Here is a 72,089-nt window from a genome sequence, read left to right as displayed (position 1 = left end):
ATTCAGAGCTGGGCAGCTGGAGAGCGGCGGCTGCTGACCAGGAGCTCAATTCTGAAGGCAGAGCCGCTGCCAGCAGCAGCTTAGAAGTAAGGATGGCCTGGTATGGTATTGTGACCCTTACTTCTGCGCTGCTGCTGGCAGGGCACTGCCTTCAGAGCTGGGTGCCTGGCTAAGAGCCACTGCTCTCCAGCTGCCCAGATCTGAAGGCAGCACACGAGCAAGGGTGGCAATACTGCGACCTCCCTAAAATAACTTTGTGACCCTCCTGCAACTCCCTTTTGGGTCAGGACCCCCAATTTGAGAAATGTTAGCCTCCCCTGTGAAATCTGTATAGAATGGGTAAAAGCACACAAAAAGACCAGATTTCACCGTGAATTTGATAGGGCGCTACCCATAAAGAAGGCACTATTCCACATAAAAGAATGCTGGGCCTGAATGCATAAAATTGGCTTCCTGTAGGTGTGAAGAACCTCTCTAGAGTACAAATAACAAAGTGTACAGGAGTTAAGCAGAGACATTTCGTTGTTTCTTGCTCCATCAAATTACATTAGGTACACAGAGCAAGCCCATGTTCTCTGAGTGCTAGATTTCCAGCATTCACTGTACTTAGAAAGAATGAGTGAAAAGCTGAAATGTGAAGCTACACACTGTAAATTGGGAATGAGATTACAAAGAGGGCTTCACAGTGCATGTATCGATCACATACTTACAAGAGTAAAACAATACAAGTGTTCTGACAGCTACCACAGTGTCAGTGTTACCGAATAAAATATTACATGGCATGTTATATTATTTAAAACTAACAACGTTTTTGTTGGTATTGGACAGGCAAGCAAACCATTAGAACCACTTAAATGAAGTATAGAAAATCATTGTAAAAATAGCTATAATCATATTAAAAGCACCTATCAACATGCTATTTGGGTGTGGTATATCCTCTTTAAGATACAAAAACATTTCAAATATTTCTGAATAGTTTATAATCCCTTAAAGAGGTTGAGCATTTGCTCCCCTATGATACTTGCAAACTAACAGGCAGAGCTGCTTTCTCTCCTTCCTGTAAGAGTCACCCTAAAAAGTGAGATATCCTGGATAGAAATTATACCAACTGAACAAATAGTGGATATCATTTTCCCAATGTACCTGCAAAAGGCAGTGAGTATTGTAACATTTGAATACATTGTGGTAAAAGGACATTCACTAGGGTGACCAGATAGCAAATGGGAAAAATTGGGACCCTTTTTGGGGGGAAAGAGGGGGTATAGTTGCATATGTGAAACAAAGCCCCTAATATTGGGATGGTCCCAATAATATTGAGATGTCTGCTCACCCTAACATTCACACTCAGAAACGTAGATCTTGAACGAGTAGGTAGAGAAGAGGTTTACTAGAATTTCTGAGTGGCAATAATATACCCAAACAGATTAAAATCACGGCAAACTCTTGCAACAAAGGAAAAAGTTTCATGCAGATAATTTGTTCTGCCTCTAACATGAGCAAGTACAAGCACAGTCATTAAATGAATATCCTTCAAAGATCCCTTTTTACATTTCCAATAATGTTGATACTTCTTAAAAACCTGCTTTCTTAAAATGCATGTTTCCAGACTGATTTTGTGGGATGAAAGAAAGTGGAATCAAATAGAAACTTCTACAGGGCAGAAATGTAAAAGGGATCGTTGAAGGATATTCATTTAATGACTGACCTTTCCAAACTTCAAATATTAGACAACCTACCTAAAATATCCATTTATCTAGGCTAGAGCTGTTCAGATAATGGATTTTTTTTATTCTTTGGCAAATCTGAAAAATAAAAACAAATTCATTTCAGGTTGACCAAAACCTGAAAATTTATTTTTGGTTGGATTAATCATTTTGTTTGATCAAAACCAAAACATTTTGTTTCAAACTTTGTTGAAATGAAACATTTCTTCAAAACTAAACATTTCATTTTCAATCATGCTTAAAGGTTTCTGATTTTTTTAAAATAAATTAACGATAATTTCAAAAGTTGTTTCAAGCCAAATAATCAAAATGTTTTCTTCTGAAAATGTCAACATTAAAAGTTTTGACTTTTTTGGATTTTTTTTTCCAAAACAAATAGTTTTGCAAAGTTGACACAAACTTGCAAAATGAATCAGTGTAATTGAATCTGCATTTTTCACCAAAAATAGGTTTCAAATGAAAAATTGAAAATCCCAGCCTAGGCCAGTGCTAGGTGAAGAGAGTCAGGGCCTAACTTCCTTGAGCACCTGTTTTTGAAAACAGTCAACACTTTCCATTGTACCTCTGAAATCAGTTCCTTTTCTCAAAAAGAAATGACCAAGACATACATTCTGAAAAACAAATGAATTAAAATATCTCAACTGTTTTGAAAGAGTTAAAAAAGAAGTCATTTTCCCTATCCTGTTTAACAATACAGCTCCAGTATAATAAACTTTATCCCTAACCTCTCCATGACACTACAAACAGGTGAGAGCAGAATAAATGACTCATCTACATTATTTTTTCCAGATTACAGACCTCAGATCATTTGAACTGATCCAACAATATAAGGTACCATAGAAAGATTAGACTTTCATAAACATCTCTAGTACTGATACCCAGCTCCACACCAGATATTTGTGTCCTGACTCTAAAAGCTCTTTTGAAACAAAATATATTAAGAAATAAACCTAATCAGGACAGTAAACCTTTGGGGTTTTTTATCCATATCTAGTACACAATTTTACTGAACACAGACACCACTTGAACTTGTACAGCTTAGCAGGACGTTACTGTGACACACATTTGCAACAGATATAGTATTTGTTCTTGTGATGAGTAACGTTAACTTCATTGCAACCTAAAGAGAATCTTTTGACCTGTGCTTTTCAAATGACTGCTGTTTATTGAATGTAAATATATAGCGCTGCTTAATTAGTACAGTATACTTCAAATGGGGTTATAGATAATTAAAGTGTTATGAATCCAGACTTTGATAACAAACATTGTTTGATTTAAATGTTAAAATCAAAAGGAAAGAATCAGCACTGGGCTTTAGGAATTTCACATTTCATTTCATATTGCTGATTGGGATAGTGAATATTGCACTTTGGGGACCAGTTAAAAGTTGTGCTGGAATGTCAGCAGATGAAAGAAAGTAGGAGAGACTTAGTTATGCTAATTACTTCATTTTGGCATTGGCCCGTAAACTATAAATTGCAGCATTCAGCAACAGGCTGTATTGGCCATTATGTGTGACTTTGTTTTAAATGAAATTACTGACTAGTATATTGTAATGAATTAATGTTCATTGTTAGCTTATTGTATTAGAGAATAACTATCAAGACATGCGCATGTCTAAAATATGTAATCAAGTGGTCCTATTAAGAACATAACATAAGAATGGTCATAATTGTTAAGGAAAAGTTAACAGGTCTCAGCATGTGATTTGATACTTGATGCATAATAGTCTGTATGTAAGGTGAACTTTGTAACAAAGCTGTTGTGGTCGTAATTTGACCTGGATGTAAGGGATCAGGCACGAGGATGGGTCGTGATGAATCAGTGTATATAAGGAAGGGTAAATCGGCATTTTGGGGTCCCCCCCCCGCTAGCGAGGGGCTACCACGCTTAAGTGTTATTAAACTTGTCTCATTGAGAAATACTCTGCATTTTACTTGTCTGGTTAATGCGTCTCAGCCTCGGAGCGAACTTTTATGTGACCTACGAGTGTAATTCGTAACATAATGGGTCAGGCCAAAGGTCCATCTAGTCCAGTATCCTGTCTTCCAATAGTGGCCAATGCCAGGTGCCCCAGAGGGAATGAACAGAACAGGTAATCATCAAGTGATATATTCTCTGTCGCCCATTCCCAGCTTCTGGCAACCAGAGGCTAGGGATACCATCCCTGCCTATCCTGGCTAATAGCCATTGATGGACCTATCCTCCATGAATTTATCTAATTCTTTTTTGAACCCTGTTATAGTCTTGGCCTTCACAACATCCTCTGGCAAAGAGTTCCACTGGTTGACCGTGCATTGTGTGAAGAAATACTTCTTTTTGTTTGTTAATTTCTGCCGATTAATTTCATTTCGTGACTCCTCGTTCTTGTGTTATGAGAAGGAGTAAATAACACTTCCTTATTTACTTTCTTGACACCAGTCATGATTTTATAGACCTCTATCATATTCCCCCTTAGTTGTCTCTTTTCCAAGCTGAAAAGTCCCAGTCTTATTAATCTCTCTCATATGGCAGCCTTCCATACCCCTAGTCATTTCTGTTGCCCTTTTCTGAACCTTTTCTATTTTCAATATATGTTTTTTTGAGATGGGATGATCACACCTGCATGCAGTATTCAACATGTGGGCGTACTATGGATTTACATAGAGGCAATATGATATTTTCTGTCTTATTATTCTGGTAGATTGGTGAGGCATGATTTCCCTTTAGAAAAACCATGTCGACTCTTCCCCAAAAACATATGGTTCATCTATATGTCTATAGTTTCAATCATTTTTCCCAGTACTGAAGTCAGGCTTACTGACATGTAATTGCCGGGATCACCTCTGGAGCCCTTTCTAAAACTTGGTATCACATTAGCTATCCTGTCATTTGGTACAGAAACTGATTTAAATGATAGGTTACGAACTACAGTTAGTAGTTCTGCAATTTCACATTTGAGTTCCTTCAGAACTCTTGGGTGAATACCATCTAGTCCTGGTGACTTATTACTTTTAAATTTATCAATTTACCAAAACCTACTCTAATGACACCTCAATCTGGGACAGATTTGTCACCTAAAAAGAATGGCTCAGGTTTGGGAATCTCTCTCACATCCTCAGCCATGAAGACTGATGCAAAGAATTCATTTAGCTTCTCCGCAATGGCTTTATCGTCCTTGGGTGCTCCTTTAGCATCTTGATCATCCAGTGGCCCCAATGGTTGTTTAGCAGGCTCCCTTCTTCTGATGTACTTCAAAAAATGTTTTCTGTTACTTTTTGAGTCTTTGGCTAGCTGTTCTTCAAATTCTTTTTTTGGCCTTCCTAATTATATTTTTACATTTAATATGCCAGAATTTATGCTCTTTTCTATTTTTCTCACTAGGATTTAACTTCCACTTTTTAATGGATGCCTTTTTGTTTCTCATTGCTTCCTTTACTTTGTTGTTCAGCCACAGTGGCACTTTTTTGGTTCTCTTACTATGTTTTTTTAGTTGGGGGTATACATTTAAATTGAGCCTCTATAGTATTATGGTGTCTTTAAAAAGTTTCCGTGCAGCTTGCAGGGATTTCACTTTTGATTTCTGTTTAACTAACTTTCTTTTGTGTGGTTCCCCTTTCTGAAATTAAATGCTACAGTGTTAGGCTGCTGTGGTGTTTTCCCCACCACAGGGATGTTAAATTTAGTTATATTATGGTCATTATTACCAAGCAGTCCAGTTATATTCACCTCTTGGACCAGATCCTGTGCTTTACTTAGGACTAAATCAAGAATTGCCTCTCCTCTTGTGGGTTCCAGGACTAGCTGCTCCAAGAAACAATCATGTAAGGTGTCAAGAAACTTTATCTCTGCATCCTGTCCTGAGGTGACATACACCTAGTCAATATGGGGATAGTTGAAATCCCCCATTATTATTGAGTTTTTTTAATTTTTATAGACTCTCTAATCTCCTGGAGCATTTCACAATCACTATCACCATCCTAGTCAGGTGATCGGTAATATATCCCTACTGCTATATCCTTATTATTAGAGCATGGAATCACTATCCATAGAGAGTCTATGGTACATTTTGGTTCATTTAAGATTTTTACTTCATTTGATTCTGTGTTTTCTTTCACATATAGTGCCATTCCCCACAACCAGCATGACCAGTTCTGTCCTTCCAATATATTTTGTACCCTGGTATTACTGTGCCCCATTATTATCCTCATTCCACCAAGTTTCTGTGATGCTTATTATATCAATATCCTCATTTAATACGAGGCACTCTATTATGGGCACACCCATCTTATTATTTAGATTTCTAGTACTTGTATATAAGCACTTTAAAAACTTGTCACTTTTTAGCTGTCTGCCATTACATGATGTAATTGAATGGGACTTTTTTTCATTTGACTTTTTCTTATCAGATCCTACCCATATTTTATCATCTTCCATCCTCTCCTCCTTACTAGGACATAGAGAATCTCCATCAATAGATCCTCTCCTAAGGGATGTCTCTGTCCAAACCACATGTTCTTCCATATCTCTCGGCTTTCCCTCAGCCTTTAGTTTAAAAACTGCTCTACAACCTTTCTAATGTTAAGTGCCAGCAATCTGGTTCCATTTTCATTTAAGTGGAGCCCATCCTTCCTGTATAGACTCCCCCTTTCCCAAAAGTTTCCCCAGTTCCTAATAAATCCAAATCTCTCCTCCCTACACCATCATCTCATCCATGCATTGAGCCCCTGCAGTTCTGCCTGGCTAACTGGCCCTGCACATGGAACTGGAAGCATTTCAGAGAATGCTACCATGGAGGTTCTGGACTTCAATCTCTTACCTAACAGCCTAAATTTGGTCTCCAAGACCTCTCTCCTATCCTTCCCTATGTCCTTGGTACCTGCATGAACCACGACCACCAGCTCCTCCCCAGCACTACACATAAGTCTGTCTAGATGTCTCGAGAGATCCACAACCTTCACACCAGGCAGACAAGTCACCCTGCGAATCTCCCAGTCATCGCAAACCAGCTATCTATGTTTCTAATGATCAAATACCTCATAACTATTACCTGTCTCTTCCTATTAACTGGAGTTCCCTCCCCTGGAGAGGTATCCTCAGGGCAAGAGGATACCACATCATCATCTGGAAGGAGGGTCCCAACTATGGCATTGTTTCCCTCGCTCCAGTTGGATGTTCTCCTTCCCTGAGCCCTTCATCCTCCTCAACAGCACAGAGGCTGTCGGACCAGAGTGGGACTGTTCTAGTGTGTTCCAGAAAGTCTCATCTATGTACCTCTCGGTCTCCCTTAGCTCCTCCAGTTCAGCCACTCTGGTCTCCTGTACACGGTCTCTGAGAGCCATAAGCTCCCTGCACCAAACGCACACATATGCCACCTGCCCACAGGACAGGTAATCATACATGCTGCACTGGGTGCAAGGATAGCCCCCACTCTGTTGCTGAACTTCTGCCTGAATTCTCTTTTTACTCCTGCAGCTTGTTCCTTTATTGGTGTTTTGTTTTTATCAGGGGGTGTTTTTGGCTTAAGTTTAAAGAATGTTAAATGTATCTAGCCCACCCTCACACTCCCCCTCTAGACTCCCTTGTGAAACTCTCCTGTTTGCTAGCTCCTCAAGTCACTGTGGAGCAAGCTTTTTAAAGCCCTGGTCTTCCTGAGTAGCCCTGCCCCTGGTTAAGGGTTGATGAGTGCTAAAGGTCTTAGGGATCAGAGCCTCATTAAGAAGCTCTCAGCCTTGCCTCGCAGGCCATTAGGCTCAGCACGTGGCCCCCCAAACAAATAGACCACACGGTATATTTCAGTCAAGCTGAAATAGTCAAGATATTGCTGTAACTCTTAGCATAAGAGCATCACTTACCGAGTCTTCCCTAAATGTAGACATTAAGGGCCAGGTGGTCTGTAGTTGCCTAAATACCCCTAAAAATCTGGCCCCAAGCAAAGATATCTTTTTTGTGTTTGGCAAAGTACCTAGCATACTCTTTCAGAAGCTGTAAATATAAATAAATAATGTTCTGCTGCTTTTGTACAGCTGCCCTGATGGCTACATTACTAGTGCTCAACATTACAGAAGTGTCTCGCATAACTCATCCCAACTGTATTGGAGTTTAGTTTGCTCAGACTTAGATTTCTATTTATGTAAACGGACATAAAAGCCTTGTTTAAAAGCAAATACAAGATACAGAAATTAATTATTTACAAAAAAAATTCTCAAGACTGTGGGCCAAGTGTTCAAAATATGGCCTCTATTTGTATATGCACAAATTTGCCCTTGATTTATTTATTTTTTGGCATACTATCACCTGCTGTTTAATCACTTTCCTCAGTTCAGTCTTCTGAAAATGGCCCGTAGCACAAAAAATTTTTAAAAAATTGGGTTGGCAAATTCAAAATGAACGTAAGAGTCTGGCTTACCACAAAGACCTCATTTGTATGCAGGTTGATTACAAATGGGGATTTGCACACTTCATGTGAACAGACAGATGACAGTGCATAAGTGATTGCTTTTATAACTTGTGTGTGCATTAACTGAGGCCACTTGAAAACTAAGCCCTGTCAAAGGGACTTATGGGTATCCATGTTTGCTCTGAGTAATTAATAGAATTTAAAGCTGGATAGCCCTTAACAGTATGTTAGGTATTTCAGACACTTAGCGGGGCTGGTCTCTGCTCTGATGAGTTTACAATCTAAACAGACAACAGCAAAACACAGGAGATGAAGAAAAAAATTATTTAAAAACCTCTAGAGTCTAGATAATAAACCAATACCCTGTATTAACTCACAACTAATAATTGATAATCCTCCACCATCATTTACATGGTAATCCTTTTTCACTTTGCTACTTCCAAATACCCTCTAACCGAGTCTTTCCCTTGCCATCCTCACAACCCCTCTATTACCTGCTGATGACAGGGGTGGGGCTTGTCTCAGGGAACAATAAATGTGTGCCCATGCTCCCATCACTATTGCTACAGGTCTTGCACTTCTGGAGGCAGGAGCTTTTTAATAGCGCTCCGGGGGGCTTCAGGTCCTAGTGTTCTTGAGGAGTAAAGGAAGACTCAAGGTGTCTAGTGACCCACAGGTAGATGATCTGGTTGGGCTCTCCCCATCTGGCTATGCTCCTGTCACTACTGACCTAGGTCTCATCTCCTGGACTGGGAAAGTGCTTATAAATCAGCCCCTAGACTTGCTACAAGGGTCCTGCCCAGAGGTGAAAGTAAGCCGGTCCGGAGTACACAAGGGCCGGTACACCGGATCGGATCGGACTGGACCGACTTCCCGGGTGGTGATTTAAAGGGGCCGAGGCTCTGGCCGCTGCGGGGAGCCCTGGATCCTTTAAAGCCCTGCCTGAGCCCGCTGCCAGAGCCTCGGGGTAGCGGCAGCAGGGCTCCATCAGTAATTTAAAGGGCCCAGAGCTCCGCTGCAGTACCAGCGGCTGGAGCCTGGGGACCTTTAATTCGCCCCTGAGCTCCTAGCCAATTCTGCAGCTGGGTTGCAGCTCTGGGGTAATTTAAAGGCCCTTGGGCTCCCAGCCACAGCCCCACCTCTTCCAGTTGAGGCCACACCCCTTCTGGTTGAGGCCACACCCCTGCTCAGGACTCTGGCGTACTAGGAAGTCCTTTAAATTACTTTCAGCCCTGGTCCTGCCCCACATTTTCTGGTAGGAGGGGAGAGATTTTGGGTGGGACTGGTTGCCTTTTATTTAAACTTTGAGTTATTTAAGAACAACTTAAATGGTCATTTCCATAGGCAGGGACCTTCTGAGAATGCTCTTTCCTTATATTCCCCCCCCCTCTCATTTATTTATTATTGATGTTTTAGATGAAGTACATTAAACATGAAACATTCCCATACCTCCCTGTGGGTATGTATTAAATCCAAACCTAAAATACATATAAGTGTATCACACACACCCTGTTCAGCAGAAATCATTAAAGTGTGCATAGGGTTGCCATAAATTACTACAAGATTACTACTGTTATCCCTGTGTTCCTCTTCTGCATAAAAAGTGCTGATGAGAATAAATTACTCAGAACTCCACAGGTGTTAAGAGGCAACTATTTAGCTGCATTTTCCCCACTGCGCTGAGGGACCAGAAGGGATGTAGAGCTGGCAGGGAACAGTGCCAGGAAAAAGCCATAGGAACAGGGATTCCCAGGAAACCTGAGCTCCAACCTTGAGAATTCTCAAAAAGTCTCCCTCTAGACTCCTTCCAGAATGTGCCTTTCCAGACAAATGGCTCCAGGGAGTTTCTGTTGGCCTCTGCCTGTGTTTTATGATCCCTCCGATGAAAGCATGTACTAATGATACTTTGGTTTAAGGAGATACATGCTTCCAGCTTGAGTTCTGCCCAGATCATTCAGTATGAAATCCAGGTCTGGTGTTAATTTAGAATGCTTTTCACTGTACAAAGTGAGAAGAGCTTGTGTGTTACATTTCATTTATTATTGGGGGAAGGAGGGAACTTTTCAATCAACAGCTTGAAGGTGTATTAAATGGCTGCTCAAATGGATGATTGTGATTCGTCTCAGATATTGATATGCAGTTTAGTGCTTCCTGGCACAGTTGGCAGGAGCAAAATTGGTTTAACGAAGGACTGACGTGACAAAGCCCTGATCCTAAGTGATTTTTAGTTCTAATAGCATTTATGGACAAGTCAAAAACAGAAATGTAATAGGATGGTGTGATTCATACTGTTACTATTTATTATTAAAAAAAGAAAAGGAGTACCTGTGGCACCTTAGAGACTAACCAATTTATTTGAGCATGAGCTTTCGTGAGCTACAGCTCACTTCATTGGATGCAATTCACGAAAGCTTATGCTCAAATAAATTGGTTAGTCTCTAAGGTGCCACAAGTACTCCTTTTCTTTTTGCGAATACAGACTAACACGGCTGCTACTCTGAAACCTATTTATTATTAGTCATTACTTACACGGAACCCATAGCCAGATGATTTACAGGTGTAGAAAGGTTGACAATACAGGGTGCCCCTTGTAGCTGGGCCTGGCCGAGCAGCTTTCTATGTAGCACGTCTGGCCGATGGGTGCTCTGATCTCACAATGGTCCCTCTCTTCTTGTGACTTGGCCCTCTGTCCAGGGCTTCCGGGTTATCAGATGCCTGTTCTTGAGGCTCGGTCTTCAGCTCCGCCCTGGGCTCAATAGTTCTTCTGTCAGGCTTGTATACCCCTTACTCACTGCTGGTGGGGAATCCAAGCCCACCCTTTGCTCTGGTCCCTGTATTAAGTCGCTAGGTCTGCTCCTTCAGACACTGAGCCACTTCCTACCTCCCAGCGCCTTGTGCTGCTTCCCTTCAGTCTGTACTTCACACAAACTCTCCTCTGGTTACCAGGCCTCTGGCTTCTACTTAGACCCTTCCCAGCTCCTTCTTTCTCTGCTGGAAAGCCAACCCCTCAGTATTGTGCCTCTGTGCCTTGCCCCCATCCCAGGGCCTACCACAGGGATTAATTCCATCCCTCTGGTCTTCTTCAGTTGGCCTTCCCCAGACCCTTCCCAGAGAGAGGGAATTCCTTACCTCCTTCTCTTTTCTGGGCTTCTCTGTCTTAGGTCCCTGTCCTGAACCTCCCACATAGCTTTCATTTCCTTCTTTTATAAAAAAGCCACAGCTCTTCCCAGGCAGGTCTAATAACGAACCCACCCTGACATGCCCGCCTGGTGCAGCACAGTGACTAACTGAGCTCTCAGACTCCTGTTAATCCTTTGCTTCCTCATGTGGGGTAGACATCCCATCATATAAATAGATAAGACAAAGAAGCAGTCATTGAAGGTGTCAAGAAACGCTGTCACAGCATCCTGTCCTGAGGTGACTTGTACCCTGTCAATATGGGGATAGTTGATAGTTTTTTATTTTTATAGCCTCTCTAATCTCCCTGAGCATTTCACAGTCACTATCACCAGCCTAGTCAGGTGGTCAGTAATATATCCCTACTGCTATATCCTTATTATTAGAGCATGGAATTACTATCCATAGAGATTCTATGGTACAGGTTGGTTCATTTAAGATTTTTACTTCATTTATACATCACATCATATAGAGACACTCTCACACCAACATAGCTTCTACTCCTCGCTCAGGTGGAATAATTATGCCGACAAGAGACCGCTCTGCCATCAGCATAGCATGTCTTCACCAGGCACACTACAGTGGCACAGCTGCACCCACCATAGAATCACAGAATATCAGGGTTGGAAGGGACCTCAGGAGGTCATCTAGTCCAACCCCCTGCTCAAAGCAGGACCGATCCCCAACTAAATCATCCCAGTGCTGTAGTGTAGACACTTGCCCCTAGATTGTGATGAAGCTCAAAAGTTGTTGAGTATTTTCCAAACAGAGATGTAAACATAGTCCTTGCTTAGAAGAGTTCACATACTAAAGAGACGAAGACAGATGATAAGGGAGCAAAAGGATACAACATATATATGCAGCAATCAGGGAGATGAACAGGCACATCTTATTAGTTACATATTTTTGTCTGTCAAAATAAACAAACATTCTTAATTTCCCTCTCCCTAAATTTCATTCCTTATGTCCACTTTCCACCATACAACCCACTCATCCTAACCAAACAGTAACCACCAGCTTCAATTCCATTATCCTTATGCCTCTTTCTCCCAACAAAGTCCCTTGTCCATTCCACTGATGTCATTTTTGATCTCATAGGAAAAATACTTGACTTAAGCAAAAGGGAGGACAAGGATGGAATGCATTTCAGCAGTTCTCACTGTTAGCTGGAAAGGTCATCATTCCAGTTAGTGCTCATGTCCCCTGGTTGTCTAGGGCAGTGTTTTTCAAATTGGGCTCCGCAGACCCTCAGGGTCTGCAAGGCTAATCCAGGGGGTCCATGGGCCCTGCTGATCAAGTCCTCCCTCTGTCAACTCCTCCCCCTCCCTCCCAGCAACTCCTGCACACAGGGGAACAGCTGTTCAGTGGTGTGCAGGAGGCACTGGAAGGGAGTGGGAGGAGTGGGGATGGGGCCTTGGGGAAAGGAGTGGAGTAGGGGTGGGGTCTGGGGCTGAGTGGGGGGCTTGAGGTTCTGCCAAAAAATGGGGGGTCCTAGGGTTGCTAAAGTTTGAGAACTGCTAGTCTAGGGAATTTTGCTCACATTGCAAAGGCAATGGAAATGCCTTTACCCTGGGGGAAGATCTATTGAGAATGTACTGGGTGCACCGCTTCTTCAGATCTCACGCGGTCCCTGTCACTGTTCCATGCAATGTAGGAATTGTATCACTTTGACACGATTTTAGTACTATGGGTCCTTCAGACATTGGGTCAAATTCAGTCCTACTGTAAGCAGGGGCATTTCACTTTTGTCAATGGGACCGTGCCTGTCTGTCTCTAGGCTGAAATGGTCCATTGGCAATTAAATCGTTACAATTTAACATGGGAAAATGTTATGAACAATGTGTGCAGCAAGCAAAATAGTATAAAAAAGTGCCTGCCATACATGCTTAAAAGGGGTGAGTCTGCAGTTGTTTTGCAGATTGAATTTTTTAAAAAATATATAAAATAAAACGTCATCTCCTCCACTCCCGAAGGAGGTGTTCGGCCCTCAGTTCTCGGTAGAAGGTAAGTTAAGGAAGAATATTTTAATGAAATATGAAAGGTTGATTTATACTGTGTGCCACTAACCCTTGACCTCACAGAAATATCCTGTTGTTTTGCACTGACAAGCACACATCACTATGAAACATTCCACCTATCAGCTGGCTTCTTGTGGTTTTAGCTGATGGTTGAGTGAAGAGCTGAGGCAGTATGAGTAATTTTTAACACTGTAAAAAGAGTGAAAGGGAGGGAGATTTTTAATTCGTTTAAAGAAAGAAACAAGCTCTTTTTTCTCCAGTACAGTCTAGGGTACAGATGTGGGGACCCACATGGATCACTTGGAGTTCCTCTTCCCCCAGCAATCCCCCCAAGCCCTTACACCCCCTTTCCTGGGGAAGCTTGAGAATAATAGCCTAACCAATTGGTACAAAATGATCAAAGACCCAAACCTCTGGGTCTTAGAACAATGGAAAAAATCAGTCAGGTTCTTAAAATAAAGATTTTATTTAAAAAAAAGAGACAGGAAAAAAATCATCTCTGTAAAATCAGGATGGAAAATACTTTACAGGGTATTCAGATTCAAAACACAGAGGATTCCCCTGTGGGCAAAACCTTAAAGTTACAGAAAACAGGAATAAAATTTCCCTCTTAGCACAGGGAAAATTCACAAGCAAAACAAAAGATAAACTAATCCGCCTTGCCTGGCTTACCTATACCGGTTGCAATATTGGAGACTTGGATTAGGATGGGTTGGAGAAGATTGATTTCTGTCTGGCTTCTCTCAGTCTCAAGAGAGAATAGCCACAGAAACAAAGAACCCAAAACAAACCCTCTCCCTGCCCCAGATTTGAAAGTACCTTTTGTCCCCATTGGTTCCTTTGGTCAGGTGCCAACAAGGTTATTTGAGTTTCTTAACCTCTTATAGGTAAGGAGGAATTTTAGGCTACCCTTATGGTTATGACAAAAGCTGATAGGTCTAATCTGCATCAGCAGGGAGCAGAATTCAAGAGGGATACTTTTTTCTTTTTTTCTTTTACTAACTCTTGTAGACTTTTCAAGCCAGTGAAGACAATCTGACACTCTGAGAACTCAGTGTACAATGTGGGTCACTCAGTGGCAGTAAAGCAGTGCTTACTCCCTCATTTGTGCTGACAGAGGCCAAAACATAGTATAGTGTTGTGTTGGGGTTTGTATAATTTTTGTACACAACACAGCAGGCAAGTCAGCTGATAAATTGATGCTGCAGCAAAAGGAGGTTTTATAATGCCACTTTACACAGACTTAAAGTTAAACACAGACTCTGAGAAAAGAGATGTTAGCACAGCTGTACATGTTAACATTTTTACACAAACAGAGACAGCGTTAAAGAACTTTTAAAGACAAAACTTACACATTTTCATTATTCTTGAATTGTGAATACTTTGTTCCCAGGATCTGTCTACCTACCTGCAGTGAGAATTATGCCTGAATGGAGAATGAATTTTTCCAGGGCCCACTCCTGTAGCTCTTACTCAGTCCGTAGTTAATGTAAGCATAGTAATGAATACAGGGTTTATTCCCAATTAATTAATTTTTGTATCATCATCTTGAACTTTACCTGAATAAAGACAATGAGATCATGCCCTCAGTTTCTATAAATTAATAACCTATTGCAATAGTGTAAAGAAAAATTTCCTACTACAGAACTATATAAATAATGCATACAGTGCCATTATATAAACAATGAATACTGTGTCATATTCCTCATCTTGGTTATTAAAGGAGGGAATTTATATTTTTATTCTCATATACTCATGAAAATGACACAGGAGGAAACTGAGTAGGAGTAGAGAGTTTATTTTACCCCTGTATTTGGCAATGGGGCTAGTGCTGCTGGAATACTGTGCCCTGTTCTGGTACCTACAATTCCAGAATGATGTTGACCAACTGACAAGGGTTCAGTGAAGAGCCATGAGAATGATTAAAGGATTAGAAAAACATGCCTTACAGTGAAAACCTAAATAGACTGAGTCTAACAAAGAGAAGCTTAAGGTGACTTGATCATACTCTATAAGTACCTACATGGAGAACAATTTTTTAATAATGAGTTCTTCAGTATCGCAGAGAATGTTATAACATGATCCAATGGCTGGAAGTTGAACCTTCAAACAGGAAATAAGGCATAAATTCAAACAGGAAATAAGGCATACACTTAACAGTGAGGATAATTAACCACTGGAATGATTTACCAAGGGTTGTGGTGGATTCTCCATCACTGACCACTTTTAAATCAACATTTAATGGTTCTCTCAAAGATATGCTCTAGGGATTATTTTGGGGAAGTTCTGTGGCCTGTTTATACAGGAGGTCAAACTAGGTGATCACAGTGGAACCTTCTGGGCTTGGAATCTAAGAAGGTGTTGACTAGTGTTAATAAGTTGACCTATAGGGGGAGGGGTTATAAAGCAGACCTCAAGGACTACCAGCACCATCGTCAGAGGCTCTCTCTACTTCCAGTCTGCAACTGCACAGGAAGAGAAAGTAGAGCATGGGCAGTACGGAGACAGCCGCAGGCAGCCTTCTGCTACATTCCCTAAGAACCAGCAGGGGGAGTGCTGTTAGAACATGTGGGGCTTCATTATCCAATCCGAGTATCATAAAGATAAGAAAAGTCCCTGGCTATTTTCTTCAGCGCTGTTAAGAAAACCTTTTTAATTTCCTTGCGAGGAATGAAATAAAAACTCAGAGGAGAAACACAGAGGTGGGGGAGATAATCAGGACCTAATGATAGCATAAGGGCAGTGGAAAAAGGAAAAGGTGAACAAGCAGAAAAAATGGAGAGAAAAACAGTGGAACAAGCCAGCAAATGTGACTGAAATATTTATATTAACATTGGTGAGTTTACGCCGGTGACCTTGTTAATAATAATAAACCTTGTAATAATTTATATTTATATTTTTAAACACTAAACAAATTCAAGTTCATTCCTTCAAGCCTGGAAATCCTAGCTGTCACCCTGGATATCAAAGCTTCATTCCTCCCCTTGAAGAAATGTCATAAAAATTAGAAGGGATTAAGAGTGGGGTTTTAATAGTGCTCTGAGTTGGTAGAACTCTGTTTCCATGAGGTTTCTGCAAATTTTACCATTGACTTCCCAGAAGCAGAGTTAGACAAGTTGAGCGCTTCTGAAAATCCCACCCTACACCTATAGATCAAACTGTTCTCCAACCTGTGTGTCTAAATTTGGGGTCCTTAATTTGTATTTAGTTACCTAAATATAAGTGGGCTAATTGTTAAAAGGTCTAAGTGCCTTCAAATCCCAGCTGAGTCAATAGGAATTGCAGGTTCTCAGCACCTTTGATAATTAGCCCACTTATATTTTGGCACCTAAATAAGTATTAAGGAATTTAAATTTAGATACACAGGTTTGAAAATGTTGGCCAGAGTGAACTCTACAAACTCAAAATCAAGTTTGATATCAATTATTTATAACAGTCCTATAGTTGTATAGTAGGGATAACATTTTCAATTAAGCTCTGTAAGACAGGGATGATTAATAAATAAAACTTTCTATTAAATTCTATAAAATGTCTACACAAGGGCCAAAAGGTGGGAACGGAATAGCCAGAGCTACAGTGGAGGAACAGTTGATTGAGTAAAGGTGTCCTCTTATTTAAGAGTTAGGATGGAGATTATTTAGGGCCAAATTGTGACAGGTCTTTAAGCGAGCGTGCAAGATGGAGAAAGTGCACTGAGATTCTGGCTGGCACTTTACATAGTTCCTCCTTGCTCCCCATGGGATAGGTTAGCATCACACTCCTGCCTCCTTGGGCTGGGGGCGTAAATGACACAACTGAGTCTCTAAGTTCCTTGCTTGAGGGTCTTTTATAATAGAAAAGCTTGTAATGGCTCTGATTCAATAAAGCATTTAAACATGTGCTTAAATCACAATGGATACAACTACACTGCAATTAAAAACCCCTGGCTGCCCTTTGTCAGCTGATTCAGGCTAAGGGGCTCAGGCTAAGGGGCTGTTTAATTCTAGTGTAGATGTTCAAACTAGGGCTGGAGCCCAAGCTCTGGAATCCTCCCCCTGACAGGTTCTAGAGCCTAGTCTTCAGCCCTAGTCTCAGCTGACACAGGCCAGCCACAGGTCTTTAATTGCAGTGTAGACATACTAATTGGGTGAAAACTTGGGCCCACTGAAGTCAATGGGAATTTTGCCATTGACTTTAGTGGAGCCAGGATATCACCTGCAGACTTCAGTGGGACTTAAAGATGTGCTTAAATACATTCCTATTCATCATAGCACATAATCACATGCTTTAAATTAAGTACACACTTAAGCGCTTTGCTGAATTAGAGCCAGTAAGTAGACTACTTACAGTAAGTAGACTCCAGGATTGGCCTGGAGTCTCCCGGAATCAGCATTGATCTCCCGGTGACTATTGAAAGCAATCCGGGAGATTTTAATAGGATATTTTAAGAAAATGGGGGAAAAAATCATGTTGGGGAAAAAATCTCCTGGAATAGCTTCAGTAAAAGTTGGCAACCTTATTACTTAATTTAACAGACAACTAATCTTTTCTCAAAAAGAAAAGGAGTACTTGTGGCACCTTAGAGACTAACCAATTTATTTGAGCATGAGCTTTCGTGAGCTACAGCTCACTTCATCGGATGCATACCATGGAAACTGCAGCAGACTTTATATAGACACAGAGATAATAAAACAATACCTCCTCCCACCCCACTGTCCTGCTGGTAATAGCTTATCTAAAGTGATCATCAGGTTGGGCCATTTCCAGCACAAATCCAGGTTTTCTCACCCTCCACCCCCCCACACAAATTCACTCTCCTGCTGGTGATAGCCCATCCAAAGTGACAACTCTTTACACAATGTGCATGATAATCAAGTTGGGCCATTTCCTGAACAAATCCAGGTTCTCTCACCCCCTCGCCCCCCTCCCAAAAACCACACACACAAACTCACTATCCTGCTGGTAATAGCTCATCCAAAGTGACCACTCTCCCTACAATGTGCATGATAATCAAGGTGGGCCATTTCCAGCACAAATCCAGGTTTTCTCACACCCCCACCCCCACCCCCATAAACACACAAACTCACTCTCCTGCTGGTAATAGCTCATCCAAACTGACCACTCTCCAAGTTTAAATCCAAGTTAAACCAGAACATCTGGGGCGGGGGTAGGAAAAAACAAGGGGAAATAGGCTACCTTGCATAATGACTTAGCCACTCCCAGGCTCTATTTAAACCTAAATTAATAGTATCCAATTTGCAAATGAATTCCAATTCAGCAGTTTCTCGCTGGAGTCTGGATTTGAAGTTTTTTTGTTTTAAGATAGCGACCTTCATGTCTGTGATTGCGTGACCAGAGAGATTGAAGTGTTCTCCGACTGGTTTATGAATGTTATAATTCTTGACATCTGATTTGTGTCCATTTATTCTTTTACGTAGAGACTGTCCAGTTTGACCAATGTAAATGGCAGAGGGGCATTGCTGGCACATGATGGCATATATCACATTGGTGGATGTGCAGGTGAACGAGCCTCTGATAGTGTGGCTGATGTTATTAGGCCCTGTGATGGTGTCCCCTGAATAGATATGTGGGCACAATTGGCAACGGCCTTTGTTGCAAGGATAAGTTCCTGGGTTAGTGGTTCTGTTGTGTGGTATGTGGTTGTTGGTGAGTATTTGCTTCAGGTTGCGGGGCTGTCTGTAGGCAAGGACTGGCCTGTCTCCATCTTGCAAATTGGATACTATTAATTTAGGCTTAAATAGAGTAGCTGCTGCAGTTTCCACGGTATGCATCCGATGAAGTGAGCTGTAGCTTACGAAAGCTCATGCTCAAATAAATTGGTTAGTCTCTAAGGTGCCACAAGTACTCCTTTTCTTTTTGCGAATACAGACTAACACGGCTGTTACTCTCTAATCTTTTCTAATGCTTAGTGTGAATAAATTCTTTTTAGTTGCTGGTAGTCTTTTGTTCCACAAAACCTACAGGCCCAGTTTCTTTTACATTCCATACAGGAAGCTCATGTTGAAAAAAAGATTGATGAAAAGCATGTTAAATCTGAGGCTCTTTCATTTTATGTTTACAGCACGTATTCTAGCATTTGTCAGTGTCCTTATGTAGACTTTTATCTGCAGCATATAAAGAAATAAATGGGTAAAATGGAAACGTACTAATGATAATCCTTTGTTCATGTAAATATTTCATTAGAAGAAACTCAAAACAAAGTTAAGCAAAGCCAGATCAAGTGTTCCCTGCACTGATAGCTGGCTACATTGTGAAAAGAATGATAACTGCTACAGGAAGAAAGAGGTTTTCATTTCTGCTTTGTACAGATAATGTGAAAACAAACTGATGGGATTCTGTAGCAAAGCTACAAGACTGATTGCTAATTAGTCTAATAATGATGAAGCTTCCAAAGAGCAAGTGGTATTTATTCCTCACAAGTCTGGGAATTTCAAATGGCAGTTGTCAGAAGCGAATCAGTTACATAGACTAGCCTATTTGGGACACTTTGGGACTAGTTTCACAGAAACCTGACAAGTACAAAGTTGAAATGGGAATTAGCAGTTTAGGGATTTCATGCTGGGTTGAATATATTTGCATAGAAGACTACCAGGTGTATCACAAAATATATATACTCACTACAACAAAAGTGCTTTTTCAAATCTGGCAATATGCCATCAAGGCCAGATCAAAAAGGTGTGTGACATCTACCAGAGACATTTTTAAATCTGCCTGTGCTTTAAAGTGAAACTCACTATGGGAAAGACCTATGACCCACAGCTGAAAACAGACAGATAATAATACTCTCCTAGGGAAATATTTGTCAAATAATTTGAAAGGGAAAAGCAATCACCTTTGTATTATTTTTTCTAACATCATGGGACAAATTTTATTCTTAAAACAACTCTACTAACAGGTAACCTCTGGATCCTCACAATAGCTGTCTGAATTGGATCTTTGGGACGGATCTGGAGTATGTCCATCCCCTATCCCTGGCAGTCAACTTCCTCATCCAGGTGGAAACAACTCTCCCTGTTGCCTGGCAAGAAGAAACAGGTACAACTTCTGTCCCAAAAATCTCTTGGACCTTGTCCAGTTCCAAAACTTGTGTAACCCACACATCTTCTGTCCCATTGGAAGGGAGGGAGAGAGAGAGAGAGCTTTTAGCTGATGCAGCAGAGGCTCATGCACTAAGCTCCGGAGGTCCCAGGTTTGATCCTGCCCACCACCAAGAGTCCAAGAATATTGCTGGATACACCAACAGCAGAGTATCTTCTCCAACCCCACTTTCCACATAGCCACTGCTCTTCCACCGGCTGGAGGGTCACTGCATTATCAGCAACTATTCCAAGGCCTTGCCAAGACTGGGGATTTGCCCTTATTCCAGCCATCCATAGCCAGCATTTAACGTAGCTACCAATGCAACCTTAAGTATAGACAGGAAAAGCTACTATTTGCACCAGTGGTGTTTATCCCTATTTGAGACTCCAGTGTAAACCCCATTGATGTAAAAAGAAGCTTTGTCTTTCCACACTACAGGTTGCAATCAGAACACAGCCCCAGTTTAGATGATTTATTTAGATTTTTCAAGCTATAATAAAAGAGCACCAGCCTATGCTCTGGATGCCCTGGATCAGTGGTGGGCAACCTGTGGGCAACTGCAGGGATGTGCTGGCCGCCATGTCCCACAGCTCCCATTGGCCAGGAACGGTGAACTGCGGACACTGGGAGCTGCGGGCGGTCATGCCCGCGGACGGTCAATGTAAACTAACTGTCTTGTGGCCTGCCAGCAGATTAGCCTGTCGTGCCACCTGCGGCCTGTGGGCTGCAGGATTCCCACCATTGCCGTGTATAATCTTCTAAAATTACACTAAGTAAACTAACAGACCCACCAGTGCCCCCAGCTCAAGTCTAATAACCCATCAACACATAAACATAATGGAAATTAATAGACCTTTCACAAATCCCCGGAGTCTCACATCACCGCTACCAGCTATATCCAACATCCATCTCCTCCTCACAGGCAAGGGACAAGAGACGGACCTGGCAACATGTCCCAAAGGCTAACAAAAATTAATCTGTTGTGGACCTGAGGAGAAAGTGACTTCCAAAGTCTCAGGCCCTACCAGACACACCCTGACAGGTGCCCCCTCTCTCTTACACCAATGGGCTTTTAGATCAAGCATCTCTGCTAATTGTAACTGGGGTTGTCCCTTATATAGGTAGGTAGGTGCCAGTCCATTTAGGGCTTTATAGGCCAAAATCAACATTTTAAAATCAAGCTCAATACACCTAATTCAATTTATGCACATTTAGGATTTGCTGAGTTTTTGCATGAAGATGTTGGCAGATATGCCTAGGATATTTCCTTCCATTTTCCAATTGTTGCATAGTAAAGACACTTTGCTGAAATTGGTTACAGGGTAATCTTTTCAATCATTAATTTCTTTTCACGGTTCAACAACAATGTAACATGCCATATTAACAATCTCACAGTTCAGCAGTGCCAAGCAATTCTTACATCCTTGTTCAGTTGCATTCCAAGATTCTTTGGCCTATATACGGTGTGATGTGGAAGGGAATAAATCTATGGAAAAAGCAGTGGTGAGGCTATGTAGAGGCGATTCTCAGGATAAAAATTTCTCTCTCCACCATGTAACTGTCCTCTGCAAAATTCATGGGCCAGGCAGAAAAAACAAGCATCATGGGCTGTGAGAAAAAGTCATGGCAAGTTACTGATAGCCCCAGATACTTAAATTAAGGTTGCACTGGACTGGTGTAGCTGCACTGAATGCTGTCCACTAATGGCTGTAAATTCTGGAAGGGATACTAAATCTCTTATTTCAGGACTTAAACTAATATCTAACTACCTGCTCACAATGGAGTTTCTTGCACTATCCTTTGAAGCATCTGCTATTGCCCACTAGAGCTGATTGGAAATTTTCTAACAAAACTTTTTTGGTAAGAAAAGCTGATTCACAGAAACAAAATCTTTTCACAGGAATGTGTCAGTTTTTATGAAACTTTTCTTTGTAAGAGTGCTCAGGTGCAGGATGGAATCTCTGATCTAAGAGTGAACCCCTTTCCCCACTGCCCCCCAGAAGAGTCAAGTGATTAGAGCACTTACTTGGGATGTGGAAGACCCCAGTTCAAATCCCTAGCCCATATCAGGCAACTCTGGGACTTCAGAGGAGGATAAGGACCTCAGAGTACTGGTTGATCACAGGATGACTCTGAGCTGCCAATGTGATATGGCCATGAAAAAAGCTAATGCGGTCTTGGGATGCATTAGATGAGGTATTTCCAGTAGAGATAAGGAGGTGTTAGTACCGTTATACAAGGCACTGGTGAGACCTCATCTGGAATACTGTGTGCAGTTCTGGTATCCCATGTTTAAGAAAGATGAATTCAAACTGGAACAGATATAGAGAAGGGCTACTAGGATGATCCGAGGAATGGAAAACCTGTCTTATGAAAGAAGACTCAAAGAGGTTGGCTTGTTTAGCCTAACCAAAAGAAGGATGAGGGGAGATATGATTGCTCTCTATAAATATATCAGAGGGATAAATACCATGGAGAGAGAAGAATTATTTAAGCTCAGTATCAGTGTGGACACAAGAACAAATGGATATGAACTGGCCATCAGGAAGTTTAGACTTGAAATTAAATGAAGGTTTCTAACCATAAGAGGAGTGAAGCTCTGGAACAGCCTTCCAAGGGAAGCAGTGAGGGCAAAAGACATATCTGGCTTCAAGACTAAGCTTGATAAGTTTATGGAAGGGATGATATGATGGGATATCCTAATTTTGGCAATTAATTGATCTTCAACTATGAGCAGTAGATATGCCCAATGGCCTGTGATGGGAGGTTAGATGGGGTGGGATCTGAGTTACTACAGAGAATTCTTTCCTGGGTGTCTGGCTGGTGAATCTTGCCCACATGCTCAGGGTTTAGCTGATCGCCATATTTGTGATAGGGAAGGAATCTTCCTTCTGGGCAGATTGGCAGAAGCCCTGGGGTTTTTTCACCTTCCTCTGCAGTGTGGGGCAAGGGTCACTTGCTGGAGGATTCTCTGCACCTCAAAGTCTTTAAATCACGATTTGAGGACTTCAATAGCTCAGACATAGGTTAGAGGTTTGTCATGGGAGTGGGTGGGTGAGATTCTGTGGCCTGCATTGTGCAGGAGGTCAGATGAGACGATCATAATGGTCCCTTCTGACCTTAAAGTCTATGATTCTATGATTCATCCCAGTACAAGTAATGACACTGATTTTATATTGACAATAAGATTTTCCACTAGATGTCTAGGCTCTGATTATAGGGGTAGTGCAACTTCTGATTTATGAATTTAACTTTAGCCAAATAAGCAAATATAGCACTACCTAATGTGACAAAGCTCTGTCCTTGCCTCCGTGGGTCCCACGTTTCCTGGAAGATTTTGCTAGGCTCAGAGGCTCACTATGACCCTCCATGTAACCCTTCTCTCTCTAGAGACAAGGGTCACAGTCTACTGAGCCATTTTCATCATAAGCCAGCGAGGGAGGTGAGGAGAAGTTATCCTTCCTTGCACAGTCTCTGTTGTCTCCCAGTCTCAGTGATTAATCAGGGGGCAAAGAGGGAGGGGAGCCCAGGCCCACCCTCTACTCCGGGGTCCAGCCCAGGGACCCTAATAGTATCAGCTATGGTAGCTGACCTTTTAGAAACATGACATGTACAGTTCCCTGGGCTACTTCCCCCACAGCAGCCCTCACTTCCTCAAGCTCCACTTCACCCTTACCTCAGGGCCTCCTTCCTTGTGCCTGATATGGTGTGTACTACTCAGCCTCTCCAACAGCACAGCTTCCTCCCACAGCTCCTGACATGCACATCCACCTGACTAACTGGGAGGCTTTTAACTAGTTTCAGCCAGCCCCTGATTGGTTTCAGGTGTCCCAATCAACCTAGTGTTCTCCCTGCCTTCTGGAAAGTTCTTAATTGGCCCCAGGTGTATTAATTACCTGGAGCAGCTGCCATTTCACTTATCTTGGTACCAGGGATTTGTTTAGCCTGGAGCTAATATATCTATCTCTTACTACTTTTCTATAGCCATCTGGCCTTGCCCTGTCACACTAATTATATGGCATAGTAGAAAGCAAATGAAGTGTGACTCATAATACTACTGAAATCCTAGTTAACACTAAATAAAGGAGCCATTTGCACTCCCTGGACTGATTTTCAATTGTCCATATTCTAAACTATGTCAGCTTTAAACAGCCACCAAACTGCCTCCAATGCAGCAGAAAGGGGATTTCATGTGTCAGGATCTGGCCTATAAAGTTCACTTTTCAACAAGTCCTTGTTAGAAGGAAGCTAACTGGACAAAATGCAGCCCTGGTGTAGTCAGGCATAACTGCACTGACTTCATGGGAATTGTAGCTACTTAACCCAAGCTGAATTTGGCTCTGTAAAAGCTGCATACAGAGAGAATATGACAACTGATTCCAGATCCAGGTGAGTTATTTAAATCATTTATAGTAGCATCAAGATACATCATTTCCACGGGGAGGCAGATAATTATAGAAGTGCTTCAATGGCTGAACATGTTTAACTGAAGAAGTGTACTCAGTTTCTAAATTAATAGCTAGCTTTCTATTTAGGTTAGTGCCATAGGCGGCATGTAAGTCTTTCCTTTGGGGAGCCTATGGAGCGCCAGAAGCTCCCAAGAAGGAGGGAGGCCACCAGTATCCAAACTGTGGCCCCACCTCCATTAGGTCCTGCCCCCACTTGGTCCTTCCCCCGAGATCCCCCCCCCCACTCTGCTTCTTCCTCCCAACCCCCAGCCCTGGCTCCAGCCTTCTGTTCTGCCGTGGGGTTCTCACTGGAGAGGTTATTCTCTCATTGTGCATCTTTTATATTGGTGACTTTCACATAATCTGACAAACGCTGAGTAAAACACAGTATTAGACTGTGTGGGTTTTTTTAGACTATGGAAAAAACAAGGATATTAAATAATTTGAGAAATATCAGGTGATTGTATCATTAAAGAATCTGCCATAATACATTTTTACTTGGGGCAGGATTAAACTTGCTTTTATAATCTTAACTTTGAATTTTGAGTGCTTAACTGTGTAAGTATAATGATTTTACATACACCTTTTAAATAGGATGATTATATAATATATTCATTAATTGCTGAACTTTACTACAAACTACTTATATTTTACTCATGTTCTCTATACATGAAATCTCTACTAAATGGTTGTCATGCACTATTCTGTTTCTACTCATTCTGGATACTAAGATCTTCCAATTATTTCATGCATAATGAGTTATATTTTGTGTAAGAACTTACTGTGACTTACACAGTGTACAGTGACTCTTCAGAGTTCAACAGGATTGAATTGCAAATCCCACAGTGAGTCCTGGGCAGCATTTTGGGCAGACATTATAATACTCTCTTGCAGAAATCAAAGGATTTATTGGGACACTGCGAATAACAACTCCAGGCCCCACAGGAAGGACTTAACATCTTCCTACCCGCTACCCTCTCCAAAACATACATATGCGTACACACACACACAAAAAAAACCCTTAACACTAAGATAATGATACAGCGCTAGCTATTTTGGGAAGTGCTGCATGAACTGATCCTGATTATATCCCATAAGGCAATGTTCTGCCACTAGGCTCTATGTATTCTGGAATTTTTCTCACAACGCATTATGAGATGCCTATCAGATCCTACTGGAATTCTGGGGTTTGGGGCGGAGGGCAGGGAGGTCTCAAGCTAACAGACTCCTGTGATTCTTCTCTTTGCATCCTATCATTCATCTGTTTTTTGCTGAGGAAGCACCATTTTCAAACTGCTGTCAGGCAGCACAGAGGAAACAAGTATGAACAGCACAATCCTGACTGTGATTAATATGAACAGGCTGGTCCACATGTATTTGCAGTCACACAGCCAGAAGCTTTGGGACACTGCCATGGTGATGCTGCAGTGATGCAGCTAGAAGAGAATGAAATTGATCAGTTACATCTGTAGGACATTTTCCTTTAGCAGCTTGATTTGGTGGAAAGCTGCTTCTGGACTCCACAAACTACCAGTAACTGGTGCAGCAGGATAGTGATGTAGGACTGAAATAGCCAAGAATGGCTGCAGGACTTCAAGATGTGGAAGGTTACTTTCCTAGCGACTTGGACAGAGCTCATTCCAGAACTTTGCAGTAATATGATATTCCTAATTATGGAGCAGTGTGTGGCCAACACCTTCAGGAAGCTCACAATCCCTGATTGCTGTTGATCAATAAATAACCTATTTGGTGTTGGTAGATCCACAATCAGGGCTTTCATCAGGCGCACACTGCTATTGAGAGGGCAGTGCTGCCGTAAGTCATAAAGTCTGGCAATACACAGTCGGTTATTGATGGATTTGCATGATTGGGGTTCGCAAATTGTATTGGAGTCATTGATGCAACTCATGTGCCTGTTCATAGACCAACACACCATCCCTTAGAATTAATCAGCAGGAGTGTCTGCTGCAAGGCCTGGTTGCTCACTGTGGAAGGTTAGCCAGTATTAATGTGGGGTGGTTGGGAAAGTCCATGATGCTGGAATCTTTAGAAACTGTGGCCTGTTTTCAACAATGAAAGGGGAACTTTTGCTCCCAAGACCACAATGGACATTAATGGCCTGATGATTCCTCCTATCCTTTGGGAAGACCCAGTGTACCTTTGCTTCCCTGGCTTATGAAACCTATTATTGGGCACAAGAAGAGAGCTGTTTAACTGTAACCTGAGCAGCTGCAGAATGGCAGGATGTTTAGAAGACTGAAGGGAAGGTAGAGGTACCTCATAGCAAGGCTTTAGGCATCTATACAACATCTGCTTTGTGTGATAGGTGCTTGCTGTGTTTTCAACAACATCTTTGAGACAAAGGGAAAGACTGTCTGTGCATTATGACTAGATGGAGAACATGCCTCTATAGGTGTCCCAGTTGGTCAGGGAAATAGGGTCAGGTGCATTTAACTCCTACTTTGAGAGCATTGTGTAGTGGTGGGAAATGAATGTAATGGAGGAAAAGAATGCAATGTGCTTGTATAAAGATTTTATTAGGAATTGATGTTATTAGGGAGACCTGTACCTCAATAAGCTTGTTGAGCCAAGTTTTACACAGTAAAAACCTTTGCTGATTGAACATACCAGTGCACCATACCGGTGCAATTGAACTGTGGCGGAACTCCTTCATAAGTTGTTGGCTGCACTCATGTTCCTGTTGAAGGGCTTATAAAAATGCATAGGTGAAGGAGTCAAAACTATTCTTGTCCCCGGGGGGGGAGGGGAGGGAAGGAGATGGGGTGTGGTTGGAGGGATGGCCTGCCATTTGGGTTAGTGTAAGGGGGCACTTATAGCATGTCCCCACATGGCACGCCTCCTTCTATTCCCAAGGACCTTTCAAGTGCCCCTACAACTGGTACATGAGTGAAAAGAAATCAGACACCTATACAGACAATCCCAAGAAGACTGTTTTGTCCTGAAATGTGCATGTCAAAATGTCCATTATGATCTTTTCTATTTTTTTTTTTGTAACAAAAAGTGTACTGCAAGTACCTAGATTTTTGCAGACATTTGTCTGAAGTCAGGGAGTTAAGAGTATAGATTAATCACACTGTTAAATACTAGAATACCAACTGAAATGTATTAAATATTTTGGACGTTTTTCTGTATTTTCAAATATATTCATTTCAGTTACAACACAGAAAAAGTGTACGGTGCTCACTTTATATTTTTGATTACAAATATGTGCACTCTAAAATGATAAACAAAAGAAATAGTATTTTTCAATTCACCTCATACACGTATTGTAGTGAAATCTCTTTATCATGAAAGTGCAACTTACGAAGGTTTTTTTGATTACATAACTGCACTCAAAAACAGAACAATGCAAAACTTTAGAGTCGACATGTCTACTCAGTCCTATTTCTTGTTCAGCCAATTGCTCAGACAAACAAGTTTGTTTACATTTACTGGAGATAATGCGGTCCACTTAATTAGAATGTTACCGGAAAGTGAGAACAGATGTTCGCATGGCACTGTTGTAGCTGGCATCGCAAGATATTTACGTGCCAGATGCACTAAAGATTTATATGACTCTTCATACTTCAGCCATTGTACTAGAGGATATGCTTCCATACTGATGATGCTCATTGAAAAATAATGTGTTAATTAAATTTGTGACTGAACTCCTTGGGGAGAATTGTATGTCTCCTGCTCTGTTTTACCCACATTCTGCCATATATTTCTTGTTATAGCAGACTCAGATGATGACCCAGCACATGTTGTTCATTTTAAGAGCTCTTTCACTGCAAATTTGACAAAATGCAAAGAAGATACCAATGTGAAATTTCTAAAGATAGCTACAGCACTCAACCCAAGATTTAAGAATCTGAAGTGCCTTCCAAAATCTGAGAGGGACAAGGTGTGGAGCATGCTTTCAGAAGTCTTAAAAGAGCAACACTCCAATGTGGAAACTACAGAACCCGAACCACCAAAAAAGACTATTAACCTTCCGCTGGTGGCATCTGATTCAGATGATGAAAATGAATGTGTGTCAGTCCGAACTGCTTTGGATCGTTATCAAGCAGAACCCATCATCAGCATGGACACATGTCCTTTGGAATGATGGTTGAAGCATCAAGGGACATATGAATCTTTGGCGCATCTGGCATATTGCTACAACAGTGCCATGCAAATGCCTGTTCTCACTTTCAGGTGACATTGTAAACAAGAAGCAGGCCGCATTATCTCCTGCAAATGTAAACAAGCTTGTTTGTCTGAGCGATTGGCTAAACAAGAAGTAGAACTGAGTGGACTTGTAGGCTCTAAAGTTTTACATTATTTTATTTTAGAATGCAGGGGTTTGGGGTGCATAGTTCTACATTTATGAGTAAAACTTTCATGATAAAGAGATTGAACTGCAATACTTATTGTAGAAGAATTGAAAAATACTATTTTTTTTTACAGTGCAAATATTTGTAATAAAAAATAAACAAAGTGAGCACTGTACACGTTGCTTTGTATTCTGTGTTGTAATTGAAATCAATATATTTGAAAATGTAGAAAACATCCAAAAATATTTAAATAAATGGTATTCTATTATTGTTTAACAGCGCAATTAATTGTGTGATTAATTGTGATTAATTTTTTTAATCACTTGACAGCGCTATAACATAATAAAACAAAACATCCGCATAAAAATAAGATGTTTCAATTGTCTAAAGTTAACTTTTTTGGAATTTTCTTTGACAGAGACTTTTAAAATTTTGGGGTTTCATTCCTAATCTGAATGAAAACAAATTTTGAAATTTCAAAATCCTCCATGAAGGGGAATTTCTATTCTCCATAGAACACTTCTGGACAGGCTCATTTTCCCAGAGGGCACGGACATCCAGGATCTTCAGGCAGAAACATGCAGAAGCATGGGGGGATGGCTGCAATAATGGGCATGGGATGCCAAGTGTGTGAATTTGCCATGAGCTGAAATTGCCTGACTGTGTGCATGAGCATTTAAACAGGGAGGTGACATTGGGTCAAGCTGACCAGAGAGCACTAGAGTGCACACAGGTAAATAGAACAGGCTGAAACAGGTATGAAGTAATGCAGTGTGGGATAGCAGTAGGACAGCCAGAAGCAGTATAGTTAATCTGCAATGTGGATGAGTCTACATGGCCTTTATCCCAGTATAACCTCATTCCAGAATAGAACTATACCATTTCCAAAACAGGTTAATTAAAGCAGGACAAGATACCAGATATATGTTCTTAATAAACTTGTGTGTGGTCAGAAGGCAGTTCATGCCAAAACAACTAAAGATTTACTGAAAAAAAACTTTCCCATGTAACCAAGGCCCAAGAGAAAGAGAGTTTTATTTCTATTTTAAATATACGTTCTTATCTAGGTACTTCTATGGCGAATACCTGGCTCAGTAAGGGGGAGAGGGGCAAAATAATAATACCCAGATAAGTAGAAAATGTAGGTCTGAAATGCTCATTAATTTTATAGTACAGACATCAGGAATCTGCCTTTAAAAATATGGCCTGTGAATATAAAATACATTCTTTATCACTGAATTATGAAATGTGATTAGTGGCATAAATATTTATAGATTTATCCACTCATATACCCCACATGTTTTTAAAGTAGTCTTTAAATTACTACCAGATATCTTACTAGCACAAAAAATTACTGACTTAGGAGCACTACCCATTGAACAGCAAGAGGGAGATCCTGCAGATATCAGTGTGGCATACAAGCTGCTGCCAGAAGATAAATGGCCATCTCTGAGCAATCTTTCAGGATTATGATTCTTTCATTGTATGCTATGTTTTGTAGTATTAAGAAATATTCACTTTATAGCAGTTGCACTTACAGTTAAATGAAACATTATAAAATACTTTATATTTATTTTGCTTGTAACTGAAAGTCCTTCAATCCCAAGGAAAGCAGAACATCCATGGAAATCCAATGACAGCTTTGCCTGCCTTAGAACCAACCATTGACTTCAATGGGATTACTCACAGGCTAAAAGTTAAGCACATGCTTAAGTGATTTGCTGGATCAGGGCCAGGGTGCTCAGCAATCTGCCCTTAGTGACTGCAGCACCACACCCTTAAAAAAAAAATCTAGAGAAGCGGGTGACTTCATAGATACCATGTTGGGTTAGATCCTCATCTGGGTTAAAAATAGCATAATCTGGCTCATCAACCCTACTCCCACCATTAAAAAGTGTTTTAAGCATTTTGTTTCCATTTAAATTGTTGCTATAATTCTTCCCACCTGCCTATAACATTTTCTAAATGTCCAAATACCTCTTTGAAACATAACCCCTACTAATGCTGTCCTGGGTAATTGATGGTATTGTGGAAGGAGATTTGGAGCAAAGGCCAATATCATATTCTTCTGTGGAAAGTCCCACAGGAAAACAGAGGACTGGTGCAGTGGACTTGGTGGATGGGAGTAGGGGTACAGGGATAGCAGCCTAGGCCTCAATGGACTTGTTTAAAAAAAATCAAAACATTAATATAGAAAAACAGAAGGAAATGAAATATGAAATAGAAACCTTTTGTGATTGTTTTGTAAATGAAACTACAAAACATGTTTCTGCTATGAATCAAATTGCCTCAACACATTCAAGAGAATCATGGAACTTACAAGTGTATTATGCAAGTAAATCACAAACTATTTCCACTGATTCACAACAGAGGTCTTAAAAATATCCCACAGCAGGCAAGTGGAATCAACTGGTGAACTCTTTGACAAAGTCTGTAAAGTCCTAAAAATATCATCTTCATGCTCCAGTATGGAGTATGGAACAAAGTATACACAAATCCTGAAGGACATTTTGGTGGATTGTCACCAGACCCAGAATATACTGGTTTAATTCTCTTTAGAATTCCAGAAAAGATAGGTGATTATTATTAAATATTTATATTGCAGTAGCATCCAGAGACCTCAAGGGTACAGTTCTGTTGTGTTTGGCACTGTACAAATACACAATGAGTCTGTACAAATACACATGGTTTGAAGACTTTAAACCATGATTAGAGGACTTCAATAGTTCAGACATAGAGAAGAGGTTTATTGCAGGAGTGGATGGGTGAGATTCCGTGGCCTGCATTGTGCAGGAGGTCAGACTAGATAATCATAATGGTCCCTTCTGACCTTAAAGTCTGAGTCCCTGCCCCCAAAGAACTTACAGTCTAAAAGACAAGATAAACAGTTGCATACAGCAAACAGGTAGGAACTGGAGACCAGAGTAACCAAAATAATAGGGTAATTCAGCACATACTAGCTATATGTGCAATTCCTAGCCAATCAAATACCCATCTTGCTGTAAATGTTGATTTGGTATTAAATACTACCCACTGTGTGACTTACTCTGAAGAAGTGAAGTTCACACTTACCATATCAAGAAGGATCAGCACTCAACAATATAAAGACCAGAATGTTTCTTTATATTTTGTATCAAGATACTCAGGCATCACTTTGCAGCAAGGGGCTAAGCATGTTCTGTGAGATGCTGAATGGCCTCAAAACCCATTGGCAGGTTTTCAGCAACTTGCTGGATTGGGTCCATTCAGAATGATATTGAGGACTCCTTCCTAGAAAGTATAAAGCCACTTTCTTTTAATTTATACTGTTGAGTGTTGAACCTTGTTAATCTCTAACTTCTCCCACTTTTATTTCTGAGCCCTGGTCTACACTAGGACTTTACGTCGAATTTAGCAACGTTAAATCGATTTAAACCTGCACCCGTCCACACAGTGAAGCCCTTTATTTCGACTTAAAGGGCTCTTAAAATCGATTTCCTTACTCCACCCCTGACAAGTGGATTAGCGCTTAAATCGACGTTCCCAGCTCGAATTTGGGGTACTGTGGACACAATTCGATGGTATTGGCCTCCGGGAGCTATCCCAGAGTGCTCCATTGTGACCGCTCTGGACAGCACTCTCAACTCAGATGCACTGGCCAGGTAGACAGGAAAAGAACCGCAAACTTTTGAATCTCATTTCCTGTTTGGCCAGCGTGGCAAGCTGCAGGTGACCATGCAGAGCTCATCAGCACAGGTGACCATGATGGAGTCCCAGAATCGCAAAAGAGCTCCAGCATGGACCGAACGGGAGGTACGGGATCTGATCGCTGTTTGGGGAGAGGAATCCGTGCTATCAGAACTCCGTTCCAGTTTTCGAAATGCCAAAACCTTTGTGAAAATCTCCCAGGGCATGAAGGACAGAGGCCATAACAGGGACCCGAAGCAGTGCCGCGTGAAACTGAAGGAGCTGAGGCAAGCCTACCAGAAAACCAGAGAGGCGAACAGCCGCTCTGGGTCAGAGCCCCAAACACGCCGCTTCTATGATGAGCTGCATGCCATTTTAGGGGGTTCAGCCACCACTACCCCAGCCGTGTTGTTTGACTCCTTCAATGGAGATGGAGGCAATACGGAAGCAGGTTTTGGGGACGAAGAAGATGAGGAGGAGGAGGAGGTTGTAGATAGCTCACAGCAAGCAAGCGGAGAAACCGGTTTTCCCGACAGCCAGGAACTGTTTCTCACCCTAGACCTGGAGCCAGTACCCCCCAAACCCACCCAAGGCTGCCTCCTGGACCCAGCAGGCGGAGAAGGGACCTCTGGTGAGTGTACCTTTTAAAATGCTATACATGGTTTAAAAGCAAGCATGTGAAAGGATTACTTTGCCCTGGCATTTGCGGTTCTCCTAGATGTAGTCCTAAAGCCTTTGCAAAAGGTTTCTGGGGAGGGCAGCCTTATTTCGTCCTTCATGGTAGGACACTTTACCACTCCAGGCCAGTAACACGTACTCGGGAATCACTGTAGAACAAAGCATTGCAGTGTATGTTTGCTGGCATTCAACCAAAATCCGTTCTTTATCTCTCTGTGTTATCCTCAGGAGAGTGAGATATAATTCATGGTCACCTGGTTGAAATAGGGTGCTTTTCTTCAGGGACACTCAGAGGAGCCCATTCCTGCTGTGCTGTTTGCTTGTGGCTGAACAGAAATGTTCCCCGCTGTTAGCCACAGGGAGGGGGGAAGGTTGAGGGGGTAGTCACGCGGTGGGAGGAGGCAAAATGCAACCTTGTAACGAAAGCACATGTGCTATGTATGTAATGTTAACAGCAAGGTTTACCCTGAAAGAGTGTAGCGACTGTTTTATAAAATGTGTCTTTTTAAATACCGCTGTCCCTTTTTTTTTCTCCACCAGCTGCATGTGTTTCAATGATCACAGGATCTTCTCCTTCCCAGAGGCTAGTGAAGCTTAGAAAGAAAAAAAAACGCACTCGCGATGAAATGTTCTCCGAGCTCATGCTGTCCTCCCACACTGACAGAGCACAGACGAATGCGTGGAGGCAAATAATGTCAGAGTGCAGGAAAGCACAAAGTGACCGGGAGGAGAGGTGGAGGGCTGAAGAGAGTAAGTGGCGGGCTGAAGAGAGTAAGTGGCGGGCTGAAGACAGGGCTGAAGCTCAAATGTGGCGGCAGCGTGATGAGAGGAGGCAGGATTCAATGCTGAGGCTGCTGCAGGACCAAACCAGAATGCTCCAGTGTATGGTTGAGCTGCAGCAAAGGCAGCTGGAGCACAGACTGCCACTGCTGCCCCTCTGTAACCAACCGCCCTCCTCCCCAAGTTCCATAGCCTCCACACCCAGACGCCCAAGAACGCGGGGGGGCCTCCGGCCAACCAGCCACTCCACCACAGAGGATTGCCCAAAAAAAAGAAGGCTGTCATTCAATAAATTTTAAAGTTGTAAACTTTTAAAGTGCTGTGTGGCATTTTCCTTCCCTCCTCCACCACCCCTCCTGGGATACCTTGGTAGTCATCTCCCTATTTGTGTGATGAATGAATAACGAATGCATGACTGTGAAGCAGCAATGACTTTATTGCCTCTGCAAGCGGTGATTAAAGGGAGGAGGGGAGGGTGGTTAGCTTACAGGGAAGTAGAGTGAACCAAGGGGCGGGGGGTTTCATCAAGGAGAAACAAACAGAACTTTCACACTGTAGCCTGGCCAGTCATGAAACTGGTTTTCAAAGCTTCTCTGATGCGTACCGCGCCCTCCTGTGCTCTTCTAACCGCCCTGGTGTCTGGCTGCGCATAACCAGCAGCTAGGCGATTTGCCTCAGCCTCCCACCCCGCCATAAACGTCTCCCCCTTACTCTCACAGATATTGTGGAGCACACAGCAAGCAGTAATAACAGTGGGAATATTGGTTTCGCTGAGGTCTAAGCGAGTCAGTAAACTGCACCAGCGCGCCTTTAAACGTCCAAATGCACATTCTACCACCATTCTGCACTTGCTCAGCCTGTAATTGAACAGCTCCTGACTACTGTCCAGGCTGCCTGTGTACGGCTTCATGAGCCATGGCATTAAGGGGTAGGCTGGGTCCCCAAGGATACATATAGGCATTTCAACATCCCCAACAGTTATTTTCTGGTCTGGGAATAAAGTCCCTTCCTGCAGCTTTTGAAACAGACCAGAGTTCCTGAAGATGCGAGCGTCATGCACCTTTCCCGGCCATCCCACGTTGATGTTGGTGAAACGTCCCTTGTGATCCACCAGAGCTTGCAGCACTATCGAAAAGTACCCCTTGCGGTTTATGTACTCGGCGGCTTGGTGCTCCGGTGCCAAGATAGGGATATGGGTTCCGTCTATAGCCCCACCACAGTTAGGGAATCCCATTGCAGCAAAGCCATCCACTATGACCTGCACATTTCCCAGGGTCACTACCCTTGATATCAGCAGATCTTTGATTGTGTGAGCTACTTGCAGCACAGCAGCCCCCACAGTAGATTTGCCCACTCCAAATTGATTCCCAACTGACCGGTAGCTGTCTGGCGTTGCAAGCTTCCACAGGGCTATCGCCACTCGCTTCTCAACTGTGAGGGCTGCTCTCATCCTGGTATTCATGCGCTTCAGGGCAGGGGAAAGCAAGTCACAAAGTTCCATGAAAGTGCCCTTACGCATGCGAAAGTTTCGCAGCCACTGGGAATCGTCCCAGACCTGCAACACTATGCGGTCCCACCAGTCTGTGCTTGTTTCCCGAGCCCAGAATCGGCGTTCCACAGCATGAACCTGCCCCATTAGCACCATGATGCATGCATTGGCAGGGCCCATGCTTTCAGAGAAATCTGTGTCCATGTCCTGATCACTCACGGGACCGCGCTGACGTCGCCTCCTCGCCCGGTATCGCGTTGCCATGTTCTGGTGCTGCATATACTGCTGGATAATGCGTGTGGTGGTTGATGTGCTCCTAATTGCCAAAATGAGCTCAGCGGCCTCCATGCTTGCCTTGGTATGGCGTCCGCACAGAAAAAAGGCGCGGAACGATTGTCTGCCGTTGCTCTGACGGAGGGAGGGGCGACTGACGACACGGCTTACAGGGTTGGCTTCAGGGAGCTAAAATCAACAAAGGGTGTGCCTGTACATCAAGGAGTATTTCAGGCAGGACTGCACGGAGGGTTCCCATAAGAAATGGTGCACCAAAGTTATCGTTGTTATTGGAACAAGGAGGTTAGCCTGGCCTCTGATTGATACATGGCTAGATTAACCTCGCTGCGCCTTCTCTGTGACTGACTGCAGTGTGATCTAGACAGGGGAGGAGGAAAATGAGTACAAAACAAATCTGGTCTATTTCTTGTTCTGACCCACTCCATCTATCCTTTACATCTTTGGCTGGCAGCAGACGGTGCAGAAGGACTGCATGCCATCCACATCTCATGGCTGCTTGGCAGAATATGGTACAGTACGACTGCTAGCCATCTTCATCTCTTGCCTGCCTGGCATAAGATGGTACAATACGACTGCTAGCAATCCTCATCTCTTGCCTGCCTGGCAGAAGATGGTACAGTACGACTGCTAGCAGTCCGTATCGCCTGCCCGCTCACCATAACACGGTTCAATAGGACTGCAGGACTAAAGAGAATGACCTGGTCAAGTCACTCCAAATTTAGTCCCTGCGCCCATGTCTGCCCAGGCGCTCCCAGCCGACGTGGCCAGGAGCACCTCGGACACGACGAGGACGACTACCAATCGTATTGCACCGTCTGCTGCCAGAAGGCAATGGGTTGCTGCTACTGTGCAGCAAAGCCGTACCGCGTCTGCCAGCACCCAGGAGACATAGGGTGACGGTTACCTGAGCTGGCTCCATGCTTGCCGTGGTATGGTGTCTGCACAGGTAACTCATGAAAAAAGGCGCGAAACGATTGTCTGCCCTTGCTTTCACGGAGGGAGGGAGGGAACGGGGGCCTGACGACACGTACCCAGAACCACCCGCGACAATGTTTTAGCCCCATCAGAGTGCTCCATTGTGAGTGCTCTGGACAGCACTCTCAGATGCCCGATTGTTTGCCATTGCTCTGACGCTGGGAGGGGCGCTTACAGGGTTGGCTTCAGGGAGCTAAAATCAACAAAGGGGGTGGCTTTACATCAAGGAGTATTTCAGGCAGGACTTCACGGAGGGTTCCAATAAGAAATGGTGCACCTAAGTTATCGTTGTTATTGGAACAAGGAGGTTAGCCTGGCCTCTGATTGATACATGGCTAGATTTACCTCGCTGCACCTTCTCTGTAAGTGACTGCAATGTGATCTAGAAGAATGAGTCCCCTAGACAGGGGAGGGGGGGAAGCAAATCTGGTCTATTTCTTGTTTTGATCCACTCCATCTATCTTTTACATCTTTGGCTGGCAGCAGACGGTGCAGAAGGACTGCATGCCATCCACATCTCATGGCTGCTCGGCAGAAGATGGTACAGTACGACTGCTAGCAGTCCGTATCGCCTGCCCGCTCACCATAAGACGGTTCAATAGGACTGACTGCAGGACTAAAGAGAATGACCTGCTCAAGTCACTCCAAATTTAGTCCCTGCGCCCATGTCTGCCCAGGCGCTCCTGATCGACCTCACAGAGGCGACCAGGAGCACCTCAGACATGACGATGACGGCTACCAGTCGTACTGTACCGTCTGCTGCCACAAGGCAAGGGGTTGCTGCTACTGTGTAGCAATGCCGTACCGCGTCTGCCAGCATCCAGGAGACATAGGGTGACGGTTACCTGAGCGGGCTCCATGCTTGCCGTGGTATGGCGTCTGCACAGGTAACTCAGGAAAAAAGGCGCGAAATGATTGTCTGCCCTTGCTTTCACGGGGGGAGGGAGGGTGGGAACGGGGGCCTGACGATATGTACCCAGAACCACCCGCGACAATGTTTTAGCCCCATCAGGCATTGGGATATCAACCCAGAATTCCAATGGGCAGCGGAGACTGCGGGAACTGTGGGATAGCTACCCACAGTGCAACGCTCCGGAAGTCGACGCTTGCCTCGGTACTGTGGAAGCGCTCCGTCGAGTTAATGCACTTAATGCACTTAGAGCATTTTCTGTGGGGACACACACACTCGAATATATAAAACCGATTTCAAAAAAACCGACTTCTATAAATTCGACCTAATTTCGTAGTGTAGACATACCCTGAGTGTAGTATAGTGGGCAGCATTAAAATATAAAATCAGCATTTACAGTAGAGTGGTATTTGACCTGATCATGCTATTTGCAGGATTTCCTATTCTTAGAACAGCAACTATCACAAATATATACCCATTATATCATTCTAGATAAGCTATATTCTTCACTTACCTCTGATGTTCTTCTTCTTATTTATTATTATTAATTATTATTATTATAGTAGTCCCTAGAACCCTCAATCTAGATTAGCCCCACTGTACAAAGAGAGTTAGAGGAGCTCCTTGTTCCAGGGAATTTATAATCTATTTAGAGAACACAGACCAAAGGTGAGAAGGTAAGTGATATATCATGTATGAAGAGTGAACAGTGTGATGGTTTACAAGCATCATGTTCATTCCGTTTTTTGGTCTGTTTGTTTTTGTCTGTCTGTTTTTTTCAGGGGTGGTTTTTGGTTTTGTATTCTTTTTTAAATAATTCCTCCTGAATCGTTTATCTTCGTGCTCAGTGGTTGTTGAGAGCATCCCACAGAAAGCATTCAGCTCTTGTCTGCTTTGACACTTCATGCATAAAAGTCTTTATTTGTTAGTATGCAAATTCTCCAGGTTTCACTCTGAATAAATGTCTGCCCTCTCTCTGAATACCTGTATTGGCTTTCTTATCATATCAAATTTGAGTCCTTGTCCTCACATAAAAGGCCTTCCCATATATGGTGCTGCCCTCATTTCTCCCCTAACTTTCCTGCAGATTCTTGCCAATCAAGCCTTTGCTTTTACTTTCATAACCTTTTCCCTCTCTATTTCATGCAAGCTGCCACCTATGGTCTGGAAAGGTAACAGTAAGGATGGGTGTGTAGATGTCATGAAGAAGGGAAAATAGAAGAAAATTATTTGGGAAGATAGGTTTTGGTAAAATAACAGGTTCATGTTAATCTTAACGTGATGAAATAGCCAGGAGAAATAGTTGGAGGTGCATAACTAGCTGGAGAACAGGTGTAGTGTGTTAGATATGGAAGTCAGAGCATAAGTGAAAATACAAACTGAAAACAAATGAAATCACCTAGGGAGAGGGAATGGAGAGAAGAAAACTGAGGACACAGCTCAGGAGAGTTGTGAGACAGAAGAAAGGGAAGAGAAGCTTCCTAAGGAGACACTGAAGAAGGGATCAGAAAAATAAAGAAAACTAGGTGAATAATGAGTTATGGAATAGCAGAGGGTGGAGGGTAGAAGGAGGAATTGTTTTAAGAAGGATAGTGGTCAATTGCATCAGAAGTTACAGCAAGATTGAGAACAATTAGGATTGAGAAGAAATAGCTACGTTTAGCTAGAAGATCACTGATGACTTTAATATGAGCTGTTTCAGTGAAATGAAGTGCATGAAAGAAAAAGGTGAAAAGAGATTTGGTGAAGATTAAATTGAGGGCAGAAGTGTAAATTTCTGCCCTGTGTTATAACAACTGAAGAGAGGCAGGAGATGAGGTGAGAGAGATTTTGCCAGGACAGAGCTTACAAAGGCATGCTTGAAATGAAGAGAGGGCTAAGTATTATCTAGACCACCCCTGACAGGTGTTTGTCTAACCTGCTCTTAAAAATCTCCAATGATGGAGATTCCACAATCTCCATGGGCAATTTATTCCAGTGCGTAGCCACCCTGACAGGAAGTTTTTCCTAATTTCCAACCTAGACCTCACTTGCTGCAATTTAATCCCATTGCTTCTTGTCCTATCCTCAGAGGTTAAGGAGAACAAATTTTCTCCCTCCTCCTTGTAACAATGACCACACCTAAAGCGGGGCGGGGGTGGGGGGACATTGTCCAGACTTGCTGGAGGAAGGCAGCAGTGCTTTATGGCAGGGGATGGGGGGAACAAGTTCAGAAACTGCTGCAAAAAGGTGGGTATTGGTCAACTTTGCAGCACGGACTCATTCCTTTGGAATGTAAGGGTGGAAGACTTTAGAGGTGCAAGTCCTGGCGTTGGAAACCCCTTTCTCCACGCAGCAGGCAAGGCAGCACCCATCCTCCCTCCCCTTGAGGTGTGCTTATCAGGTGGGGTTTGAACTTGCTGTGAGCATTGTGCTGGTCACTCCTTTTTAGAGGGGCTGGGAAGGAATTTTTCCCTCACCACCATATTCGCTTCAGTGGAGTGGGGTTTTTTTGCCTTCCCCAAAGCAGGTGTTAGGGAAGACCTATTATGATGAGCACAAAAAAAGTGTGGTAGGCTATATGTCGCAACTTATCTGGTGAGTGTGGGGCAGATGTCCAGTGCAGGTACTCCATAGGGAAGGCATCCAGTGACCAGATAAATGGCCTGGTAAAGGACATTAAAAGGAGGTGCTGGTTAAAGGAACGGAATGGTGTGAGGTTTGGGGCTCCTATGGTTGGAATGGCAGGTAGGCAACCCCCCTTTCTTATTGCCCACCTTACCCCTCCTACGAGGGGTGGTGGATGGTAAGGTCTTGGCAATGGATTTGCTGGAGGGACCTGGATGGAAAAAGAGGGTGAACTGGTAAAAGTCTGCCTGGTATGGTAAGGTCCCTGCAATAGATGTGCTGGAGGGACTTGGGTGGAAAAGAGGGGAGCTGGTGGAAGACACCCCCCCTCCAAGTGTAATTACAGAATAAACAAGGGTACTGTATACTTTTATCTGCTGGGTAGTCTCAGACATCTAATAATAAAGTTGTGGCCTGATTAAATCCATATCAAGTGTCTCCTGTTCTTCTTTCGGTATAGCTGGACAACCTTTTATGTACTTGAAAACTGTCATGTCCCCTCTCATCTTCTCTTCTCCAGACCAAACAAACCCAATTTTTTTCAATCTTTCCTCATAGGTCATGTTTTCTAGACCTTTAATCATTTGTATTGCTCTTTTCTGGACTTTCTTTAGTTTGTCCACATCTTTCCTGAAATGTGGCACCCAGAACTGGACACAATAGATTAATAGATATTAAGGTCAGAAGGGACCATTATGATCATCTAGTCTGACCTCCTGCACAACGCAGGCCACAGAATTTCACCCACCACTCCTGCAAAAAACCTCACACCTATATCTATGCTATTGAAGTCCTCAATTCGTAGTTTAAAGACTTCAAGGAGCAGAGAATCCTCCAGCAAGTGACCCGTGCCCCATGCTGCAGAGGAAGGCGAAAAAATTCCAGGGCCTCTTCCAACCTGCCCTGGAGGAATATTCTTTCCCGACCCCAAATATGGCGATCAGCTAAACCCTGAGCATATGGGCAAGATTCACCAGCCAGATACCCAGGAAAGAGTTCTCTGTAGTAACTCAGATCTAACCCCATCTAACATCCCATCACAGGCCATTGAGCCTATTTGCCAGGAATATTTAAAGATCAATTAATTGCCAAAATCATGTTATCCCATCATACCATCTCCTCCATAAACTTATTAAATTTAATCTTAAAGCCGGATAGGTCTTTTGCCCCCACTGCTTCGCTTGGAAGGCTATTCCAAAACTTCACTCCTCTGATGGTTAGAAACCTTCATCTAATTTCAAATCTAAACTTCCCGATGACCAGTTTATATCCATTTGTTCTTGTGTCCACATTGGTAATGAGCTTAAATAATTCCTCTCCGGTATTTATCCCTCTGATATATTAAAAAGAGGGTGAACAATACTGCAGTTGAGGCCTAATCAGCGTGGAGTAGAGCGGAAGAATTACTTCTTGTGTCTTGCTTACAACACTCCTGCTAATATAGCCCAAAATGATGTTAGCTTTTTTTGCAACAGTGTTACACTGTTGACTCATATTTAGTTTGTGATCCATGATGACCCCCAGATCCCTTTCCGCAGTCCTCCTTCCTAGGCAATCATTTCCCATTTTGTATGTGTGCAACTGATTGTTCCTTCCTAAATGGAGTACTTTGCATTTGTCCTTATTGAATTTCATCCCATTTACTTCAGACCATTTCTCCAGTTTGTCCAGATCATTTTGAGTTTTAATCCTATCCTCCAAAGCACTTGACACCCCTCCCAGCTTGGTATCGTCCACAAACTTTAGAAGTGTACTCTCTATGCCTTTATCTAAATCATTGATGATGATATTAAAACCAGACCTAGAACTGACCACTGTGGGACCCCATTTGATATATCCTTCCAGCTTAACTGTGAACCACTGATAACTGGCTGGAAAACTGTTCCCAGAGAATAGTTATGCACCTACTTTATAGTAGCTCCATCTAGTTCTTTCCCTAAACTAAGAGATAAATTGAGAGGCCCGGTCATGGGATTGGTAAAGAAAGGAAGAGGAAGAATATCTCTGAATCAGAGGAAAAAGCAGAAGTTGGCAAATTTATAAATGAGAAAAGGAAATACTTTCGTGCAATGCAAAATGAGCCTGCTGAACCCATTGCCACAAGATACTACTGAGGCCAAGACCTCTGCATGGCTCCAAAAAGGAGTGAACATATATATGGCTAATAAGAACATCCTGAATTATCATAATAAACACTAAAATTGTAAACCAGAAATTTGGAAGGGCTATAAACCCTTGTACATCAGCCAGCCTCAAACTATTGGGAGTTAGGAAGAAACTTTCCCTGGTGACAGGGAAACAAGCAGCTACTTCAGGGTTTCTTGCACCTTCCTCAGAAACATCTGGTATTAGGCAGTTGATGGCAGATCACTGGATTAGATGAACCACTCACTATGGCAATTTCTATGTTCCAAAGAGTGGAAATGGAGAACTGGGGAAGTTCTGAGGGGAGAGGAGGAAAGTTCCTACTAGTCATGTTCTTTTTGCCTTTCAAAAAAATCAGCTAACGCTTGGGAAGAAAGAGACAGGTGTCTGGGAGACAGGTTTCAGGAGGGAATCAGAAATCAGACACATACCAAAGGAAATCCAGGAGGGAGATAAAACATGAGTGATTAGCAAAGGGGAAGGCAGAACTGAACAAAGACATAAGGAATTTGTAGTTGAGGAAATAAGCACAGCAGTGGGACTTCCTCAAGGGAGATTTGGCAGAGTGTGTGCCAGAGTGGCTTTGGATTTGAGACTTTTCTGAGCTACCTGGAAAGTACGAAGTTTTAGGACTCTTTATTGGGGGAGTTTATTTGCAAAGACAATGGCTGAAGATTTAATGCTATTTACTTTGAACTCTGACTTCCTCCAAGCAACTAGGAATCAGTTATTCTGTAACTGGATATTTTCAGGTGAGATAAAAGTACTGATTTGATAGATTCTACCAGTTTTAATGTAATTTCTCCTTTTAAAGGCATGACATCTCTCAGGAGCTGGTAGATTGTTTCAGACTTTAAGACTTGAACATGGGTAAGTGATGTATTTTCTCCAGATTTAATTTTAAGATTGATCCTTTTCATTACGGCCAATGTCCCAAAGGTAGTATTAAAAAAATATCTGAAGCAGAGACAGATGTGCTTTGTTCTATGCCCAAAATTAAAGCTATTAGTTTTGCTCCAATGTACTATGTCTGTACATAGCTGTGATTCCGATGAAGAAACTTCCACAAATCCCCATTGCAGATAATATTCTGAAGAGCAATTAAACCTTGAAACATGGCCACGGCACACTCACAGTAATTACACTGCTTGAGATTTCAGGATTATTTTTATTATGCCCATATGCATATTCATACAATAGACTGAAACACCATTAGGACCTTTGGGTACCTCTCTGGCAAATATTAAAGTCATTTTTGTTTTCTTAAATTGGTGTTTTCAGTGCTCACGAAAGTGAGGGTTTGACAATACTGGGTACATGCTGACTCTGTGCAGGCAGCTCTTTCCTAAGTAGAGATAAGTGAATAATTGATTTTTTGGTTCAGGGGCTGAATTGAAAAATGGTTTGTTTAGATAGGAAAACACGCAAACCAAAAACCAAAATGAGCTGAAACAATTTTGTTTTCAGTTTTAAATTTTATTTTGAGGTGTTTTTCACTTTTTAAAAATAAATGTAGCTACATTTGATAATGAAACTTTTGAAACATTGACTTTTTTGAAAAAAAAACAAAACAAGTTTAAAAATAACTCTTGGCTGAATTTGACATGAATTTGGAAATAGTTTTGATGCTCCCCCAGAATGCATTTCTCCTATGCATAATTTACTATTCTTTGCCTCCACATACATCCTTTATGTTTGATCAGCAATACCCTAACGCTGGGCCTTCCCGGAGCAGACCTGTTACTCCTATAGAACTGTGGCAAATGGTGTGGTGCTTTTGATTATGGAGAGGAACGCAAACTAGGTATTTGATTGAGCTCAAACTCATTTCACTTACATATAGCAAGACAGACTGAACACAAATCTGCATTTGTGAAAGTCTCAAGCACCATCCAATTTATTTATGTGAGGCAGTGTGATCCAGTGGATGTACAGGACTGGAACTCAGGAAGCCTGAGTTCTATTCCCAGCTCTGCTGCTAACCTGCTGGGTGGCCTTAAGCAAGCCAGTTCACCTCTGAGTGTCAGTTTCCACATCTTTAAAATGGAGATAATAATGATATGCTTATGTAAAGTGCTTTGAGATCTATAGATGACAAGCATTCTGATCAATGTATCATCATTATACCTCCCGTAACATGTTAGGAAGCATTTACATATTCCCTAATATAATCAACTGGATAATGTTCAGTGCAGATTTGTATCTCCCCTTGTTCAATTTTTCTTCACATGAAGCTTTCTTTCAGCTACACTGGAGTTCTGAATGCAGAACATAGACTGCTTCATTTCTTTTGTATTTTGTCTGAGTGACACTCGCAGGTATATACATGTTATGCACAGTACATATTATTGGCAGGGGCGCCAACTGGGAACAGGGTCTCCCAGATGTGTGGGGCAAAAGCGGCAATGTGCCCTGGAACCCCATTTGAGAGGATCTTATATGATTAAAATATGACCATGTATTGTAACAAATCTTGTACAAAGTATGTCATGTAAGGTCTCTATGAAAAAGTTATGATTTGCTGAATGTGATTATCCTGTTTGTATGTATGTATCATTTTTGTATCTGGAGTTATGAATATTAACTATGTACCTGTATTTCAAATGTGTTTGCTCCTGTGGTAACACCCACAAGGTATTTAGCCAGCACATTTTGAAGGGACTATTCAAGTTAAATGGCCCTCAAGAAATACTTCACTCACAATGGACCTTCCTGTGTATGTTCTAACTAGAGTATGGATAATGGCATCTGCTATGACTCAGCGCAGCACACATGGACAGGTGACTTGCTCATGTGATTCCAAACTCCATCTTGTTACCTATAATTTTCCGCAAACTAAAACACTGTTTCCCTCCACATGGCAGATGCTATAAAAGGCCCTGGAAACATCTCCATTTTGCCTTTTTCCTGCTCTGATCTCTGGACTATGGATTTATAGTAATGGGAGCATTCTAACCAAGGGACTGAGGATCTTCTAAATCATTTGGAAGTAACCAGAGACTTATCAAGCCAGCAGTTTATTTTATCACTGCTTCAAGCCTGATCCAAGAACTTTGCAATTATTGTATATATTTGATTCCTTTCACCAACTTTAACTCTCGTCTTTCTTTTCTCTTATAAATAAACCTTTAAATAATACCCAATAATCACACTTCAGAGGAGCAGCCATGTTAGTCTGCATCCATAAAAAGAAAAGGAGTACTTGTGGCACCTTAGAGACTAATAAATGTATTAGAGCATAAGCTTTTGTGAGCTACAGTTCACTTCATTGGATGCAAACAGTGGAAAATATAGTGGGGAGATTTTATATACATGTGTGTATTTGTTAGTCTCTAAGGTGCCACAAGTACTCCTTTTCATTTTAATAATCACACTGTTGCCAATCCTTTAGTAAGTTATAATTGACCTAGGTTTGTGGCTGGTCCTTTGGGATCAAAAAATGCTTTGGTTGATGAAATTGTTTTTAAATAACCAATCATTAAGGCTGGTGTTTTTGGTGGTGGTACAGGACTGGAATACCTAAGAAGACTACTTTTCTGACTTATTAGCCAGTGTGGTGAAACAGAAGTTTACTTTTGTTGCTGGTCTGGTATATCTTCTTGGAGAATAACCACCAGTTTGGGGGGTGTCTCTGCCCTATATCTCAACAGTTGGTCCTGAATTTGATATTCTTATATGTCACCCACTGAGGCATGGTGACAGAGGGCCCCACAACAGAGAGGCATTGCAACCTGGCATGCAGGGTCACAGCACCACTCAGGTTTGTCCTGGTGGCCCCTTGGTAAGGGGCTGTTGGGCCATACCTGAATGGTGCTACAACTCCATGGGCCAGGTTGCAATGCCACTCACTGAAATTTGGTCTGGTGACCCCTCCATCATATGGTGGGACAGCCGCGCCAAACCTGAGAAGCTCTGCAATTCCATGTACTTGATCACAATATCCAGAACAGGGAGCCGGGTCCAGTCCCATGGGACAGGAGCCAAGCCACTGCTGCTGGGTGAGTAGAGTTCAGTTGTGCATAATATGTAAAAATGTTGGGGGATGCCCCTGTTTTCTGTTCCATTATCTTTTATCCATTTTATGTAAGGAAATAACTTTCCACAGTTCTGTCCTTAATAAAGAGCTACTTACTGAATGCACTCCGATACTAAGGTGAAGGGAGTGATGTAAAATACCTACAGAGATTAACTGCAATAAAAGTGTAGTATAGTCAACAGAAATCTACAGTACAGATCCAACAGGATGCCTTTATGCCTTCAGTGCATAAAGACTAAGTTACAGTGTTTTCATATTTCCGAGTACTATTTCTAAATGACAGTAGTTTCAGTACTCACATTATTGCATGTGACTGGTAGAAGTTGGGAATTTTTAGGTACCTTTAGGTTCCTGATGGGGATGTCTATCAAATCGCAATGTACCACTGGGTTTTTACTTACGAGTATTATGTCCTTTAAGTATAATAGGATTATAAGGGTTAGCAATACTCTCTCACTTGCTGTACAGCTGAGAGAAATTATTGCTACTTAGGAAGCATTACTATAGAAAATGGAAGATTGGGTGCTGAAATCAGCACCCAAACAGCAAGAGCAAAAGAGACTTTCTGGAAGAATAAATCTAACACTGACAGACCCACGTAATCATTAGCCAAGATTAAATCTGGGAACTCTACAGCTTAATGCATGAGCAGCTACTGCATGAGCTAAAAAGACACATATCTCTTAGCCAAGGCTGTAGTAAGCTCAATCAATCTCTAGCTGCCACTAGGGTGGGGACAGTGTCCCACAGCAACCAGAAATGGGTTACATACACATCAGATGAGAAGGGACATAAATCTGAAAACTAAATTCTTACTCTTAAAAACTTAAATTTTATCTGTGTTAAATTATGGCTGTGAAACATGGACATTCAAATAATCAATAATAAAGAAATTACAATAGTTTGAATCATGGTGTTATAGAAGAATTCTGAAAACAGAGGTCATAACCAATGAAAATACATTAGAGATGATTGTTGTTTTGTAAATGCTAGTCAGAGATCTCATGAAAAGAAAGATTCAATTTGCAGGGTTCATTTTAAGGGGTTCAGCGGGCAATGCATGTTTATAGACACTGGAAAGGAAAGTTGATGGCAAAAGAACAGAAGACAGAAAAAGATGATCTTGAATGGACAATGTGGTATCCAGTGTGCATCAAAAGGACTACCATCCACAAAGAGATTAGTAGAGATTTGTACTGAATGGGCTACCATGGTTGGCAACCTCCACTAATGGAGATGCAATATAAGGTGATAAGGGGTATGTTGTGCCATCAATATTGGCTGCCACAGCATGGCTCAAGAGTCAAGGGTGCAGGGAGCAGTGACACAACTGAGACAAAAAGTCTTTGTGTGGATGGACTTATCACCAATGAATTTCTGATTGTCTGACAAGTTTGGGGGCAGGCCAGACTGCCTCTCTTATGGGACCATGTCAAATAGCAGATGAGGAAGGAACTCTACGAGGCAAGGGCCTGTGTGAGATATTTCCCTCTAGTTATCCTGCCTCGGGTTTTGCAGAGGAAGGGGATGAGGTGCTGGTTCTGTGTGAAAAATTCCGATGACTTCATTTACTATATATGTATATTGAAAAAAGGTCCTTAGAAAGATAAAAATAAAGTACTTCTAGATTACATTTTAGATATACTAGGGTACCTACAGTGTATAGGACCAACTTTTGGATATGTCATTCTCTGATGTTCTTATGGGACACATAAGACAATATGATGGCTGATATTCTAAGAAGAGTAACTTTAAGTTGCAGTAATACATATACTAATTCACATCAGGTGCGTGTAAGTCAACATTTTCATAGATAATTCATGCATCAAATGTTTGCTAAAAGCATATAATTACACTTCAAAGTATTTGGAAATTCTTTGTAAACCTGAATACATGGATAAATACATTTATAATAGTGATGTAAACTGTAATTTCTTGCAGCTAGTATACAATAGCCATCAAACTGCTGAGGCAGGGGGTATTTTGCCACCTACACATCTTACTTCCTGAAATTAAATTTGCGTTGTCAGTTCAATTATTGCTCAAATGCATAACCAACATGTAATTTCAAGAAGGCAAAGTCCTGTTGTAAATAATCCTGATTTTGTAATGTCTGCATTTGTGAGCAAAAGTACTCACAAAGCCATCAAAATGTCAAAAGAAAAGTTTCAGTATCTTTTTGAAAAAGTTTATTCCATTCCCATTTAATCAAACATTTCATAATTATAATGTTAAATGAAAAAACAAACTGTTTTAAAAAAAATTAGGAATATCAACTGTTCAGAACATTTTATCCAGAGAAATAATTCTCTAGAACAAAAATCTTAGAGTATTTAACTCATAGTGGCATAAGAATAATATTTAAATACATATTAAAGCATAGATTCAGATTCCAAGGCCACAGGGACCACTGTGATTATCTAGTCTGACCTCCTGGATAACATAGGCCATAGAACTTCCCCAAAATAATTCCAAAACCAGGGGTCCAGGAGTCACCTGTTAGAGGGCTTATTCCTTTACCCGCTCAATTCTCTGGTCCTTCTCGCATGAACAGAGAGCAACAATACCCAAAGTCCGAAGGTGCAAACAATCGGATGTTTATTGGGGTGAACTTCCAGCAAGCATGATTTTAGTTTCCTTCCTCAGTGTCCCGCTTCCCAGCTCTGACGCCACAGAACCTTGCCTGTGTCCCTGTTCCCATTCCCCCCACTTTAGCAAAACATTATTCCAATTTCTGCACCCCCATTCCCTGTTCCCATTCCCCCACTACTTCCTAATTGATTACAGACTATATAGTAAAATTTGAGTTCTGCTTAGCTATACCTTAACCAATTATTTTACTGAAATGTAACTAACCAATTCTAATATATTGCAACATGATTATCTAACCAATTATATCCCACCACCCTAATTAGTTTACACCCAACAAAATTATTTATACAGCAGACAATCACAGAACCAGACAGAGATTATACAGACAAACAATGGGGAAGTGAAAAATACAATAATAGAACAACAAAGAAATGAGGATTTCACATCCCAGCTATTGATAAGTGAGTTCTTGCCAGATAGAATGCTATCAAACTAAGTTTCCTTCTAGGCACTTCCCTTTCTCTGGAGGCGATAGGCACTATCAGGACAGGATTGTATTCCTAACAGCCCCATAGCACCTTATTTCAATGTGACTAGTTTGGAATGTGAGGATGTGACCAGTCGCGTCCCAGCTTATGGCTGCCTCTGCTGCTTAGCCAAAGGCCTTAGCCTAAGAACAGGGCCTCAGACTGTCACAGTAAGAGAAGGACCTTACACCGGCAGACAGTAATTTTAATTCTCTTTTATACCTCTATAACTAGCTAAGCAATGAAAATATACCTAATTCTTAAAGTATAGGCCTTTGCAGACAGGCCAAAATATCTATATCCTAACATCACCCACTGAAATTAATGGGCAACAGGTTTAAAACAAGCAAAAGGAAGTACTTCATCACACATCACAGAGTCAACCTGTGGAACTTGTTACGAGGGTATGTTGTGAAGGCCAAAACTATAACAGCATTAAAAAAAGAACTAGGAGGATAGGTCCATCAATGGTTATTACCCAAGATAGTCAAAGATGCAGTCTTGTGCTCTGGGTATCCCTAGTCTCTGATTGCCAGAAGCTCGGAGGGGACGACAGGGGGTGGATGATTCGATGATTACCTGTTCTGTTCATTCCCTCTGAATCACCTGGCACTGGCCACTGTCGGAAGACAGGATACTGACTAGATGGACCATTGAGCTGACTCAGCATGGCCTTTATTATGTTCTTATCTTTTGGGAAAACATCCAATCTTGATTTAAAAATCAGTGATTGATAATCCATCAAGATCCTAGGTTAGTTGCTCCAATGATTACTTACTCTTACTGTTAAAAATGTATGCTTTATGACACGGTCAGCTGTCTCAAAATTCTAATAAAAATCTGGTATACCAATATAAGAACCATTACCTAGACTGATAATACTGTTTCACTTATTTTAACTTTGAGAAGCAATAAATGTCAAAAAGGTTAAAATGCTTTTGGTCTTTAACCTAAACTTAGCAGGAAACAAAACAGAAGGTAAAGCCCAAGAACAGAAAATTCTGACTTAAACGGAAGCAGTTTTCTATATCTAGAATGAGTATTTTGTATTGTTTAATATCTGCAAATATCTACAGTTATTACTCAATGTTTTCATTTCTCCTCCCCAGCCATAAATTACTTCTATAACAACACAGATATAGTCTGTGCTGTTGTGATTCTGAAAAAAAACAGTGAAATGTGAGCCATTGTATAGGATACAACTGCCCACAACAGAACCTTTGGTACTTTGTCTTCTTAGAATTTCTTCTTTCCCCTAACCTCATAAACAGGGACATGAGCACAAGCACATAATTATAGTAATGGCTATCGGTAGAACAACATCACTGTACAGTAGCTGCTTAGAAACTAAGGCTCTTAACAAGCACTTGGGTTTTATTTTGTCAAGCGAGAGATAACAGTCAAGGTAGAACAGAGCAGACTGACAGGATTATGTGATTGTGGGGAGGTAGGGGAACTAATCCATTTGTAAGTGACAGTGAAGAGCACAGCTGGTGAACCAGAAGAGTGTGAATATATTACTTTGATACATGAAGAATGCATATGTTAGGTGAGAAGAATGGCACTTGAGTCAAGTTACTGCAAGCTGATTTCTCTGACACTCAGGCCTAGTAGAGCAATGGGCTTAAATAGTCAGACCGCTCTAGAGTGGTTAGCAGTCAATAGTTAATTATGTCAATTATACATTATATTTTGATTGTAACGTTATATATCTAGTATCTTAGTATTCATTGTGCTCTCAAGAATGCTGGTTTTGAAAAAAATCCACAGCAACACCATTGAAGTGTAAATAAGAGCTAGATTTGGCCCAGTGAAAGTAAAGTACCACCCACAATAATTGTCTGTTGCTTTCAGGTACCCACAGAGTTAAGTCCTAGATATGCCACAAGGAATGCAGAGTTGCTGGCCATTCAAATTAGATTTTAGATACTAGGCTTTAGAATATAATAAGTCAAAACAGCCCCTAAGAGTCAGATTCTCCATTGTGATACACAAGTATACTCCTTGACTTCAGTGGAATCACACCGACATAAAACTGGTATAATGGTATGGGAATCAGGCCCTGAGAATTCAATGAAGCCGACGCTGTAGACATGTAAAGTCTTTAATATTAAAAAGAATGGTCAGACTCATCCAATCAGCCCAGGTGTGGGTTAGGGCTAATGTCCCCCGCAGGTTTCATTTAATCTGCTCTAGGAAATAGTGGCCCGTGCAACAGAGCTTACATGTCATGGATGGAACTGGAGCAGTTGCTGTGTAGCATGTTAAATAGGTAGCCACTATCATAGCCTAAAGAGGTCAAGATTACCTGCAAAGCGATCAGTGTCTGAAGATTCCAGAAAGCCCATTCAATTCTAGTTGTGCAACACTGGCATAAGCACCACTCATATCGGCCCCAATTCAGCAATGTACTTAAGGACACCCTAAGCTTGAAACATGTGAATAGCTTGACTTCAGTCGGACTACTTATGTGCTAATAACCATACTCTTGAATACCTTGCTGAATTGGAACCATAATACTTATACTCTCCGATAGGAACCTGTAAGGCTGATGTTGGTAGCTGAACATTTTACAAGATCTCACTTGAAGATAAAGGACCAGGCTGCTCGCTGGTGAAGCTGAAGGGTCAAGCTCATTCCCAGTATGACTCTACCCACTTCAGTGACATAATAGAGTTAACACCAGAGAGTAATTTGTCCCAAAGCTTACAACAGATTTCAGGAGCAATAGTGCACTCATCGTATTGAAGATCTAATACCCCGCTAATGCCTAGAGGTGAATACCGGGGGAGAGAATTTCAATTTAGATGATCATAACATTATTCAAAATATTTTTTCTTCTTCATTTGCCCCTCACATTCAAACATTTAATACTTTATGGGCTTGATTCTCCTTTCCCGCACACTGGTGCGAGAAGAGAGTCAGATCCTGAACATACAACCTGACTATCTTTAATGGACACACTGCTATGTCTAATCCAACTGGATTGGAGGTGGGGGGAGAACAAGGGATAAATTGTGCACGTTAGGCACAGCCTGTAATAAGGATCACTGCACATCACTGTAATAAGGATCACTGCACATAGAGATCCTTTTTAAAGGTGTCACAAACACCTCCCCTTTTCCACCAGACCTGCCCCATTGCACTGTGGATGTCTGGGACAGTACTCTGACACTTCTGAAAGCATATTTTCCCTCCATCTCCTTTCCCATGTGGCTGGCCAGCTGTGTCACGCAGCATGTGGGAAGGGTGGAGTCACTCTTTGTCCCTGTTTGTGGTGATATTCCCTGTGGTAGAAGGATCTCACGAGTAGCCCCCATGCTCTCTGGAGTGCATGGGCTGAGTTCCAGGATGCACAGCCTTTACGTGCTTTACCATCTTCTCTCCCCCATCCCCACATCTGCTCCCCTCCTGGTGTGCGGCCACATAAGAAGGCATGAAAACAGTCTAGCTGCCTAACTGAATCAAAAACTGTCAAATTTCATTCTGATCCAAACTTGTCCTCTAAAACAAATTAACACTACAGAAGTGAATTTCTAAGCCACGTCTATAGTATTTATGTGTGGATCTCTCAAACACACACAGATCTGGTCACAAATTGCTCAGCAGTTTCCAAGGTTAGTTTATGGTATTGGCTCAATGTGCTTCCTGCACATTCAAAAAGTGACATAATTTAAACACATGTCTCAAAGGGTACAGTAGACAGAACTTTAATGGCAGCTAAATCAACTAGCACAAGGCAGGAGGATACAGGGAGGTTGAGGGGCATGTGCCCTGAAGGATAACTTCCTTCAGATCCAGCAAGAGGATCATACAACTCCTCTAGCAGCTGTTCCTGACTGCAACAAAGGCACATTGGGATTGCGCTGGTCATTATCCCAAACTTTAATGGCTCTGGAGCATCAGAGCAAGCCTCCTTTCTAGCATTCAAAGAGAACACAAGGAGCGTGTCATGCTCTGGTGCACTGGAGATTGGAGGAGGAAGAGTATCACTACCCTTCTCTCCTCCAATGCAATAGTGAAACATGGCAGGATTTAGCCATATATTGGAATTTATATTACATAATATAAATAAAAGGAAAAATACTTGAAGGTGATTCAGCCTTGAGAGGGAGTGTTCATTAGAATCAAGATAAAGACTTGTGAAATCACAGAATCTCTTCACTGAATGCATTCAAGCCAATTCAAGCCTGGTCAACAAGAAAGGCAGTTGTAGGCCCCCACCTTATTTGTATCTTACACATCTCTCACCTTTGGCACTTCCTGATTTAGTTGACAAGCCTCCTCAGCTGAACCCTGCAACTGATTTAAAGTTAGGTCTCAGTTTTGTGCTGAAAGCTGTAGAACTTGCATAAAGTTTTGTGGTAGGCTTTTTTAGTAGGAGAGTGACACGTTTCTCTCTTCTAATAGCAGAGATGGCAAGAATTGAAAGTCCCGAGGGCTGACATACCTGGGCATTGGAATCTCTCTTGGAAGTCAGTTACCTGACTGGATATCAAATGCTGCTCATGAGGAGAGAGCACTCATAGTTGAAGATCACAAAACACCCACCACACAGCCCAGCAGTTTCCTCTAACACCATGTTATTCAGAGGCCAGTGAGCAGCCATACCATGAAATCATGGCATAGTTTAGATTGATTTTAATTAATCAGTACTGGATTTTAGACTGGATATAAAGGCATACATTTTTAACAATGAGGGTATTTAACCATTGGAACAATTTGCCAGGGTTATGGTGGAGGCTCCATCACTGGCAATTTGGATGTTTTTTCTAAAAGCTACGCTCTGTAATTATGTGGGGGTGGGGAGGAGTTCTATGGCCTGTGTTATACAGGAGGTCAGACTAGATGATCATAATGGTTTCTTCTGGCCTTGGAATTATGACTATGAACACACTAAGGTCCAGATTCACTCTTGCTGCTATAGGGAGTTGTACATTACACTAGTGTGGCTCACTGATGCAGGAAGTCACTTGTGTTTCAATCCCAAGACACCTGATAATTTCTTCCAGTAGAAACCTGTTTTATTTTAAATAAGGGCTTCATTGAAACTCCGCCACATGAGGCTGCTCAGAGGATTCTCTTATTTAATGCATTCGCCAACTGAACTAGTTGTTAGGGGGCTTATTCCTTCACCCGCTCACTTCCCTGGTCCTTCTCGCATGAACAGAGAGCAACAATACCTGAAGTCCAAAGGTGCAAACAATTCAATGTTTATTGGGGTGAACTTCCAGCAAGCATGATTCCAGTTTGCTTCCTTAGTGTCCCCCTTCCCAGCTATGACACCACAGAGCCTTACCTGTGTCCCTGTTCCCATTTTCCCCCCTTAGCAAAACATGATTCCAATTTCCCCCCCCACACACCCACCCCCGATTGACTGCAGACTATATAGTAAAACTTGAGATCTGCTTAGCTATACCTTAACCAATCATTTTTCTGAAATTTAACTATCCAATCCTAACATATTGTAACATGATTATTTAACCAATTATATCTCACCACCTTAATTAGTTTACACCCAGCAAAATTAATTATACAGCAGACAGAAACAATCACAGAACCAGACAGATTTTATAGACAAACAATAGCAAAGTGGAAACTATAATGACAAAACAATACAGAAGTGAGGATTTCACATCCCAGCTATTGATAAGTGAGTTCTTGCCAGACAGGATGCTATCAAATGAAGTTTCCTTTTACATTTTCTAGGCACTTCCCTTTCTCTGGAGGTGATAGGCACTATCAGGACAGGATTGAATTCCTACCAGCCCAATAGCACCTTATTTCAATGTGACTAGTTTGGAATGTGAGGATGTGACCGGTCGCTTCCCAGCTTATGGCTGCCTCTGCTGCTTAGCCAAAGGCCTTAGCCTAAGAACAGGGCCTCAGACTGTCACAGTAAGAGAAGAACCTTACACCGGCAGACAGTGATTTTGATTCTTTCTTTCTTTTATACCTCCATAACTAGCTAAGTGATAAGAATACACCTAAATTCTTAGAGTATAGGCCTTTACAGGCAGGCCTGAATATCTATATCCTAACACTAGTCACACATCCTTCCCAACCTACACTGCCTTCTTTTTGACCCATCTTGTGTGTTTGTGCTCACCCTGTGCAGGAGAAGATGTAAGCACCACAACCTCTCCATCCCTGCTTTCTGTTGTCAGGGCCCTGCAGTTGGGATTACACCATCAGATGCTGCCATAACCCTGGGCTGAAGCTAGCAGTGACAATGAATGTGTTTCCGTGCAGCCATACTTTTAAGTGAAGAATTAAGAAGTATCAAACAGATGAAGTGGGAAAGGAGCAACTGATTAACATATGGAATGGATAGTCACAAAATACCACTGAGAAGCACAGTTTAGGAAAATTCAGGAAAGGGTTAGGTATTTACATGGATGAAGAGAATAGCCACTGCCATATTAGATAATATTTTTAAAAGTTAAGAAAAGCTATAACCATCACGCTTTGGGGCATAAGCCATCCCTTAATGGTGAAGGGTGGGAAGAAACATGGACAAATTAATTTGTAACTTTACACTATAGGGTGCCGTGCACCTTCTTCTGAAGGACCTAGTAGTGGCCACTGTCTGCGACAGAATACAGGAGTTTGTGGACCACTAGTCTGAACCAGCATGGTAATTTCTGTGTTCCTGTGTAAAAGGGCTAAAATTAATTAATTGGCCTGTGCTCCTGTGATTAATGTTTTCTAAGTGTTTCGGAAACAGTTAAATGTTTGGCTAGTGAATAGAGAATAGTACTGTTGAGGGTTCTTAGTAATGCCACTTGCAGTAAAAAAAGAAGCTGTCCCAGGATGGCTATTACAGATGTAAAGCACCCCCAAATAAATTTCTGAACAAATGGATTGATTTCCCCGCCCCCGCCAGTGATGTTTTTAACCTTGTTTTTCTTCACTATGGAATCTCCTCCTAATCATAGGTGCTGGTCCAGGACAGTATTTTGGTTTGCTGTATGCTAAAAGCATTGTGAGAAGTAATCAAAAGGAATGTTGGTCTGTTTAAGCAAACAGTAGAAAATGCCAGACTCCCCCAGTGCTCATTTTAAGCAGATTGCCATTCCCTTTGATTGCTTCTGCCAACTCTTTTGACATGAGGCCAAACCAAAATTCTCAGTGATGAACGTCAGCTTCAGTCACCGTCTCCCAGACATGAGTCTAATGGGTGGAATTGGAATGAGTTTGCAGGCTTGAAGAGGTTTGTTTGACAGGCTTTGAAACACTCAAAAAAACCTTATGCTGAAGCTCAACTGATACTATCAAACAGCAAAGTATTTTTCAACCAGAGCTGAAACAGTAAACAATGTAGCCATTAAAAATTTATATACTCACACACAGCCACCGATATTTATATGCTGGAGCCTAAAGTTCAGTGCCTGAAGAGCAACAGAATTCTGTGATATTCTCCACCAGATAAAGTCCTTTATAAACTAGTAGTTAGTACTGTGTTTAAACAATGGGCCAAGCCTGAGTTATCACTTCATATTTCTAAACTAGTTCCCTCTAGTCTTGTATATTTCATTAACTTGCTCCTTTTCTAACTAGAAAGATTACATCTCCTGGACTGTACCTATTTATAGAGTAGAAAGAAGAGAATGGTGAAATGCCTGGATCCTATATACTATACCGGTCTGAAGAATCCATTCACAGCAGTCCGTGTCTACACAAGCTGGAAGGACAATAAACTGTCTTTCAATTATGAGTTAAATCAACAGAGCAAGTACTGATTCACAGCAATATCTACAAGGGCTGTGAGTATGTCATAAGGTCAGAAGGGTTGGGCAACTGCAAGGAAGCCTCAGATACTGCTGGGAAAGGTTTTGATGAACCTTCTCCTCTTTAAGCAGGTACAGAATAATGTCTGAACATGGAGTTAGGAGGCCCCATACTGTTGGAGATGCCATCTTCCTATGAGAAATAATACTGTAGCCCTGACATCATGTGGCCATTGAAAGATTCCACTGGACCTTCCATAAGATTAGTGAGTTTAACTCCACTGAGTAATCTAAATTCTAATTCGGGTAATTACCTGCATAGACTGTGCCTTGGTTCGAATTCAGAGTTGTTTTTCACGTCACAAACACAAAAGCAATTCTCTTCTATTTTATAGGATTACTAGAACACAATCACTGTCATATTTCCCCTCAGAGGTGGGTGGGAGATTCCTATATACTAACTGGCTCTCTCGATTAAGAGTGTTCAAAGGAGCTTTTCTCTTCTTAATAGTGTACAGTTCAGCATCCGCCACGTATGTTGTAAACATCATGATCCAGTGGCTTCCTAAATGAAGCTGTGAATTCAGCAAATCCAGGTTTATATTACACAGGGTGGGAAGTTTTGAGTTCGTTTTACTAATACAAAATGCCTTTTTATTTGTAAATAACATTTCTGTTCTGGGTCCAGTGTTGTTTGACATCTATTAATGATCTGGATGTAGGTATAGAGAGCATACTGATTAAGTTTGCAGATGACCCAAAGCTGGGGAGAGGGGTGGTTGCCAATACTTTGTAGGATAGAGCTAAAATTCAGAGGGATCTTGATAAATTGGAGAACAGGGCTATAGACAACAAAATGAAATTCAGCAAAGATAAATGTAAGGTGCTTCACTTAGGGAGAAAAAACAAATGCACAAATACAGACTGGGGGATAACTGGCTTGACAGCAGTAGTGCTGAGCAGGATCTGGGAGCTGTGGTGTGTCACAACCTCAGAATGAGTCAACAATGTGATGCTGTTGCAGAAAAAAAAAAGGGGGTGGGGGTTGGGGGGAATGCAATTTTAGGTTGCATTAACAGAGCCATAGCATGCAAATCACAGGAGGTGAAAGTACTTCTCTGCTCGGCACTGGGTAGGCCTCAGCTGGAGTACTGTGTCTGATTTTGGTCATCAATGTATAGAAAGGATGTAGAGAAACTGGAAAGGATCCAGAGGCGAATGACAGAGATGAACAAAGGGATGGAATGCAAGCCATATGAGCAAAGGCTGAAGGAACTGGGTATGTTTAGTTTGGAAAAAAGGAGATGAAGGGGGGGGAAATGATAGTGGTCTTTAGATACTTGAAAGGCTGCCATAAAAAAAAAGATGGAGAAAAGTTGTTCTCTCTTGCCACAGAGGGCAGGACAAGACGCAATGGGTTCAAACTACAGCATAGCAGATTTAGATTAACTCTCAGGAAAAAGTTCCTAGCTGTCAGAAAGTACAGTAGGACAATGGAACAGACAGCCTAGGGAGGTTGTGGAAGCTTCTTCACTGGAGGTTTGCAAAAGGAGGCTGGATAGCCATCTGTCTTGGCTGGCATAGACACAATAAATCCTGCATCTTGGCAGGGGATTAGACTGATGACCCTTACAATCCTTTTAACCCTCTGATTCATTTAAATTTAGTTATAAAGGAATTTAAGCTTTTATAAAAGAAATTAAATATAAAGATAAGTTAGTGGTTCTAAAAATTCCCTAATCCATGGAACGGCAGTACACTCACAACTTTTTCCAATACCACTTGGTGTCATGTGAAGTACTCATAATTATTCATGATTTCAAAGACAGATCAAAATAGACATGAGCCATATGTGTAAAAGAGAATCATAAAAGTCATGTTCAACCAAAAATACATTTCAGCCTGAAAAAGGTTTTTGGTCTAGGATATTTCCTCTGACTCAGCTGGCCTTCCTGAACACAAAAGGATTGCAGGGGGATGTAAATGAAGTAGATTTTATGACAAAATGTGAGGATTCTGAACAGGTTCCCAGCTAGGCTGTCAGCCCAGGAAACTGCAGCAGTCTTTACTTAATTTCCAAGATTGGATGTGGATTCCTTCTAGAAAATTATACATAAACCTGATTGCTGGCTGCACCTGGAATCCACATGGTAGTTTGAAGAGGGCAAAAATAGCAAACTGACCAGATTTCAACTCACAATGGCACAACAAACTACATATTTAGGAAAAATATTTTGGACACAAGGCAAGTAACTAAGATAGGAGTACCTATTAAAACCCATGAGATCTAATAGTCACAGTACTATATGTTGCTCACACCCTATACTGTTAGCACTGATTAGAATCATACTTCAGAGAAATTGTCTCAGAACTATAGTGAACTACTCCCCCTTCTTGCACTACATTTTTAAAAATGAAATAGTAAAATGTTACAATATTTGTAGAGAGTAAAATGTTGTAATATTTCAAAAGAATGAGACAAACCCATAGATATTGGTGAATGAACTGGTAATATAATATAACTTTACCTAGTTACTCTTGCATAAATCCATTACAACACTTTGAGGGGAAAAAAGCAGAAGGTACAAAATGAGAGAAGTTTCTCTTGGATTAATCCACAACAGAGCAATAATTCTCAGGTGACTAAATTTCATTTTGTTCATTCCTCTTTCCATCCCGCCTCCCCCTTTGTAATCGTAAGAGAAAAAAAGTGTCCTTTCAGTATCATTGTTGCAGTCCCTGACATTAACCCACAGTCCCTCAGTATTCAAACTGAAGTCCTCAGGCACAACTGCAAGGAACAGTCAAAAGGGTCATTTAATAAACCTGCATCATCTTGGGCTACACAGTTCTTAAGCAGGTTAATTAAGCAAGTCTAAGGGGATGAGAATCAAACTGCTCTAACTACAGATCTGAGCATACAGATAGCTGTAGCTGAGACAGTTAAGGGGAAAAAGCAGCAATGGGTATAAGTATAACAACTCATTTTGGAGATTATGTCCTGTCATAAATGCTAGTACTAGCTAGTGCTAGTAGGGACACTGGGGATTTCCTTCTTTATCTTTTCTTTTTCCAGTTCAACTTCCAACTAAGCATACTTCGAAGTTATAAGCACAACAATGAGAAACTTGTTCTCTCTGAGCCATATCAACCTCTTCCATGTAAAAGCTCAGAGAACGCAAAAACTTCTGCTACATTCTGTCTGGTTGTTAAAAACACACCAACCTCTCAGTGTGGCAGCAGTTGGACCCTGCAGTGCTCATGCATCCTAGATAACTCTTCAACAAATTCCATGCATCTTGGGCCAGACACACAGCATCTATGGTCTCTCCATGCATTTCATTTCCCTGCATTTGGCATCATGGCTGGATAACATCCATGCTGCCATTAGCTTCCTCATAGCAACTGTGGACATGCACCTTCTGATGATGCTGGATACTACAGTGCTGGGACTTTCATCATTAGCATATGTGGTAATTTTGTGCAAAAATTCTCTCTCTCCTATCAGCATGACATATACATAAAGTTCTTTTCCCTGATGCCACTCTGTTTACCAAGTCAATTTCTCCCCCCTATGACAGGGATTTCTGGTAGCTCTCGGGCTGGGTGGACGTATACCACTTACTGTGCCTTTCCCTTCAAATATGGGCCTCTGCAAAATTGCATTAATGCATGGAGAGTAGCATAGACGCGGGTATCTTTACTCCTACTAAACTGAATGACATTTTTGATATTGGAGTCATTTCTACAGATGCTGTTGCTCACCCAGATCAATAAGCTTCCATAGTAATAGGATTTTTTTATTTTGCATGCAGAGTGATAAAACTACGACATTTTAAGGCATTTATAAACACACCCATTAAAGTGTATGATCACTACAGCAATTTACTTTAAATGCCCATAGGGGAAGTAGTGCATCACCGCTTGATATAGAGAAAGAATTCTGAAGACTTGAGAAATGCTTTAGAGTTACATTTTGAATTCTGTTTGTATGAAAAGTGCTGCAGAAAAGAGGATGATATTTAGAAAACAGCTGCCTAGACATCAGTTGAAATATATCCCAGTTTAACCCCAAGCAGAGAAAGTACCTAGAGGCCAGTGTAGTTAATTAGTAAAGTAAAAAGTATTATAAGCAGTAATCAGAGGGCTCTTTTAAAAACATGCACATCTGACAAGATTGAAGTTTGGGGAAAAAAATCTATTAAAAAAATGAATAGCTGTTTAAAATGACAATCAAAAAAACCAAAAAAAGTCATCTTTCATTGTCTAGTTTCAGAGAACAGAGTCACTGCAGACATAAGCTAAGAAAGAAAATTAGCCACTAAAAATCATGGTGGGGAAATGAAAACACGGGGGGAAAGGGTTGTTAGACTTTTAAAGTTATTTTTTTTTATATATGGAAACAGAATCTCACATTAAGTATCTCATGATTGTTGTAACCTTATCGCCCAATTATCTCTTCCTCTATACTTTTTTCACATCCCTTGTTACGTTACAGTATGTCTGATATAATATTCTTGAGAGGAGGACTTGTCATTTTTGTTTGTCTGTTAAGATTCCTGCATGCATTGGCATGGTAGACCCACTCCCATTGACTTCAGTGAGTTTTCAATCAGGCTTTATATAAATGATAAAAAAAATCAAGGCAAGATTAACAAAAATTCCAACAAGCCCCTGATGCAGTAGAGAGCCAGACCTTTCATCATACTATATATAAAAGTGTAAGAAATACTGGACATTGCGTTCATAAAATGTTAACACTTTGCACTTATTGTATAGTCCAAAAATGCCTTATAAGTATTACTTCATCCTCACAACCTTTATGGAGTAAATGATATTTAAGGTTTCCACAAAAGCTTATGCTCTAATAAATTTGTTAGTCTCTAAGGTGCCACAGATACTAATGATATTTAAGGGTCACATCACCAACCAATGAAATAGAGCCACCTTTGATGTGGAACACGTCAGTTGTTTCCAAATAGCACAGCAACACTAGATAACAGTTTCAGATGTAAAGAGAAGTAGTATATCAAGTCAAAATGACTAAGGGGATTTAACTATACAGCCTGTTATTAACCCATTTGAATACCAATCTCAAGAACACTGCTATGCGATTTTTAATTCCTGCACCCACCATGAGCTCTCTTTTAGTTGATCAGAAAGATGAAAACACAGGAAGCACTATGACTTACTGCCATGCTGGGGCATTGGGTCAGTCCTGATTTCATTGGAATCGAGTCAGAGGTGAAAGTAAGTCGGTCCGGTCTGGTATGGCATACCAGTAAGGAAGTGCCGACCATACCAGCGGGGCTACTGATGGGAAAGGGCGGGGGCAAAAGGGGCGGCTGCCCTGGGACTCCCAGATGCTGCCGCCGCTATTCCCAGGCTCCGGCAGTGATTTAAAGGGCCCACGGCTCTGGCCATTGCTGCAGTAGCAGCGGCGGTGGCTGGGAGTCCTGGGGCTCCGGCAGCAGTTTAAAGGACTCGGGCTGCCCCCCGCCAACACTGCCTACTGCGCCAGCAGCTGGAGCCCCGGGCCCTTTAAAACACCGCCGGAGCCCTGGGGCTCCAAGCTAACAGTGCCGCTACCCCAGGGCTCCGGCAGCGATTTGAGGGGCCCAGGGCTCCCGGCTGCTGCTGCCGCCACTGCACCTCCAGCCGGAGCCCTGGGCCCTTTCATTTGCTGCCAAAGGCCCGGGCCAGGCAGCGCTGAAGGGCTGGCTGCGGTATTTTGGCCTCAGCCCTGCCCCTTCGGCCTGAGTCCCTGCCCCTTCTGCAGGCCAAAAGCTGCCCCCCCCAACACCTTGCCCAGGACCCCAGCCGCCCTGCATACTGCTAAGTCATTTAAGTTACTTTCACCCCTGAATCAAGTACACTTTTTGCAGCACCTGTGCATTCTTTGGAGGTTTCCCAGCCTTGCAATGTTAACGTCATATGAGGGTTTATTTAGGATTGGAAGCTGTCTGGAGCAGGGATCATTTTACATTGTGCTAGGGACTGTACAAATGCATTCCTGACTGAAGCCTCTAGACAACACTACAATACAAACAAGTGATACTTCCCATACAGTTCACCCTCGCTATAATGAACCCGTTGGGATCCAAGCAGTTTGTTTGTAATAGCCAGGGCTTTGTTATAGTGAAAAAGCCCTACCACCTGGGGTGAGGGGGCGGCTGACAGACCCTCCAGCCCCACCACTGTGGGTGTGGGCTGAGAGCCCCACGGCTGCAGCGAGGGCTGAAGTTGGAACTGGGTTCATTATAGCCGAAGGTTTGTAATTATGAAGGGCATTATAGCGAGGGTGTACTATGTAAACTGATGGGGTTTTAGACATTACCATGTTCAGGAGGCCTATAAACCCCTATATTTTCTTAATCTAGCCTGGTGGGGGACAATTAGGCTAGCATGTGGATAGCACAGGAAATAGGAAGAGATAAAGCAGTTTTATGGTAGACAAGACATCTGGTAAACAACATCTATGAGTAATAACAGAAATGAAATATAAAATAAATCAAATCAACTTCAGACACAAAAACCAAGGTAACAGCTAAAGGCAATGGAGAATGTAAAAGCAGGGAACAGGTTAGAGAAGCAAGAAAAAAAAAAACCTCAAGCAAGAACCACAGGAGCCTGATGAAGTGAAAACAACAAGGAGTCCTTGTGGCACCTTAGAGACTAACAAATTTATTTGGGCATAAGCTTTCGTGGGCTAAAACCTACTTCATCAGATGCATGGAATCAAAAATACAGTAAGCAGAATATATATTATAACACATGAAAAGATGTGAGTTGCCTTCTCAAGTGGGGGGGGTCAATGCTAACGAGCCAATTCAACTAAGGTGGAAGTGGCCTATTCTCAACAGTTGACAAGAAGAGGTGAATACCAAGGGAGGGAAAATTACGTTTGTAGTGCTAATGAGGCTAATGCAATCAAAGTGGCCCATTTCCAACAGTTGACAAGCAGGTGTGAGTATCAGCAGAAGGAAAATTATTTTTGTAGTGACCCATCCACTCCCAGTCTTAATTGAATTGTCTCGTTAGTACTGACTCCTCACTTGGTAAGGCAACTCCCATCTTTTCATGTGCTATCATATATATTCTGCTTACTGTATGTTCCACTCCATGCATCTAATGAAGTGGGTTTTAGCCCACGAAAGCTTATGCCCAAATAAATTTGTTAGTCTTTAAGGTGCCACATGGACTCCTTGTTGTTTTTGCTGATACAGACTAACACGGCTACCATGATGAAGTGTAGTATGCTTAGGGCATTCCATGTGAGAAGGATAGTGAGATAACATGAGAGGAGCAGGAGGTTTCATCTAGAGTTGTACAAAGGAAAAAGAACATAAACCAAAAACACAATGAGGGAAACCAATCCCTCAAATCCACATTTTGACATGCAGAAGGCATTTTGGTAACAATAAGAGCTTTGTTTTGTAGAGAAGATAATGCAACAGGGCCTAATCCTGTATTCCTTCTGCACTGAGAACAAATATGCCATTCTGGGAGGGTAATTTTTGCCCTTAGTTTTCTATTTTGTGGAGTAAAGAAAAATGCTGATCAGGACTCCCCCATTCCCTTCACCCTTGCTCTAACACTTACTAAAGTACTGTGCTTTGAATCTCATGGTCCCTTCAGTCATCTCTTGTCACGGTATATAAGTTGTATGTGATACATTTGAGATATGGTTAATATTTAGGAATATACATACATGCACATGTAAGAACATTTTTCTCTACTAAGTCTCTTTGCACTTATTTTTCCACAAACTGCTCTCTGCTCTATAGTTAGATTCTCTCTCTCTCTCCTTCTTCAGTCTATTGTTAATTACAAAGCAAAGCATGACACCACTGACAACATAGTACTACTAATACATTTGAACAAATAGAGTATAATCCTGGCCTCGCTGAAGTCAATGGAATATATTCCCATTGACTTCAATGGGAACAGGATTTCAAATGCAACTTTCAAAGGAGCTTAAAGAAGGTAGGTACTCAATTCTTAGACACTTTAGAACCCAAGTCGCCCCTTCATCCAAAGTGCTTAAAATTAGACAAAACAAATGTTCACATCCCGAGTTTATCTTATCTAGTGTAAATGCAGGTGTAATTCTTATTAATACGTGCAGTGAGGAAAGTCATGGGTCAGCTTCTTCTAGTGTGAGTTGACAAATTCTTTCATATACTCATGCTGAAGTTACATTGGTAAGAAGACTTGGATATTTCATTATATGTAGCCACTTACATATACCCTTAGTTTTAAATTCAGTTTTATCTACCCTTTGAAACAACCGATCAAATTTAGTACTTGCTTACAAAAGCAATGTTTTTACTGAGATCCATAACACTATTAATCTTTTTTAAGTTTCCTTCTCTGACACACTTTCTACATTGACAAGCTGTTATAACTTCAGTGGTAACCTAAAACATACTACAGGATAGTGGAGTTGAGCAGTAATGGGATTTTCCATTCCGTCAAAAATTGAGATTTCAGATTATTTTTCATTCCACTGTGGAACAAAAACAATCTCATAATTTGTGCTGGAAGAGCTGCCTGGCTTCCTAGCTGCCTGGCCAGTAGCTGGGGAGTCAAGCAGTCTGTTGCTACCTGCCACCTCCAGGACAGTAGCCCTGAGAACTGGCCACCTGACTCTCTGAGGAGGTGACTGGGTGCTAAAACTGGTACCTGGATCTCTAGGCATGTGGGGGTCCTGAAGAGCAACAAGTCATTGGGAGTCACAGCACTGCAGCAGCTTGCCAGGTAAACTGCTGAGACAGTGAACGATCAAGGAGCCTGGGCTTGCCTTGAGGGCTGTCCTGGAGAAAGGGACCCTGGAAGTCCAGACTGCTGAGGAGCTGTGAGCCTGGGAGCTGTGACTCCCAAGGCTTCCAGGCTTTTGGCTCTCCATCAGGCGAGCTGGCAGGAAAGTAGACAGATTTCTGTCAGTAGGGGCGTGGGGAGGGGCAGGCGCCCCAATAACTGGCAGTAGAACTCCTCCTGCTCCTGGGCTGTGGTGGGGAGGGTGAGAGAGCTCCTCACCCCCGGGGCTGTGGCAGGGAGGCAGGCGAACTTCTCCAGACCCGGGTCTATGTCAGAGAGAGCGCCCCTTGGCAGCCCCGGGGCTGAAGGAGTTCCGCTTTCCCTGCCGCAGCCCAGGAGCAGGAGGAGTTCTGTGAAGGAATTTGCTCTCTTTCATCCCCACCAGAGGAGTTCTGCATCCCCCCACTGATACTCTCACACCTGAAGGCAGTAAAATTTAAATTCCTGCACACACCCCTGTCTGTTCAAAAAAGCAGAGGAGCTACTGGAAGTTCTCTCATCTTCCAATTTCTGTTTCAATATTGCCAAAATCAACATGTCCCCATGGAATGGATCAATTTTAACAAATCAGAATTCACTGACGGAAAATTGTTCTATTGGAAAATTTCCTTCCAGATCTAGAGTCTGATCTTAAAACACAAAAATCTTTGAGATGGTGGGAGGACATACCCCATATACACTATAAAGTATTGGAACTTATAAACTAAAAAGGTTTTATTTGAAACTAGAGTTCAGTGAGAAATGATTTTTCTGCTCCACAAAACTGAGATTTCAAGATTTATCCTGTTCTGCAGCAGGACAAAACTGAGACCTTTCAAAGTTTCTCATGAGAAACCAAAGATTGACCTCCAGAGTAATAGACGTTCTGGGGTGAGTCTGAGCACTCCCCAGGGATATGGAAGGCCCAGGTTCAAGTTGCTGTTCTGAACCAGAGTCTCCCACATCCCAAGTGAGTGTCATAACCACCAGGCTATTGGCTACTCTGGGTGGTTTCTCTCTTTCTCTGGTATTGGGCAGAAATTACTTCCTGGACCTCAGAAACTTCTCCCAGCTAAAGTTTCATCAAAACTGATACATTCCTACCAAAAAAACCTCCAGTCTTGATGAATGTGTGTTGTCATAGGTTTTGGACAACAGCACCCTCTGTGGTCCACCCAGGGCACCCACTTTCAGGCTTGGGTCCCAGACATCTCTTAGGCTATGTCTACACTAGAGACCTTACAGCGGCATAGCTGTACTGATGCAGCTGCACTGCTGTAAGGTCTCCTGTGTAGCTGTTCTATACCAATGGGAGAGAGCTCTCTCGTTGACATAATTAAACCACCCCCAACAAGTGGCAGGAGAGCTTCTCCTGCCAACATAGTGCTGTGCACACTACCACTTATGCCGGAGAAAAATATGTCACTCAGGGGTGTGCTTTTTTCATAAAAAGTGACATAAATTTTGCCATATAAGTGGTAGTGTAGACATGGCCTTAGGAAGAAACTCACATCTGCCTCCCACCTGACAGGGGTGTTAAGGCGGCACAGCTCCCTGATTTACAATGCAATATCCCCACAAAGCTTTCTACAAAGTCAGCATAGGCACTCTACTTTCTCTCCAAAGGCTATGCCCAGTGTACTGCCTGCAGTTATAAATGATCATGCAGGTCTTTCAAAACAAGGAAGTTTATTGTTAAGATGAAAGCAATACAGAGAAAACATTAAAAACAATAGAGGAAACTGCACACATGCTAGAAAGCTTACCAGAGGTCAATCCCAACTCCAACCTCAGGCTCCGATAGCTGTCAGTCCTTCAAAAAACATATCTCAGTTTTCCTGTGGCCACAAATTCATAACTGCCTTAGATTCAGAACCAGAACCAAACTTGGCAGATTAGCCTGTTTCTTCATACAGCTTGAGTCTTTGATCTCCAACTTTTAGGAATCACGCACCCCTCAGAGCATAACATGAAAAGGCTGGGTTTTTGTGTAACTAGAGATGGGGAATTTGCATTAACCTCTCACCAAGTATTTCTCAAGAAATCCACTTCACACTTAGAATCATAGAAGATTAAGTTTGGAAGAGACCTCAGGAGGTCATCTAGTCCAGCCCCCTGCTCAAACCAGGACCAACCCCAACTAAATCATTCCAGCCAGGGCTTTGTCAAGATGGGCCTTAAAAACCTCTAAGGATCGTGTCATAAATATAAAGGGAAGGGTAACCACCTTTCTGTATACAGTGCTATAAAATCCCTCCTGGCCAGAGGCAAAACCCTTTCACCTGGAAAGGGTTAAGAAGCTAAGGTAACTCTGCTGGCACCTGACCCAAAATGGCCAATGAGGGGACAAGATTCTTTCAAATCTGGAGTGGGGGGGACAGACAAAAGGTTTGGGGCTGTCTGTGTAATGTTTTTGCTGGGAACAGATCAGGAATGTAAGCCTTACAACTCCTATAAAGTTAGTAAGTGAATCTAGCTAGAAAATGCGTTAGATTTTCTTTTGTTTAATGGCTGGTAAAATAAGCTGTGCTGGAGGGAAGGTATATTCCTGTTTTTGTGTCTTTTTGTAACTTAAGGTTTTGCCTAGAGGGATTCTCTATATTTTCAATCTGATTACCCTGTGAGGTATTTACCATCCTGATTTTACAGAGGTGATTCTTTTACCTTTTCTTTAATTAAAATTCTTCTTTTAAGAACCTGATTGATTTTTCATTGTTCTTAAGATCCAAGGGTTTGGGTCTGTGTTCACCTGTACCAATTGGTGAGGATATCATCATCAAGCCTTCCCCAGGAAAGGGGGTGAGTAGGGCTTGGGGGGGATATTTTGGGGGAAGATGTCTCCAAGTGGTCTCTTTCCCGTTCTTTGTTTAAAACGCTTGGAGTGGCATCATACTGTTCAAGGACAAGGCAAAGTTTGTACCTTGGTGAAGTTTTTAACCTAAGCTGGTAAGAATAAGCTTAGGGGGTCTTTCATGCAGGTCCCCACATCTGTACCCTAGAGTTCAGAGTTGTGAAGGAACCTTGTCAGATGGAGATTCCACCACCTCCCTAGGTAACCCATTCCAGTGCTTCACTACCCTCCTAGTGAAATAGTATTTCCTAAAATCCAATCTAGACCTCCCCCACTGCAACTTGAGACCATTGGTCCTTGTTCTGTCATCTGCGACTGCTGAGAACACCCTCGCTTCATCTTCTTTGGAACCCCCCTTCAGGTAGTTGAAGGCTGCTGTCAAATCCCCCCTCACTCTTCTCTTCTGCAGACTAAATAACCCCAGTTCCCTCGGCCTCTCCTTGTAAGTCATGTGCCACAGCCCCCTAATCATTTTTGTTGTCCTCTGCTGGACTCTCTCCAATTTGTCCACATCCTTTTAGTGGGGGGCCAAAAAAAGTCTACACTATTGTCCAAAAGTCTACACTTCTCTTTCAATTTCGGTATAGTCTTTTGAACTCACATCACACCTGCCCCCTAGACAAGATACATACAATCCCAGCCCATAATAATACAGACACTTTGCATTTAGTACAATAAGGTTTTTCAAGAATATCGCAGGAAATTGCCATATCTGTCACAGGTATTTCAAGAACAAAACAAAAAAACGCTACATCTCAAAGAATTCCAAACCAATTCTATTTAAAACAGACACCTGCCAGAATGAATGTTTCCTGAATGACTGACTGAAAAGACTCAGAAAAATGCATTAATTTCTAGACTTGATTTTGAGCCCATCATATTTCTAAGCACTCTGTGCCTCTTTCTTATTGACAGCACCAAATACAGGATAGCCATCTTAAAAAGAAACACTCAATTTGTCCAATAAAATTCATTCTTTCCGTTCTGTATTTTCATAAAAATCTTTACATTTCCTCTCTTTCAGTGTCCACTGTAATGTATCTATTAAATCAGATTGTGTCTTTTCCTCTATCTACAGGATTTTTTGTATGTTTTTGGTTTTTGTTCCATTGTAAATAATAAATACCCCAACGTTCCAGCTCAGGAAGAGTAACTGAGGTCATCTTCTTGTTAGATGTCACATGAAATTTATACATCTACACAAGCAGAGTTCTCATCCATCAGTCCTTTAGTTCCCACTCGCTCCATAGGGGAAAAAAACTGCATCAACTTTTTTTTTTTAGTTTGTTTAAAACTCAGACATGGGCTCACAACTCCCTCATGTTCCCCTTGCATATGAAATGTAGAAGCGTTACCAAGGCAGCAGTCCAGAAAGCCAGAGACAAAACAAAACTGAGTGATCAACTCTCACAAGTTTACTGAGTTTCGTGATATTTGGTGGGGTTTTTTGTTTTGTTTAGTTTTCTTAAGCCCAAATGCGGGAAACAAGAAATGTCATGATAATCTCAGCTTTTGTCTTTGAAAGTAGTAACTTTCTAGCCCTCACAGTTGCAGAGAAGTGCTTGAAAACATGAGATGAGTGCACCTTAAAGACTCAAAAAGCCAGAAAACAAATAAATATAAAGAACGCCAAATGTATTATTTTTAAAAGATCATGAGTTTGAAGCCAACTTTCTGATTTTTGAGGCATGGCTCATTACTTTTGAACACATGAGGTTGGCAAAACTGAAAATGTATCCAATGTTTATTAATCTCTGTTGACCTCTACCCTGAGCTTAAGCACAGGTGTACAATCAGGGCAGGGGGAACCTTCTCATCATTGCACAGCTCACATAAAAGCCAAACAAAATCACAGACCCTGCTCTTCAGGGATCACAGTCTCCTATCTGCTCCTCTGGGGTGCATGGCACCCAAAAGTAGCTGGGGCCATGGTTTCACCTCCCTCCCTTATATCAGCAGAAGAGTGAGCTGAATCTCACAAAAGAGCTGTAGCAGCACATGTGTAGTAGCACACCACTCCCCTGTGAGCTCCAAAAGGCAGACTGTTTTTTTGGATCTCCCCACAGGGTCACAGGAAGCTGTCATAAGGATTTGTGCGTCTAGAACGCGGGTCTGCAGAGCCTGGGACAGCGGACATTCCCCATTCACCAACAGGAAGCCATGCAGAGCCACAGCCAAGGAGCACTGTGGAGATTAGGCGCTGTAGGACATACCATCTAAAGGGTCCAAAGTGACAGCACCCTGTGACTCTGATGGGCCCATGCTTACTACTTAACCCTGGAGGGTGGCCCAGGAAGTTGTCTGGGCAACCACACAGACCTCTGGCCTTGTACAACTCCCCTCACTTTCTGATTTTCAGTCTCCAAACCCAGCCTGACTCTAACCTTTAACTCTGGTCTATCCATCCTGGCTCTAACAATTATTCGGATCCCTGATTGCTGACTTCTGCCTCGTGGCCATCTTTGACTTGTGGACGCCAGCCCAGCTGTGACCACTAGGCTAGACCACCTACACTCTGGTCCCTTACAGCTGTACTGCAAAACCAAAAAACAGCAAAGATGCCAACAATGGAAGGTGTTACAGGGTTCTGCCCTAGACTGAACGCCACCTACACAGAAGTGACTTAGCTCCTGAGCCAATGTTCCCTTGTGGCTGGGTTACTTACTTGTGGGGACTTACTGAGCCTTCCCCTTGGTTGTTTCTATCAGGGTCTGCTATGGCCTAGTCCTTAGACAAGTTCACTTAAAAGTTCACTCCCCATCTGGGATCCTCAAAGTCCCCAAATAAACACCACATTTCAACAATAGTCCCAAGTTAACATAAACTAAAGGGCTATCTCCCCTCCTGGGCTTAATTTGTGGTTCTTCT

This window comes from Lepidochelys kempii, chromosome 3, assembly GCF_965140265.1.
Source record: "Lepidochelys kempii isolate rLepKem1 chromosome 3, rLepKem1.hap2, whole genome shotgun sequence".
Classification (NCBI taxonomy): domain Eukaryota; kingdom Metazoa; phylum Chordata; order Testudines; family Cheloniidae; genus Lepidochelys; species Lepidochelys kempii.
The sequence above is the reverse complement of the archived record's forward strand: the minus strand, read 5'-3'. Positions refer to the sequence as shown.